Here is a 59,038-nt window from a genome sequence, read left to right on the forward strand (position 1 = left end):
AAATCCAGAACTGTGACAAAAGGAAAAGATTGATTTAACCCAGTTTCTTCACCAATTGCCAGGATATCTACCACCATTAGGGTCAAGAGTCAAATTAAATATATTACAATAAAACAGAGTACTGTACAGACTCAAAAAGGCACCATAAGTTTGGAACGATACGTAATGTTTTTACTGTAAAGAATAAGTTTGAACAGTCAAAATTTAATTGTTGTAATGACTGTAATGAAAAAGTATGGATTTTATTATACGTAGATGATATGTTAGTGCTTGGAAAACATAATGAAGTGGAAGTAACGTTTTTAGAACAGTCTGTGTAGTCAAGAAAGTAACTAATTCTTAATTTATAGCTTTACTGCTCATATAAATGACGATATACTTTCGTGATTAAAGGATGTCGAAATTTTCCATCTTTCATGAAAAATGGGCCTCTGAAATCTACCCGTACATTGGGATAAATAAGAAACTGGTTGCCCAGGTAAATTGCACATTAAATAATTACCTGTTGCTTTGAAACATGTAATACAACAATGAAGGATTTTTTACAAGTATTATGGGCAGACAGTGGCCAAAACGGTTCACGAACAGCAAATGACAGAATTGAACACCGCAATAAAATAATCTCTTATGTTCGTGTTCTAGAATTAAGTCAGTAAATATATGATGTCATGGTAAAATTATTTAATGCTTCTTTTCAAAAGTAAGCAATAGTTATTATACCACCTACACGTAAAATTTCATCATTTAAAAATGGACTTAATGATAAGAGTCTACTATGGAAGACAAATATTTCCTTTTTATGAAACAATTATATTCCACGGGAAAACTATTTAGACAAATCTTACAAGAAAAACCAGTGCTTGATTTAACTCCGTTACTATGATAACTATTTCTCTCCTTTCATTATTTATTTGAAGATTATTCATAAACCTTAAAATATATACTATTACTTTTGAGTAAGAGGAACATCTTTTATAGACTAGCGCTAGAGAGGTTTTAGGCAAAGTAACATTTCATTCCGAACATTGTCACAAGACTATGACTAGCTAACACTTAAATTTATGTTACGTGATTGCAATATTTTAAGCTAATCATTTGCAAGCTTTTATAGCATTTGGCACCTCTCTTTTACAAAGTTGTACATATCCAACATATTTAGTAAATAATTATTGAATATATAATAATTGGGCTCAATGAATCTTTATTATGAATTAAATATTGGCAATGTTATTGTTGGCAAGTCAACAATGTTATTCTCATTCTTCGTCGAATTGGATTGTGGAGTATATGAACTTTAATAAAAATTATTTATTAATAGTTCTGCCTTTGCCGTTATTGCAAAAAAGTAATTTTCAAAATCTGATCTGTCATTATCGCCGACTTGTCCAGGTGTTAGAAGTTCTATTTTATCCCAAACTTCATCAAATTCATTCAAACACAAATGATTTAAATTTAATCTGTTAATTAATTCTTTAATTACACCTATTTTAGATATCGAAGCTGTTTTTGCTTAGGACTATTTATTTCTTCAGCCATTATGTTTAACAATAAAAAAAACAGAAAGGAAATCAAATTAAAAATCAAAATATTAGTTCACGTAAATTGATTTCATGATATAATATATTTTTCATCTTTGCCTAGAGATATGGCAGGCCAATTCTAGACAATTCTTTCACTGTACTATGTTTTGAAAGTCTACAGAATCTTAGTAATATTACCCTGTGAAATGTGATTTTCCGGATATTTTGAATTGAATAAAGTACAAACTTCACTTTGTATACCCATTTATACCCACATTCCAAAAAAAATAAGACTTTGCTAAGCTGTTTCTCTGACAATACAATTGTTTAATAAATGAACACTAAAAAATTTCAATACACGAACCAATAAACTAGACATTTAAATTCAATTTTCTGTACTAACAACTGGACCAAAATATATTCATTAAGAAAAAATAACTTAGAATAAAAAATGAAGTTCACTACTCAACAATAACTTGAATGAAACTTATTTTATGTATTAGATTGATTGAATCATCGATTCCAACGAATCTTGATGGTAGGTTTTAGTTTTAAACATGGAAAATCAATACCACTAAGTGTTCTGACTACCCAAGGTCGCCTCTTTTTAATAAAATCACATACAGAATTAAAGATAACCAAGAATTCAGAATATTAGATTTTACCAACACCTGGAAACCTAGAAAGTAGAGATTGGAAGGTAGTTTCAACAGCTGCTACGTTAAATCGCCCGTCGTTAGCACTAGAAACATATGTATTGCTTTCTCATTTCCCATTAACCACATAAGAAGAAAAAAAGATATGGTGAGATTCCATTTATCACAAGCATTTTAATGACCTTACACACGACATACCTTTAAATTTGAAAAAAATGTTGGCTAAGGTTACTGATTGGACAATTTTAATCCAAACTTTGTATTTAGTCTCAAAACTTACACATTTCGTCGTGTCCTATAACTGACAGATTTTAATGCTATATGCTGACTAAAAAATTGTAATCTGTATTTAGAAATTGAGTTTGAAAAGCTTTTTTGGTTTCTTGAAATTATATGGTGTGGTAGAAACTTTCAACTCCAGCACTCCATATTTCTTAATCAGGTAAAATTTTAGAGAAGCATCCTTTGGTTGGTGCTTGTTATCTGTACTATTCTTTATGGATCACGCTTAAAATAAACAGACAATTAAGATCTATTTTCTGAAGTCCATACCAGGAAATACTGAGTTTCCGAATTTTAGATGAATTTGATTAATTTTAGTCATAATAACTAAAAGTATAAAACACTTTTGAATGGTTCCTCTGAGTAGTTAAATTTTTGCTAATAGAATCAAAGACTTGAGTCCTCAAAGAAAATAATATATTCCAATTAAAAATAGAATCTTATATACAATATTTTATATTTCTCTGTTTCTGTATAGCGTAAATTCTTTACAATTAGGTTCTTATTATTTGACATGACCAAAATGAAGCAAAAATCTCGAAAATAACAAAGTACTTGAATTTATACAGAACGAGTCACTCAGATGTAGTTTATAATTTAAAAAGCTAATAACAATATACATTATGAGTTCCCAAACTGGCTATTTCAAATCATAATGAGGTATAATGAAGGAGTGACACACTCTGTTACCATTAATATATTTGGCGAAAATATGTACAAATAAAAAATCATGTGAGAATTACAAGTTATAGTATTACATAAGGTATTTTGCAATTAAATTAGATTTGATGTTTAGACCAAAAAAAAAACCGAATCTATCTTGGGAAATTTTTTATATATATCTAATAACTATGCAAACAATAATAATTATGAACAGTCACACTACCACATATAGCAGAGCAGATGTATGTACAGTAACTGGAACAAAGTAAGGAACTATTTATGTACTGCCATTTAAATGTCGTTAGGAAAGTAAATATCCAAAAACAAGACTCCTTTTTGTATTAATTGTATATATTATAATCGATTAGATTAGTTTTATATAATTTTAAATCAAAATTGGTAATTATTCCTGAATACAATAATTTCTGTCTAATTTCTCAGTTAATTTGATTCATCGGCAGCAATTCCATGAAAATTCTTCTGTAAAGATAATTTTAAATCAGTAAACTTATTAAAAAAGTTGAGAATATACCCAATTTACCTGCTCATCTCACAAGTCACTTTTATTTGTAATATTAGTAGAATATACATATTTGTCATTTGTACATTTACTTTCATTTTGAACATGTTAACACAATAGTTACCAACACGATAAATAAAATGTATGAAAAACTTAACATCAATAAATTTAATACTGGTTTTTATATATTTTTAGCTATATTCACTCATGATTAAGTACGATTGACTAAAAGTTTCACAGCATAAAAGACTAACGCAAAATAGTCTACTACTGATATGATATTCAACGCAAAATAGTCTATTACTGATATGATGTTAAACTTCCTGATTTGTGCGCAAAAAATATGTAAAATGAACCAAAGAATAACTGCATTTTAAAAATACAAAAACATTCCAGAATATTACTGAAAAAAAGGAAGAGAGAGGGAATTTTTTTATGTTGTAGATTCTTTTTTTTTCTTTTAAAAAACCGATCTCGAGCAATACACTTTTCTTGCTATAAATCACATAGCTACAACATTCTGTATCGTTTTTAAAATAAGGATGTTTTGATAATGCTAATGCACATTATCAAAAACATCCTTATGACTGTAATTTAAAATTTCCCAAATGGCATAAAAAATGTTTTAAGATCCATAATTCCTATCACATTTATCGGACAACGAATATATTAAGTACATAGAACTTTTTGCTAAATAAAAACACCATTGGCCAAAATTCCTATCAATATATAAAAAAAATGAAATTTCAATATTGGTATTTAACTAATAAAGAATAAATAAAATTAAGGATGGAGATTGTTACAAAAACAAAAATATACAAAGAAACATCACAACTGAATAGGTTCTCCCTATATACTCTCATTTTAAATAAATAAATGCATTAAATCCTCATTTTAAAAATAACACGCACCTTCGCAGTTATATATTACCACTAAATTCACAAATTTACAATAATTAAAAAATTATGTCAATCCTATAAGACACGTACAATTAGTATAAAGGTACGTACTACATAAAATGAAGATACATTCATTTTAGAATAAAAGACAAAATATAATAAACCTGTAAATATTTCCCATAATTTATAATTTTAAATGAAATTTTGACTTTCACAATGCTACCATAAAACTTATACACAAATACAGTATTATAAATATAATCACTATTTTATTCTCTATGTACTTTTCCTAATATTTCTGAAACTAGCCATATTCCCTCTGCCTCAAAATACTACAAGCCCCTTAGCACCTAACATAATTCTGGTTGAAACATAAAAGTAGAACACCAAATAAAGGTCACTTGGTTGAGCACTATGGATACATTCAAGAATTATGAAGTGTCATTTGATTCAGGTTCCTTAGTTGAAATACCATCGACAAATTTAATAATTGACCGAAGAATTGTGACAAACATTATAGTAAAATAACACAAGCTTCATTTTCTGCATAAGATACTATGAGACTATGAATACAACTCTACTGGTTGAGAGAAAAAATGCAGATCAAGAACAACCCCCTTGTTATGCATCATTTCATGATAGTGTGAAATAGGAAATGCCTTCTCCAAATGAAAATTCTCAAATTAATCATGTATCAATTTTTAGCTTGTTTGAAGTCTATCACAAATTATAATTTCAAATAAAATCATACCCTACTTCAGATAGTAAAAAACTGTAATTGTATATAGAAGGTAGTGGTAACAATGAGAACAGGAAGTTTCTTCAAATATTACACTTCAATATTATTAAAATTATCCTGAAAGCAAACTCTAATTATTTATTACCCAAATTATAAATAATAGACAATTCAAATTTTGGCAACATGCTTCAAATTGTTTCAACTCTTAATTATTATGTATTCAGATCAGTTTTTCATACAAAATGATTGACACGACTAAAGTATAGAACATATTGGCAAAATCTCACATGAAATTATGAAAATGTCATTTTTAATTTATCTTTTAGATCACTATGTAAATATATTTCCAACTTTTCAAGAGGAACTTTGAAACCTTTGAGCAATAAGCAATTAATTGTTTTTTCAGGACATTTTGCTCAAAAATTAAATTAATTTCTGTCTCTATCGATTTGATATTATTTCTATAGAAAAGAAAATCTGTAATGAAGTATGACTTGAATTAAGTGACCTCCAGTTATTTATTTATATTTTTTTAATTGGATAACGAATAAACTGCCATCAGAATTCTGTATTATAGGTACATACATTGCTCAGACTAATTGCTAATAAATGATAGCGCCCGGTTTATATTCTAACAGTTATAAACCTGTATTTTTTTATATGTATATGTTAGTTTGCAAGTTTTTTCTTTTGTTATCTTTGATTAGCATTTGTTGGAGTTTGAATTACTTGAGCCGTGGGTGATATTCAAACTGAACAGACTATTAACTACCACTACATCAATATCGACACGCGTTCTGATAACCAAGTTATCGTAAAGTAAATTGAAGACTCTGAAGATGTTAACTTTGTTATTATAATGCGCATCAGACAGTGTAATTATGAAATTTTTTTGGTTGATGTTTTGCGAATTCTAGTCGTTCAGGTTTTATTTCTTACCTGTTTCTCATAGCAAATAGTCGAAAAAAATACACTAGTCCTTCTAATAACTGAAACTAAGCATTTTTTAATACAAAAATGGATGGAACTTCTTCTACTATAAATTCATACTATTCTATTAGTGTGCAATTAGTAGTGCTAGCGAATACTGGTACTGGAATGTGGTGTATTCTATGTGTCTACAAACAAAATATATTTTTAATAATTATAAATGTTATTGGAGCTGAAATTTCATATTGAATTGTGTGAAAGTATCCAGTGTTTATTTATATATATATATATATATATATATATATATATATATATATATATATATATATATATATATATATATATATAAACACTTATTACATTAATGGTTTTGAAAGTCCTAAAATTATACTGTCAGGTTGTGATAAAAAGCGTTATTTAAACTTCGAGCCTTCAGCATTAAAGATAAAGTTCCAGTAAGTAAAGTCAGAAAAGTTTCAAAGTAACTAAATAATTGGTCAATATTATTCATTATTTGACACACATAACAGACACCATTTGAATTAAAAGTTTGTCATCATTGCAGTGTTTTACCTACAACTTGAAATTTGTTTATATCACATCAAATCAGTTCAACACCAAAAGCATCTACTCCATGTCTTTAGAAACTCCAGCATACCTTTTCTTTATACAAAAATAAAAATCTTGATGAATACACAAAAATTAGTAATAAATGGTAATAAGAAGAGTGACCAAAAATCTTGAAAAATTTATTGAGATTCATTTAGAGCTGGAAAACTATCACATATACACATATGTGGAATTCACGTACATAAAGTAAAGGCACACTGAGTAGAGGAAATCTGCTAGGATTTATTTATACAAAAAATACATGGTTGAAAATGCTAAACATTCAAGAGTAGGTACTTTCTTTTGGGAGTATGAAAGATCAGAAGACAGGTATTATAGACTGATATTCTCTTCTTCACACATGTAAAGTTACCAAACAATGGAGGAAAACTGTCGGTTGTACTGAATTGAAGTAAGTATAGAAAGTCAAAATGATTGTTTCATTGCAATATCCTAAATTATGTTATGATGAAATGTCTCATTTGTGTGTCATTCAAATTATATAAAAATACTAATTAGATTCTCTCAAAGGATTAGGGGAAGTCTTAGTGAACAGTCTAAATTATAATCTAGTCCAATGTAGATGCTTCTTCGTCTGGAATATTATTTAAATCGTTTTCTTTGTCCAAAGCCCATCTGTAGTATGGAGGTCCAACGGTGGTACAATATTTTCTAGTTAAAGGTGTATCATTTTTCACATAGTACATGATATAAAAATTACACATCTCATCGTTATTAGTAGGGCTAAAAAGTAAAAAATAAGATTACAATAATACATTCATTCATGAGCCTCAAAGCTGTTTTATAGTGGTTAACAAAAAATATATATAATTTTCTTTCATTATACATAAATTGTTTTGAGGTTATTGTCACTTATTACACCATATTTGTCACAAGAACTAATGAGGTGTATTATAACATAATAAATAAATAAACTTTAAACTTGATACTCAGCAATATGTATTGTAGAAACCTTGGGTTTCTACGATACCGATAACTAATTTTAAATCAGAAGAGACCTAAAATCAAGAAAATTTAGATGCATTAATATATCAAAAGGTCTAAGAAATTAAAATATATATATATATATATATATATATATATATATATATATATATGTATATATAAATTGTATTATATAGGTAATCAATTATATATTTATTTCATAGCTATGCCACCACCTTTGTAAGAGTTAATTAAAAATTGCAATTATTGGGTCAACAGGCATGGGGGGTTTAGGCCAATGTTTTGTACTTAAAAGAATCGATTCTAATACGGAGCTTTGGTTAACATGTTTTAATAAATACACGTAGTGTTACATTCACAGATTAGTTTTATTTTAACAAAATAGCTCGAATCCTTGTATCATACATAAACTTCTTCAATTTCTTATTTCTTAGACCTTTTGATATGTGTATGTTTCTAAATCTTCTTGATTTTAGGTTTATTCTGTTTCAAAATTAGTTTTTTAAATAATTTTTAAAGATAGATAAAATTGACGTATCAACTTTTTCTTCAAGTCTTTATCAAAATATGATAACGACACTTAAAATTTGCGTATTTATATTGATCGCGAATATCAAAATAAGAATAAAATCAAACTAGAATTTTGTTTTAACAAGAAAAATTAATTTTTCCTTAGTCCTTACATCTCAATCTCAGTACTTAATCAAATTATATGTAGTTTTATTAGAATTTCCAAAATAGAGCTATAAATTTCACTTAAATTATTTATCATTTACAGCTTTTTAGTTCTTATAAATGTGAACCATTTCTAAAAATTCTATTTTTCCTATATTAGATTCTGTTACAAGAATTTTTGAATCTTTATAATTGAATTTATGTTTTTTTGATATTCCATGGTTCGTTAATGCAATTCTATTTTTTATGGTATTGATGACCTCAGTATTTAGAAAATAGACTAAGAGGTCATCATCAGATGGTTTGTACAAGGAAATGATAAGTTATATTCAGAAGAAGTTAAAGTTTTAAAGTTCTATCTGTTAATCCTAAAATGACGCTGTTTTTTGTGATTTAGGATGGCATGATTTATAATTTAGATATCTTCCAAACCATGTTGTTGATTTTAATTTGTGTCATTTCCAAAAAATTCATTTTGTTTTCAATTTCTAAAGTGAACTGAATACTTTGATGAATTTATTAAAGGCATCAAGAAATGTATACTGCATTTGATACTTGGAAGTACAGCTATATATGATAAAAAAATTAAGCTGCATTAATGAACCACGAAATATCAAAGAAAAATAAATTTAATTATAAAGATTCAAAAATGTATGTATGTAATACACGAAAAAGAGAATAAAAAAAGACCAAAAATTATATAACTCTATTTAGTAGATTTTGATACAACTATGAATAATTTTATTGATGATTGCTACATATTTTTGATATGTAAAAACTAAGAAAAAATAAATTCATGTTAAAACAGATTCCTATCATGATTTTATTTTTATTTTGATATTCATGATATATGGGATCTATCAATGATCTATTCTCAAAATGAATTTACTGACAATTGATTTTACTAGTTTGAATTTCTGGAACCGTTGGTAATATTGATACTGAATACACTGTTTACACTACCACTGCACCAACACTATCTGACGCGCGTTTTCATAACTAAGTTATCGACGTCGTAGTGTAAACAGTATGTTCCGTAGGTGATTTTACTATTTTAAACACTTAAATTGAGCTATAGGTCATCAAAACATGTGTTGGGTTCCAGCTCTTTAGCAAGAAAAGCTACATTCCAATCTGAAAAAGGTTTGTATTTTAGATGTCACTTCATCTGAAACCTTCAAATAACAACAATAACAATACAATAAAGTCATTTAAATTTAAATGTTGCTAATTATAATCACAAATAAAAAGACTGGATTTTACTTAAACACAATGAATGCCTATTGAGGCACATAGTGTGAAGAATTGTGTGGAAGAAAATCATAATATATGCGTAACTTATGAGTTTTCTAATTAGATAACATGTAGAAGTTGAATTTCAACGTCTTGTGTAATTACAAGGTTAATTAAAAGTATGGAAATACGTAACTATAAATTAACCAGTGTTACCAAAAATTTAACAATAGTATTACATATACATACCCAACTTGTGTATATCTGTTCCTATTTGAACTATCCATTGTACATCTAGCAGCCTAAAAAAAACTCTAATTGAAGCAGTTTTAATCGTTTTTTACTATTGTATAGTTTTCAAAAGAAAATATTTTGAGCTATATAATGAATAAATTTGAAATATCACACTTAAAATATTTTAGATATTAGTATAATCAAATTATCCAAGAATATTTTATAGTAAGAAGCAAATGGTTGAAAATATTATAGTTTCTCAGCAATATGACAACGATAAATACAATTTGTATCAACACTATTTAACAATACTACATGTAACTTACATTTATTATTTCATTTTGTGACTTTTTGTAAACATCACTCACAACGACAAATTTTTGGAGTTATTTGTCCAGTTACCAGTTTTCACAAAGAACATACCGAACAACCAACGTTATTCTTTAACTCTTCTTAAAAGCAAATAGAAATCATAAATTCTAGAGAGGGACGATCTAATCCCCCTCATAATGTGGCGATATTAACCCTCTACTCCAACATGTTTATATAAAACCAATAAACAATAATATTTCCCAATTCCTAAACATGACTTACAATCCCAATTTCCTGTTATCTCTGAAAACACAGTATTTCATCTGGTTTTCAGAGATAACCCAATGAAAAAATCTTAATCTCTATGGCTTGAAAATACTACATTAAGTATGGATTATGCAAACCCACACAACCTATCAAATGGTTCGTCACAACATCCGCAAGAAAATATAATTATTTCCTGTTATCATACAAACACCAGTTTAGAAAACTTTTAATTATAAAAACCAAACTTGAAAATTGTTATTCTGAAGCCAAAAAAGGACTTACCAAACGATCTCCATATTTAATTGGGGTACTATCAAATATCGGGTAGAACATCTGAGGTGTCAGAGGATCTCGTTTGCCCAATAAAGACCAATGATCTTCTCCAGTTTCATCTCTTGTAACTCTATATCCAGAAACTACTCTCCCTAGGTAAACATGAATAATTACTTGTAACATACAAATTTACCTCAAAAATGGGTATCAGTATTTATATGAATCATAGCAACAAAATTATGCTGGTATAATATCATCAAATGCAATTACTTCAATTTTTTTATAATAAAACATATTATCAAGCAACTTACCCAAAGTATGCGTATGTGTTCTGTATGCGAAGGGATGTATAACTTTGTTTTCTTCAATTTCACAGGCGGTCTCCATATAAGTTTGGCTTTTTGGTGGAATTATTCCTCCTACACCTAATAGCAGCACTCCTGCTAGTTTACTCTGACTACAAAAATTGAATATTTACCCAGTAGAATTGAAACATATAAATAGTTTACATTAAGATACTTTTATAATTAAAATTTTACTGTAACAAAACATTAACGTAGTAATTTGTAGAATAATGCATGATAAATTCCAATAATTTTATTTATGAAAGACATAATATCAAAATCAAAGAAAGGACCAATTGGCAATTAAATTTCTATCGATTTATATATGAGGATGAAGCAGGATTGGATACACAGAAAGCTACTTGGAACAGCTGATAAGTTCACCTGTTGTTTTTAAATAATCAGTATAGTACTGGGAGTGAAAGGGACTGCGGTAGCGATTATTTCAGTAATAATCGTAATAAAGCAAAACTAGAAGTTTCAAAAACCCTGACGTAATTCCAGCAAGATGAAGTGCTGCCTCATTACCAAATCAATGTCAATATCCCAACCAATTTTTTTTCAAGTAAGGGGAGGGGCAAAGATGGACTGAACATAACAATACACTAATCTGTCATTATTAAATTTCTTGTAATAGGGATGTGTTGAAAGTACTCAAGTCTACTTTGTGGTACCCATTTTTATACCGAACCAAAAAAAAACAATGTATATACAATTTGAAATCAAATATTTTAAGGATCAAAAAAATGTAACTGAACAATATTGTGACAAAGAAAGAAATTTGAGAAAAAAAGGTAATTTAATACATATTTTATATGAGACTGAATTGTTACATTCGTTTCAGACTTTCTCTACAAGAAATCTTATTCTCATAACTTCATCAATGATTCTATTCAATATATTATAAAAATAACATTTCACAATAATAAAAGTCAGAATTCAATAATTTCCTAAACTCAAATTAGATTTTATGTTTATCTATTCCTTTTATTTATTCTTCTTGATTATGCCTTATTGTATTATGTCCTTCTCAATAAAAAACCTGGGAATAATTAGAGATATTCTTTTTTAATACGGGGATGTCGCTTACCAGATCGACAATAATGAACTATTATAAAAGGTATAATGAGGCACGAAAAGTCCAGTGCTGGACGACAAAAGTAAATACAGAATGTGAGAAATCGTCACTAAAATGGATCTAAATATATTCGAATTTCATTAACTTACAATTAAATCCAGAATTCTTTATATCAAAAACCACCACCGTATTTGATCTAATAAATAAATTTAATAAAATTGTGAATAAGTAAGTTAAATAAAATCTTAAGCATTGTTGCAAGTTAAAAAGGATAGAATTTGAATTAGAAAAGGTTTTGAATGACTTGTTCCAACCTCATAAAAAATGCTCTAACGAAATCGTTTCTGATACAATTATTATCCAAATTAGCAGAATTTCTCTACTAAAATGACTTTTATCAACATTAGTATAGCTACTGTATATTCCATTTAATATAGAAGGTAAATATATGAGAATTCTCAAATTTCTCCTTTTTTGAACGAAAGAGTTGAAGGAGGTATAGAAATAATATGCTCACATTGTGAAAGTGCCTGCATAACATTAATATGAGATTGTGCCAGTGTAAGAGGAAAACCAAATTTTAGTCACAACAGTGATAGAAACAGAAGCACCATGCATAGGGTACTTACGGTTCTTCTGTATACATTAGAAACAATCCAGAATTATCAGTCTGTCCCTCTGTAAATAAAAGGTTTTTAAATTGAGGCTTTATATTGGCATATTTGCCAAATTAGCTCAGAATATCCGCCATCTTGAAATTGTAGCTGTACATATATTAAAACAAGATTGTAAAATACAGTTTCCAGATAATGTTTACATTTTGAAATAGTAAGGTGAATAGTATAGAACATAATATGAATAAAGATAATAGGTGGCGACATAGCTTGAATGTGGCAATATTGTTATAGTTTAGCATCTACAATTTTTTATTTAAATCAGTAAAATAGTGAAAATTAAAGCAAATTAGAGAAAATTCAGTTACATAAGTGGAAGAACAAGTTATTAGGATAATAAATGTTGTATAAAACTTAATAAATTTGATGAGAGAAGAGAAGCGCCCCTTGAGCATTTAGATGAAATAAGCTTCAAATAACAAAATTACCTGGAAATGGTTTGGTGTAATGAACTTGCAGAACCAAATACTGTATACCAGTTCCTTTTCCAACTTGGAAACCAACATCATCTGGTAATGTTAATGATTTTGCATTTCTTGCCCAAGCATACAAAACCTAATAAAAACAAAATCAACTATTCTTATCTTCAAAAATATGTTAGTGTTACTGCAAATAAATAAATATATAGTGATATGATTTTTATGTTCCATATATGAAATTAACATAGATTACAACAAATTTCAGTTTTACAAAATTTATAGAAATGTCTTACGTGGTTACCGTCTCTGCATGGGGGAGCCTTTTTCAAAGTGCTATATGAGTCAGCTGCTGACATTTCTCCACAATCCCTAAAATAAAAATGATTCCATAAAAACATAATTGCAAATTGTTATTATTACCATATTTCTTTATTAGATCCAGGATGACCACATCCAAAAAGTAACATATGATGAGCAACGTGCATTGTAGCATTGGGTTCAAATCCCACTAAAAAATAGAAAAAATAAATTTTTAAAATTTAAACAGGCAAACAAATAATGTATGAACTGTACCATTTGACAATTTGGAATTCATATTGGTAGTTTTACTGCAACTGTTAGTTACAACAGAAATTCATTAAATGATAACAATATGTAGATTTATAAAACTTCATACCCAAGTAAAGATGGTAAAAAATCAATTTTGTAAAACACATGACACAAATGCCTTCTGCTGCAAACAAAAGAAAAATATCCCTGGAACTGTTATATCTATATATGATAAAATCACATTAAAATATATTTATAAATACATATTCAACCATTGAAATTAATTTCAATTTAATTCAAATAAAATGTTATGATGTTATTTTTGTATGGGACAATTAATTATAAGGTTACACTATTTACTGTAAAGATAAATTCATTGATCACATTTAATTCAATCACTCACCTATATAAAATGTTTTATCATCAACAATTCGAACGGGTGTGCAAATGTATAAGTCAGGCTGAAAATAATAGACAAATTTCAGACGATAGATCAGAAGTAATTGGATTTTAGTACTTGTAAGCTCAGGTGCAGAGCAAACTAGTAATTTTTATGAGATTGATGCTTAAATTTCAATTTCTATTTTATCTAACAAAGTCAGATGATGTATTTCAGAAATTTATTTATGGGATTACCCAAAAAATTGTATAACTAGACATTATATTCTCAAATCATTTTACTACCTATTTTATCTGCCCTGTAAATCATATACTTTTTCAATAATTTCAAATGTCCATTGTCCATATATCAGGAGAATAACAAAAGAGTGAGAAATTAACACTGTTAATTGCTAGACAATTGAGGACTAAAAGGTTGCTGATGGAGAGTGAGAAATTCTTTCTTCATTAAAATAATAAATCATAATTAATCATATCATTTAATCAGTTGTTACAACCCACACTACTAATATTGAATTTCTATTGTTTATTATCAAAAATATTATTAACTGGATGGGTTCTCCATATGTTCCATTAATTATTTGAATGTAATTTAAATAATGATAGCACACTATACAGGTGACTTAAAATACACTATTTGAAAATATAGATTTTATAAAAAAAACATGAAATTGAATGCATGAAAAGGCAGAGGGATAAGCCAAAAAGGTATTTCCTAGATATATCAAATCCAATTTCAATTCATAGTATGATATTAAATAATATTCCAGAAATAATTGTTGAAAATAATTTAGAAATAAAATATTAGAAAAATTGAATTTGAATTTACCATTACTGACATTGAAATTGAAATGAATAGTAACAATACTAATTCTATGATATTTGATGATATAGTCTTTCTCTTCAGAATAAGATTTGTAACAAGAGTTTTAAATTTGGAATTAAACACCTAATATTAAAGTGAAATTAAATAATAATGGTATATAAAAATTACTCACTCTAGCTGGATATACATTAGGCATTAAAAGTGGAAACTTTTTTACTTCACAGCATGTTAAATTAAAAGTAAATAGTAACACAAAAAAAATTGACAACGATAACATATGGATAACCGCCATTCTTTTCATAAATCAATAAACTTCATAACCAACATAACCAAACTTTTCAATATAGAGTGACAACATTTAGATGTCAATAACAGAAATATATATTGGGAAATATAGAGACGCTATTTCATATAAATGCAGAAGAAGAAATAATGAACCATATCTGATTGAATATAAAATATACCATTTAGTGTGATAATTTTCCTATTTTCCTCACCACGCTAATCCTGTTAAAAAGCTTTGGTATAGTATTTTGAAACTGAAAATGATGAATGATGATTCATCATTTTTTTTAGTTTGTCTAGTTTTTAATGAAAAAGTTTTACAATATTTGAAAATCTGCGTTCGCAGTAATAAATTGAAAATGTATTGCCTATGCCTACAACAGATTGCATTTGTTGCATACCACTTGGAAAAAATTTTTTCTATTTTTCCAACAATTTTCTTTTTCAAATTTAATATTATTTTATTATCTGAAATTTTCCCTATATTTTTGTCGAAGCTATTAAATACTATTATGGTGAAGTTTTTCAATAATGTTGTTGGAGTTTTCAATGCACACTTATCATTTAAATAATAATTTTTATAGAATATAAGAAGCTCTTGTCCACTGTTTATGTCATCATAAGCTTCTAAACTGACTTTACAGTTTGGTGGTGAATTGGTGGATGAATTCGTTTGTTCGGATGATGATTCTTCTTTAACATTTAATGAAGCGAGTATTTCATTGTCTTCTGGCGACAATATTTATTTTAAATGCAGCTCGAAATGCTTTCACTGTTGGGTTTCTGTTATACCCTCCTCTTTGACGATAAACAGAAAATTGATTTTCAAGTGGAATTTGAATTAGTCTGCCTGTGAATAAATAATTGAAACCTTCATTTTTTTGATCACTTGCAAATTGTTTAACGAAGTTAATGGTGAGAGAAAAACCATCAAAGCTATCAGGTCTGGTCAAATTTCCTTTTTTTCCAACTTTGGATAGATTTTCCAATAAATCATATCCTGAGCTTAAAACTGCTAGCACTTCTGGATTCGTATCGCTCAGAACATTTGCTGAATGTAAATGTGTAGTATTCAGGGCATCGAATAAATTGTTCATGGTTAGAACAAAGTTAGCCGTGTTTTCAGCTGTACTTGAAATAAGTTCACCAGTTTCCAAAGATGTCATTATGGCAGAATAAACACTGTGACTCAACAATTGGGCAGCTAATTTAACCTTTAACTCCGACCTTGTGGCCACAGATTCAGGTAATTTAGTGTCTGTGAAATGAACCCATCACGCTACCCTCGTTTCCAGACCTTTATGCAAAACCGTGCTTCTGTATTATTTAAATATTGAGCCATTATTCGTATCCGACCAATAGTATTAACTCCAAAAAATAGACAGCGGCTACGGTGGCCTATCCGTTCTCATTTTTGTTGAATAACTTTGCGCTGTCTACAATAATTGACAGATGGCGGACTTTTGACTTTGACAGATTAGAAACATGACCGAGCAGATTATGACTTTTACCACTTACAGTAGGGTTGTCGGCAATTGATGAATTTCAATTTTGTGCTTTACAAATCTGATTAGCTATTGATAGAAGTTGCTAGTTAATTTCGAATACGGTTTTTGTTAAATAGTCGTTAACAATTTAAAAGAATGGGCGGAAAAAAGGTGGAAGCCAAGGGAAATTCCAGTGATGACAAAAATAAAAGTGATATGGTATGTGCACATTGAATTTTTCATATATCAACATTTTTATGAAACCTATATTATTTTTAGTCTGATGAAGATAAACAACTTCAGGAAGAATTGAATCTTTGTGTTGAAAAACTTCAGGTAATACCTTTTAAATATATTTACATACTTTGTTAATTATAATTTAATGTTAGGAAAGTGATGAAAAACTCTACTTGGCCGCTTTACAAGCATTAGGAAATCATATTCGTGCCTCAACTACATCTATGACCTCAGTTCCAAAACCATTGAAATTCATGAAACCTCACTATGATACTATGAAACAAATCTATGAAAAAATTACTGATCCCGAAGTCAAGAAATTATGTGCTGATATAATTTCTGTATTAGCAATGACGATGGGAGATGGTAGAGAATGTTTGAAATACCGTCTTGTATCTGACTTAGATAAAATTGGAGAATGGGGACATGAATATGTTAGGTAAGGTTAAGTGGTATATTTGTAATTTGTTTATATATTAATCAATTACTAAATTATGTGTCATGAATTTGCTATGTCAGTCATTATTCATGTTTTAGGCACTTGGCAGGAGAAATTGCAGGTGAATGGGGAGAGACAGACTTCATAGTGAACACTGAAATCAGAGATAAACTAATTCTATTAACTAAACAGATAGTGCCCTACAATATGGCACATAATGCCGAGGCTGAAGCTTGTGATCTCTTGATGGAAATTGAAAGACTGGATTTACTAGAACAATATGTTGATGAAAATATTTATTCAAGAGTCTGCTTATACCTTACAAGGTAAGATATCAACTGTGCATCAGACTTGAATATATGTATTATATGTGTAATATATACACTTAAACTTTTTTCAGTTGTGTTCCTTATGTAGCTGATCCAGAAAATACCACTCTACTTCAAACTGCTCTATTATTATTCAGAAAATTTAAACAATATCCACAAGCTCTTAGATTAGCTATGCAATTAAATGACCATAATTTGATTGAAGAAATATTTGTATGCTGCCCAGATAGGTAAATTGATACTTCAATTAGTACATTTAATTAAACTACTAAAATAATCTACTAAACAAAATTAAAATTCACATGTGACAAATATCAATTGGGTGTGTTTAATCAAAATATTATAGACAATTACTATTCTATTTGAATGTATTCATCTGTAACTTGAACACATATTTTTGGTTTCATGATTTGATATCTATCTTAATGAACACTTACAGTCGATTGAAATTAATTATGATGGAAACTTACCAATATTATTTGCTGTTTTGTTCAAGTATGGGACTTGGTTCTGTAACTTCATTAACTCAACTGCAGTATGTTCGGGATCATTTGGAGTGGGTATGTGGGAATAATATTCTCAGATGAGTTTAGATTGTGACTATTAGGCAATTATAAAGTATCCTAGTATACAGAAAAGCAGATGAAAGGTTTGCATATAGCAGTACACAACGAAGGGATGCAAATTGTTTCAGATCAGTAATGGTATGGGGTGCCATTAATATATAGGGCTATACTGTTGTCATATTGGGACCATAATTCATATCTTTTGCTCTTTTTGTAGGAGCAAATTTTCTGTGTGTAACAAGCAAGAATGATGTGGCAAGAAAATAGCCCTCACTGAACTTTTGGCATTGTGAATATTTTCAGATATATAAAAAAATTAAAAGTAAAAATAACATTCTAGAGATATCTTGGAGTAATCACTTCCTTATTAAGATTTATAAAGTAAAAAAATGCAATATAATACAAGTATTTTGTAAAAATAGTTTGTTTTTTGGCAAACAAGACTCATCAAATATTTTTATACTTTGTGCAATGGTGACATGAAGTTAACTGAATAATGATGTATGTGTTGATGAAATTTGTGTTATTTCATAATTCTCTGAATAAAAAAGTTTTATTTTAGTTCTTGGGATATTTTAAAGTGAATTAAATTGGTTAGCTCTTAATAAAATTGATATTTGAATATTGATATTTAATTTTTTTTTCAGTGATGTTCAGAAACAGTTAGCATTCATGTTAGCAAGGCAACAAATTTATATAGAAATTCCTGAAAACACTCCAGAGTATGAAGATCTCATTGAAATAATGGCAAACTGTCATTTAAATAACCATTTTTTGAACCTTGCTCGTGAGTTGGATATTATGGACCCAAAAACTCCTGAAGATGTTTATAAGTCACATTTAGAAAATAGTCGACCACCATTTGGTGGAAGTCAAGTCGACTCTGCTAGGCAAAATTTGGCCGCTAGTTTTGTGAATGGCTTCGTAAATGCCGCTTTTGGTCAAGATAAACTCTTAATGGAAGATGGAAATAAATGGCTGTATAAAAATAAAGAACATGGAATGCTAAGTGCTACAGCCTCACTTGGACTTGTCCTATTATGGGACGTAGATGGTGGTCTCACTCCTATAGACAAATACCTGTACTCTTCAGAAGATCACATAAAATCTGGAGCATTACTTGCCTGTGGTATTGTCAATTGTGGTGTGAGGAATGAATGTGACCCAGCTTTGGCTCTTTTGAGTGACTATGTTCTGCATAACACCAACATTATGAGAATAGGTGCAATCGTGGGTTTAGGTTTGGCTTATGTAGGTTCAAATAGAGAAGCAGTTATAAGTTTACTTACACCTGTTTTTTCTGATCCTAAGTCGAGTATGGAAGTTATTGGTATGTGTGCTCTTGCATGTGGTATGATAGCAGTAGGATCTGGCAATCCATTTGTTACATCTACCATTTTACAATGTCTTATGGAAAAATCTGAGACTGAATTAAAAGATACATATTCCAGATTTTTGGCATTGGGTCTAGGTTTGTGCCATTTGGGTAGACAAGAAGGAATTGATACAATTGTTATGGCATTACAAGTAATACCTGATCCTTTTAGATTAATGGCTATAACAATGGTTGATATATGTGCTTTTGCCGGAACAGGAAATGTTCTTAAAGTTCAACATTTATTGCATATATGTTCAGAACATTATGATACTACTGAAAGCACAGATAAAACTTCAAAAGATAAAGATAAAAAAGAAAGTGAGAAAGATATGTCTGCTAGGCAAGCTGTAGCCGTTTTAGGTATAGCTTTGATTAGTATGGGTGAAGATATTGGTAGTGAAATGGCCTTCCGTACTTTTGGGCATTTATTAAGATATTGTGAACCTGTAATACGACGTGCTGTTCCGTTAGCTCTTGGTTTAATATCAGTTTCCAATCCCAAACTAAGCATCCTTGATACCTTGAGTAAATTTTCGCATGATAGTGATGCTGAAGTGGCTCACAACGCTATATTTGCCATGGGTTTAGTAGGAGCTGGAACTAACAATGCAAGATTGGCAGCTATGTTAAGACAGTTGGCACAATATCATGCGAAGGACCCTAATAACTTATTTATGGTTCGTATAGCTCAGGGTCTTACACATCTTGGTAAAGGAACTTTAACTCTTAGTCCTTACCATAGTGACAGGCAGTTGATGAGTCCAGTAGCTGTGGCAGGATTAATGGCAACTTTGATAGGATTTCTAGATGTCAAAAATAGTAAGTCTCCTAAGTTATTCCATGTCTTGAATATGCTTGTAAATCTATTGTGGTACTAGCATTTATAAGTTGCAACTCATTTTTTATTGATTTCATGTAAATTGATTGTCATATATTCATGAAATCCATATAAATTTCATAAATCTTCATACCAAATAAAGTTTTATCATTAGCTAATGTTACCAAAATGGTTTTTACTAATATTGTACCTATATTTTATTGGCGAAATTGTTTGATTATTTCATATTAAAAATTTTCTCTCATAAGACTCACAAAGTTTCTTCCATTTCTTGGTAAATTTCTCATTTTCTGAATAAAAGTTAACTGTTTATTATTTTGTAGATATAATACTTTTAACCTATTATACTCCTATAATTGATATTATGATGATGAATACTTTGGAGAAAAAAACCTGTATGAGAAATCTGTTTTAATATCACAAACCAATGTTTTTATTTCAGTTATATTGGGACGATCACACTACTTATTGTACACTTTAGCAGCAGCAATGCAACCAAGAATGCTTGTAACATTTGATGAAGATTTAAATCCCCTACCAGTACCTGTCAGAGTTGGTTTGGTAAGTGTTATGAAATTTTACAAATTTAATATATTTTGTAGGAACAACAAAAAAGTATCTAATCATGTTTGTGCTGAAGAACAGACAGTCAAATTTCCTTTTATTGCTATTATCATAGTTTCTCTATAGGTGTGCATTTTTACCGACTTCTAATTATTGAATTAAATGTTTAGTATTCAACAATGTATTACATTTTTGTAGGCTGTAGATGTGGTTGGTCAAGCAGGTAAACCAAAAACAATTACAGGGTTCCAGACCCATACGACTCCAGTTCTTTTGGCATATGGAGAACGAGCTGAGCTTGCTACAGAGGAATATATTGCACTAACTCCAATTATGGAAGGTTTTGTAATATTAAGAAAAAATCCTGATTTCAATTCTTAAATTTATCTATGTTAAAATATATTTAAATAAGGATTTCATTTAAGTTGTAGTTACTAACTTTTTATAAATAAACTGATTTAAAACTGAAAATGCGCGATTTTGTTTTTCTTAGAATTTTCAAATTGGAATGTGATATATATTAGTATAAAGTGTTGAATTTTTATATGGACATCTCAACCATCTTGGAAAAATAAAAGAAAGGATAATGAATTCAAATTTTATTTGGTGACAGTTAAAGTACAGTCATAACATTTAATTGTACAGTCTTTTCAGAAAATAGCTTTTATTGCTTTAAATTAGTAAACAATTTAGAAATAGGAAATCTTAGTCTCTTCCCTAATTTTTCTACAACATATAATCCAACATTTACAGAGAAATCACTGATATCTTCATTAGAAACGATAATTCGTTTTCTTTGGAATGTGCTTGAATATAATTAGGGAACGTCTTATCGAGCAACGCGTAAAATATTAAATTATTAACAAATATCACAAAACATAAAACAGAAAATCGATCATTTCTAAGGAGTACTTTATAAAAAATTTAAACAAAACATTATTTCCATACAAAAATATATCTGTCACTTATCCTGATTTCTGACACAACTCTTATTGTGCGGTGCGGTGAGAATCTATGATCTTATTTTCAATTAATTGGATAGCGTTGGTTCAGATCCACTAAATACTTTTGTAGGTCAACTTTCATATCAACATTGCGATGAAACACAAAAAATTACTAAACACAAACAAATCGATAACTACAAGAATACAAAATAGAAGAATGGCCTAGAGAGAATTTCAATAGCTGAAGACGAAGGTTAATCAGAATCATGGCCATGTGGATCTACCATGATTAACTCCAATAAAATAAACATTTGCTGTGCCCATGCATTCAAATTTGGATCTCTATTTTCTAATTCAATCAATTGATTATAATTCGTTCATTTCTATTCAGGCTCGAACCCAAATTAAATTTTTGTTTGGCATATGGATGTTGAATTCTCATAAATAAATTCAGTGAAAATTATGTGAATGAATCAGAAAAGCAATATAACCACTTATCACGATACAAATACTGTAACTAGTGGACAGACGTATGGCAACAATTTGTAGCACCTACCTTGGATACAATGTTGCATATACATATGACAGCCCCATTTGTATTGGAACGGATTGTTGCGCTTCAAAAGTATCTAGTTATCCAGACCCAACCCGAGACTTTAAATAAAAGCCTAATGGATTATATAAGTTGATAAGTGACTAGTTCCATTCAATTGAAATATTTTAAGACTTGAATTTTAGGTTTAGAAGTTAAATAATAACCCTGATTACCATAATTTTTCATCAAAGAATTATGGTTTTTTACGCCAATTCAATAAAAAATACTCAACTATGATATATCAGAGCCACTCTCAACTGGAAGCAATTTATTAAAATGAAGCGTTAAAGCCCACAAAAAGTTTGTCGTTTATTTGGAGTTGTTGAATATCAGAGATCATTATAAGTAACATAGAAATAAAATATAAATTCTACTATCTCACTTAAAAATGACCTAACAATTGTGGGATTACCAAATTAATCTCTGTGGGTCTAAGTAATTAGCCCAAGCAATTTTTTTCGTGAAAAACAAATTCAAAGTAATGGCATTAATCAACAAATAAGTCACAAACTCTAAAATTAAATTGAAGACATTGTTCGCATTGCTTTTTAATCTCAGTCTGAATAATATGTAAGGTATGAAAAAATATCGAACTTCAATTAATTTTTGAGTAACCAGTACTGCAGTGACACATATTAAGTACAAAATTAAAAAACTCACATCATTGCCATCATAAATTAGCTTTATGATACAGTACCATGAAAATATGTACACGGGCACCATAGCGTACCTAAATATATCATATTTGCCATAAAAACGGTTCCAAATATAAAATATGTAGTGCCTGTTGTCAGCAAGCATGTAGGGATGAACCTGTGTATTTACCAAAACAATAACACACGAGAGTATTATTAATATGAAAATACATTTTTTGTGCTTCCTGGTAAAAGTCAAAAAACTTAGCACCTCCCCCACAAAGTGTGGCCAAGCAAAAATTAGCGAAAACAGTGAGAAGTAGAAAAGTTGAGGAATGTGTATAGTAGCTTGATGTGCAGTTCTATCTCCTAAAACTATTCCTCCATTCATCTTCAAGAATATCAGAAAAGCCACTACTACTGCGGTATATGACATTGTATGGAACCAAAAGTATAAATTTGTACTTGCCAGAATCTTCATTGGATATCTGATCAACTCAGAAATTAGTTGTCGAATGTGCTGCAATAAAAAAAAACTAGTTTGTGAAATTATTTTTTAAATAAGTGTTTGTTTTACATTCTCTACATCTGGAAAGTTATTCCAAATATTGATAAACCCTTAAATCATCATATTATTTATATTTTCACCGGAAACCATAAAACCCATACAATAGGAACCCTTAGGTCAAATCGCAGAAGAAATCCTAAAGAAATTACCACTAAAAGACTTATGTAAGTAAGTAAGATAAGCGAGAGGTATTGATGAGTACCACAAAATTTCATCCAGAAATGATTCAGATGACTAATTCTTATAACCAAACTAAATTTAAACCAAAAGAAGTCTCTGAATACAACCTAAATATAACAGGGGCCAACAGAAGTGATCAGCTGATGTCTTTCCACGAAAATCGATTCTCTGGTACAAGAAAGTGATATTTCATCTGATATACGTTACTGTTCTCAACAGTTTTTTTCTTTAACATGAAATTACTCAATCAAAAATGAGCCTCCTTAGTTTTCGAGAGGCTATCATAAAGGGGGTCTACTTAAAGAAGGGCAGTGATAAATAATCCTAGAGAATGCTCAAAAACATTCCTTATGGAACTTCAACCAGCTTTACAACATGTTTTGAAAAAAATTCCCTTGTTTGAAAGTTACAACAGGAAAAGTTACTTTCAGAGATGTCGCCAATGCTTAAGAAAAAGAAAATATGGTCAAACATCATGGACGCATGCAAAAATAAGTCACAGTTATGCGTTGAAACTTGTTCTGCAAATTTTCACTTTTTCCATTCTGTACGAGTTGACGTTTTATTTTTGCATTAAATGTTTTTCAAGGTTTTCCAAAGAAAATGTACCTTGTTTATTTACATAATAATTTTATAATACAGTTTATGATGTCCAAAATTGCTCTTCAAGATGCTGTACTTATTTTCACAAAAAAAAATTATTTTAAAAATAATAGGCGATGTTCTGAGTAGATTCAAAATCATCCGGGTGTCCGCGAATATGTTAAAGTAAGCTATGTTATTTAATTAAAAAATTATTCTCAACTCAAGTAGTAGTTTCTTGTATTTGCATATTAGTTTTGAGCTAAATTTAGTACTCAATACTAAACTGCATTTTACTGACATAGGTGTGCTGTTTAGAACAATCAGTGGGCAGATGATGTCCTGTGGTGAATCTTTTTTTGAGAATTTGTCAGTATTAATTTTCCTATTGTATAATTTATGATTTTTTATTAATACCTAAAAAGTCTCGTTTCACAATCTTCCATGTATTGCTTCTCCCATTTTCCTGAATATATTGTTGATTCAGTAAACAACAATCATTATTCTCTTCAAACTTGCCCAGAGGCCTTCAGTTATGGATCTGTTACCAGGAATGTTTTGAGAATTACATAGCTTTTTCTTTGTTTCAGTAACAATTTAGATATGGTATGTTATAAATATGATAAAAAAATCAAATAGTGTACCAAGCAGGAACTAACAGAAAACTATACAATGAAAAGAGAAATGTTGATACTAGTGAGACAGACAGATATGCTTTAGTATATGACTTACCTGAGCTGGGAGTCCTTTTTTAATATTTGGAACATGGTCTTTCATAGCAATTAAATATAGTTCAGTCATCACATATTTTCCTGCTAAAAACACAACCCATATGATATTTGTTTGACGGCAAAAAACGGAGCAATATCCTGAAATTAAAATATATTATTATTAAATATAATACATAGAAATTCAGGTTCAAATTTTTTTCTCATTAATAAGCAAACAGAGGTACAGTTCCATATCTTCCCTTCAGAGACACCCGTCTGTGAATTACATATTTCATGTATGTGTGACAGAGATATAAGTTTCTTTAATGAATAGTGAATGCCTAACCAGACATAATTCATATGTGATCTGAAGGCCCCTTTTCAATTGAACAAAGAGACAAATACACATAATAAAATACAGATTAGACTTTCTGTGTTCATTTGGATATGCTAGTGTACTCCGTCCACTAAAATGCGCACATCACTTCCAAGAGATTTGGTATTCCCACATGCTAGTTTACTGGTATGTTTTTTCGCATGCGAGTTCAGATGAGGTTCTTTGAGTAGCCTTTTCTAGATCAATTGTAGAAATCAACGAAAGGTAGGTAGGAGTAGGAGTAGATAAATTTGATGAGTTACTTTTGAAAGTTTCAAATGATATTCAGTAACAAGATACCCACATGAAAAATGCAATTTTTACTAGAATAAAACTAGCAAGTTACATTATGTTTTTATAATCATCACATTTTACATTCCACAAACATTCCTCACTCATGTAGAGTTCACTAAAATGAAAGGAACTAAAATTTTCATTCCACTTGAGTTGTCTGCTCATTTTTATGTCTATTTTAACATGACTCGTGAAACAAATGGAAGAAAAGTGCTAGTATATGTTCACACATAGTAAAGTTGTGTTCAAGTACACTCGAACGCCAATGTACTAGAACTAATGATTAATAATTTGAATGCAAGTGGCTTGCTAATAAAGTATTTGGCCGAGAGCACTGCCATGCCCAAATGAGCCTATAATATTATCTTAGTATTTTGAAATATAAATTTGTTTCTTCTATTTTCTTCTTGCCAATTTAAAAACATGGGTGCTAGTTTTCATATTTTTAAAAAAAAATTGAAATATATACAATGAATATATTCTGAGTGCAACATTGTAAGTACATTTTTTAGTAATGAGAGAACTCCTCTATAACTTTGTATATAGTAAAATGTTGTCTAGAGAAAAATAAAAGTATAATGAGTAATCAATTTTGACTCCTAACAAATATAAATTAAGATTTAAAAAAAAACGTAAATACACAAATATATTATTCTACTTACCAAAAAGTGATGCTATATAATGATGCTCTTTTTCACTTGCAACAAGCATTAATAGTATCATTGTTAGAGATATAACATCAGTGTAGTAAAAGTGACTGAAAAAATACAGTGGTGGAAGTAATGCCAATGTGATAGATGACAAAATATTACCCCATTCATTCTGAAAGCAAATTAGAATAAAAGTAAACATGAAAAAATAACAATAATCGAAGTTACCTTTTCATACTTTGCAAATAGGATATAAAATAATAATACATTAACAATGGAGAAAGCCAAAGACAAAAATCTCAACCAATAAGTTCCACATAGTTTAAGAGGACCCAAGATGATTGCGGTTATTAAGTAGAGGCCTGGTAAGGTGGTTACTTTTGGGTCCCACTAAAAATAAAGAGCAAATTACTTAGTTGTCAGCATTTAAATACCATATTAACTTACCACAAAAAAATTATATTTACAATAGGATTTTCCAAGGGGTAGGTGAAATATTTCATCAACAATCATTTTTGAGGTTAAAAATATGTTATTGAAAATAATAAGAGACACTGCAAAGAAAGTGATTATACATAATACAAAGCATATGTTAGACATTTTCAAATTATCTACCGGCATGTTGCATTTGATTTATCGTTACATTACAAATTAAACTTATGTTAGAAAGCGGGAGCCAAATAAACAAAAACGACAAAAGACAATCTGATATTTGAGACATAGGTAACTAAATAGACAGCCTAAGTCTGACGTCACAGAGACGGGCGGAGCTTACACCGACTCCAAACAATTTTGTTGATAATGGTAAATGCTTATAAGCAATTTTTCATTTAGTGTTTTCGTGGTTTATGTGATAAAATAAAACTTTTTAGTTGAATATATTATTGAAGGAACGTACTATTTAAGAGGTTTTTATTAGTTTTTCACCAGGTGAGTTAATTTAACATATTAATTCTGCTTCAAAACTTGTTGAAGTTATGTCTATTTTATTTTTGCAGGACCTTTTTGTTTTTTTTTCAGATCCTTTTGTTGTTAAGAAAATAATGGCTTTTAAACATGTCCTAAAGCTTTCCAGCATCAGTGCTTTTATAGATGACATAACAAAATTATAAAAAGGGGTGAAAACGCCTTAGAGTCCACTCATGTGAAGAAAATGGAGTTTGACTCTGATTTGCAGATAATCAGAGAAGTATTTGCTAGTATGAAAGACAAAAGCTACAAGGTATCTATAGGTAGGTATATATGCCTTTGTTAATGTAATATGGAATTAATTCGGTTATAATTTTATTGTAGTGTTGGAAAACAATGGTGACATTAAAGAAGCCACCTGCACTTGTGCCAGGGGTATAAAATGCCATCACATTGCGGCGTTGGCACTTTTTGGGCATTACAATATATCTGTAACAGATAAAGCATGTGCAAGGAAGACACTACCTAAACTGAAGGTTGGGCCAGTGAAATCTGCAGAAGAGCTTTACCCACCAAAGCCTTATACACCTCTTGAAAGTGGGGTACCAGAAGCAACAATCAACAGATTGAAGGAAAGGCTACACAGCTTTGGAAATACTGTTGGTTTTACCTGGCTATTGAACGAGGAATCAATAAATTTACTGGAAAATGGATTTCCGGTAATTGAAGAAATAATTTCTTCCAAGGACTATTTGTAGGCCACAGATAAACTGAATGTGTTCAAAGAAAAGTGTGCTGTTGATTATCAGCTAATAAAAGAAAACTCTGTCACCACTACTGGTCAGGTGTCAAATGAAAAATGGTACCTTGCAAGAAAATTTAGATATTAACTGCTAGCAATTTTTGTGCTATTATTGCAGCATGGAGGAGAAACAGATTCCTAGTGAGTTTGTTCAACACACTCTTAGGTGAGTAATAAATCATAAATTTATTAGATAGTTCAGTCATAGATGTTATCAATAATTTCCTTATTGAGCCTCTAAGATTCATTTTTCAAAAACTACTATTTCCAAAAATGGTATTTTATGTAAGAATCTCCTTACTTTAGTTTAATTTGACATACATTTTTTATAATAATCCATTATTTTTCCAGGTGAATACAATTTGGATGGTATCAAAGCAATCCAGTGGGGTGAGAAAGATGCTCTAGATCATTTGAAGCAGATTTATAATTTAGATGTTCGGTCAACTGGAGTATGGCTTACAAATTCAGGACTTCTGATGCTAGCCCTGATGAAATAATTGATGAAGAAGAAGCCATTGTGCAGGGCCCATATTCTTTTAGAAATGATAAGTTGTCCGAAAAATTGAGAAATTTTAATAAATATATAGTTTTTTATGACGATGATTGTAGACGATTCATGGAAAGAAAACATTTCACTCTTGGAAAATGTCTATATAGAACAATACTTATAAGTTGTTAGACAATTAAATAAAAATTTTTGACATGTTTTTCAATGTGATTCTAGGTTATTCTACAGTGTTAGCAGATAAAGTATACAGTTGGAAAAATCTTTACTATTTATTTTAGACTGAAAAGCCACTCTATACAAATTTTTGTTTGCTGAAGATATCAGGAAATTATGTTTTTTAATATAAATGTACAATGCTATTTTGTCAATAAAGATTTTTGAAACAAACTTTAGCTATTTCAAATTGCTGTATTGATTGTACTATAGTTGAGTGATTTTTTTTCTGTAAAAAAAAACTTGTAAAATAAACCAAATCATTGCTTGTGGCTTAATAATTTATTTGAAGATTGTACAGACTGTAGTCTACTGACAAGAAATCAAATTGTATTTGTTTACTTTATGAAAATTGTGGTTGGATTTACAGGCTTTTATTAAATTAGAAAAACAGTATTATTATTACTTTTAACAATAATTGTATTAGAATTATTAGATCATGTCTATGTACTTTGGCTCAACTCCGTACGGTTAATCAATTCAGTCCACATTAAACGGCATAACCTACAGTATAGATCCTAGCAATAATATTCCTCAACTTCTTTGATTGGGGGATATTGCAAGTTTGTGAGGGCTGCACACAGTTAAAAGATAATTGAAATTTGTGATATATAATATGATGGAACTTGCTACAAAATATAACACTTTATTCTCCTGATGGCCCGTTCTATATGAATTCTAGCCTTTGCAATTTGCTGAGTTTCATATACTTGGGATTCTGTAAACTGTGGTGTTATTAATCAAAAATGGAGGTATATTTAATGATACTTAAATTTAATTAATCAAAAATGGAGGTATATTTAATGATACTCCTGTAGGGAGAAGTTCCTTAATCAAACCTTTATCTGCTAATATCAAATCTCCAGCCACCATCTGATCTAGAACCTTATTCTCCTCAACAATTTTTTATCACATGTAGACCCTGGATAAGCCTTGCTAACAAAGGTGATTACTCCGTTTGGTGCAACACCTACCAACATTTTTCATGTGTTTCGGTGTTTGTATGAACTGTAGGTCAATCCTTGGTTTTCCAGAAAAGTCTTATTTTATCACATAAACCACGAAAACACTAAATGAAAACTTGCTTGTGGGCACTTACCATTATCAACGAAATTGTTTGGAGTCGGTATAAGCTTCGCCCGTCTCTGTAACGTCAAGACTTAGGCTGTCCATTAGAATGGAAGTTTATTTAGTTTTGTAGAAATGGAATTAGTTCCGCGCACTCTCGAAGTATTCTCGGTGTAAAAATTTAACAGAAAGTAATGGTTAATAAAATAAAAAGGTCATTGTCTTATGAAGCAACCCCAGCCCTCCTATATCAAGGCAAACTTCAGCAAACCTTCCGTCCATATTTCCCTTATCCTACCTATAAATCATGCAACGAATCTCTCTCTAAGTTAATTCGACCATTGGACAAAAATGGCTAAGACAACAATCAAACCCAACAAATTAATAAACAAAAGTAGTAAATAAAGGATCTATTGTCTACTGTGTAATACTAATTGTTGGCCGCTCGACGACAAACAACGTGTTTAATACTATTGTGGCCACTGGATTTTGCTATTTTTTCAGCTTTATCGTGCGTTCTGTTGCCTTGCATTGCCCAAGATTTATATTTAAAAGACATTATTGTTTCTGCATTCCATTCCTTAAAACAAGTACGTATATATATATATATATATATATATATATATATATATATATATATATATATATATATATACATATATATATATATAATATACATAAATTGTACTTGGAGTTTCAGTATCTTCTGGTAAAACGTGAATATATTTTTTTGTAAAAAAGTAATATTAAATTCTGCCAAATTACCGTGGACAGAAGTAGTCTTTGAAAAGAAGTAGGCTTCTTCAAACATCTTTCCCAGTAACCTTTCACATAGACAGAATTAATAATTGTATGAATTATCTTACACTAACTACAACTGTGATGTACTTACATTTTCTACATTACAGTATATCATGTTTTCTACCTTTTGGGTTTTTTTTCTCTTTTGTATCTTTTTTGCAGATGAAGGTTTCTCTGTTCTCTAGTCTACTTTTAAATTGGGGACGCAATCAGGGTTTGATCTAGCTAATATATTAGAGAATTTTTTTCCTAGACTGCTGCAAATGTAGGCATATTAAAGAAATTTTTTATTCCAATGAGATGGGCATGTTAAACAGAATGTGTGTGTCGTTCATCAGTCATATTAGTTTTCAAATGAGTTACTTTAATGGGCCTATTAGTAACTACAGTTTAAGGTATTAAAAACCTTTTCAACTTTGCACTTTAATTCCAATAATATATATATATATATATATATATATATATATATATAATAGTGGTAGGGAAGAAAGAAAAGTTAAATTAATTGTGAAATGGTAAAAAATTATTTCCAACATCAAAATTTAAATTTAAACTTTGAACACCCCGTATCTTGGAAACTAGCAATATTTGCATAAGGCATGTTGAGCAGAAACATCATATTTTGAGGTATAGAATCTACAGTTCAGAGATTGGACATTCTTAATGAATCACCCTGTATATTATTACTTTGAAAATGCTCTTAAGGAAGGATCGAAATGTTAAGTTATAAATATCTGACATGTGATATTTGATTTTTCATCCAAACAACCTAAGAACCCAAGAAATTAGAGAGAGAAAAAAAAATTATACTCAATTGGTTGAAGAAATCTAGTATATATATATATATATATATATATATATATATATATATATATATATATATATATATATATATAATTTTGTCGCATGAATTTAGAAACACCATGTATATACTACACCAGAATCATGTCACATTGATCTTAAGAGCTGATTTTGTCTAGAAATAAGAGAAATTATTTATGTATGTATGACATAATTGATTCATGCTGTCATAAATTTTGTTATTTATACCAAAGTTGCTAAAAAATTAGAACTGCTTTACGTAAAGCAAAAACTACATACAGTTTAGTCCATATAATAGACATATATAGTATACACGAAACCGATACTTTGTACATATAAAGTAAAAAATTAGATTATTAACAAAATAATTTAATATAGCTTCATTGTACATAGAATTGATTCATATAAAACATGAAATCATAAAGCATATTTTACAATGACTACAATGATCGATAAAAAAATGAAATATTGAAAAACTTGGAGATATTTCCCTTTAAAGCGTTTTTTTGGTTGGTTTAGCCAATTTTTCATATTTGCTTTTACTGCTGTACCACAAAACAAGAGGGATGATCAAAGATGGTGTTGTCATAAATGCGAATGCCAGCCAGTCCCAGTAGTGTGATGAAAATTTTTTATCATAGTCTCTGAATGCAATGATGCCACCTTCACCCGGTTCACTGCTCAATGATACTTGAAGCTGAAACAAAAAAATTAAGTTAATAATAATAGTAAAATGTGAATGGCCATTTACTGGTCTACTTATATTAAGAGGTTGATCTGGAAAACATTTTTTGGTGCTAAAATTTATTAAAGCTAACAGATGAAATTAATTTTAATTATTATTTTTTCAGTTTACTGAAATATGCTTAGGTTTAAATTTATGAATTTATATTTATTATTTTACAATTTTTCTGAAAAAAAATCCTACAATGAATTAGCTTTTAAGCAACCTGAATGCGACTGTACCATGTACCATGAAAAAATTAACTTTTTAGTGGTATATAATACAAAAAATATTTATCTGGGCAACCCAAACTTTTTATTTTATTTTATTGAACTACATTACTGCAGCAAATATTCAAAACTTGTAGAAAATTCCCCCAAAACAGCATAAATTATTGGTAAAATATAGTTACATTTAGTATGGGATATTGTGTTTGCAATATCCCCATGAGAAATATAAATGGTTTATTTGAGGCTCTTCTTCCAACCCATCTACTTGGAAACACTTTTACTTATTGGTCAAATGAATTGGGATCCATTTGATTTGAATAAAATCTTTTTAGTAGAAACCATTTCATCTGGAAGCATAGTTAGGAATATTTGCAAAGTTACATTTTTACAGAAGAAAAAAAGATCCAAGCTTAACCTCAGCCTGTCTTCTACTTTAGTCTAAATACCATCATAATTATTCAGGCATTCCAAAATACTTTGTTAATTTTGATAATTGACCTTTCATCAACAAACTATTATAAGTAACTTTTGTAAATGGAAATTAGTACTTTCCAAATAGTACCAACTTTGTACAGGGTAATTAGATGTTTATTTTAGAAGTTGTATTTTAAGAAGATATTGTAGTGTATATGGAAATATGTTGAGAGGAATTCAATTTTGTAAATATTGATGACCTGTTCTAAATACATTGAATTGAATGTATTCTTATATATAAATGAATGATTCATTATGACAGATACAAAATTTATAAAAATATTACACATTAACAACATATTCGTACAAATACTTTTATTATTGCTAATTCCATACAGTGTCAACTCAAAAATGGCATAGTTGTTTTGAAAATTGTAATTATAGCAATAGAGTATGTATAATCATTGGATGTAGTCATTTTACAAAAATTAATATGGCATTGACAAACTTAGCATATTAAAATACATCAATACCAGCACCACTACCAGTAATTCTCACAAAAGTTACCATTTATTCACAGTATTATTCCCTATCTAAAGAGTAGTGTGACTACTGAAATTAATTACTACTTAAGTTACACCCCTACATATCAATATTAAATTATATTTCCTATATATTACCTTATGTAATAGGAAGAATAATTTGAGCCTACCTTTCCTGTTGTGTCATCTGCAAACTTATAAGTAGCCTCAGCACTCGTGAAATTAAAGTAGCCATACCGCAGAGGTCTAACAATAACAACATGTGTAACATTAGACTGAGGTGAAATTCTTTCAAATTTTGCCTTTAGATGTCCTCCAACAACTTCAAATGCTTCAGGAGGAAAACCATTGTCAATAAGTTGTACATCAACAGCTGCTGAAGTTCCAACATTGAATAAAGTATATTTAACTTCAATATCCTTACTTTCAACTAAATACTTATTCAATATTTGTTTAAAAACTAGTACACGTGGTCCCATATTTTCTTCTGGTTCGGTATAAGCAAACGAAAATAGAAGAAAAACTAATAAAATTGATCCCCGGTCCATACTAGAAAAAAAAATATAGCTACTATAAAATGTACTTGGACATAAATTACGTAGTTTGTAATATGTACCTTTGATGTATCACAAGAATAATTAATATAATATCACTATATGTTAGTCTTAGTAGAATTACACCTACTACCTGTTTAAACTGAACTAAGCAGAAAGTCTCAACACTCTACGTTTCTTATTCGTCATGCCACGAAATCGCCACGTCTCGGAAACGTCAAACGGTTGAACCAATGAAGTTGTCACCACAAACTTCAGACAGTTATGAGTCATTTCTATACTATAAATCTCATATTCTTTCTTTGTAAATATTTTTATTCATGTAATCTATATAAATTTCCATTTGTTGAGTTGGAATAATTCAGCTAATTTAGACCACAGAATTGAGTATAAGTTCTATGATTTTGATAGTTGAAGTGAAGTATCTCGGTTTACAATATAAAAATTATGGAGGCTATCTATCCAAAAAAATTATAATCCTAATAGAAAAAAACAAATAGATTGTAATGGAAAAATACTTTATGGCTTTATTTTCATTTTTACCACTTAAAATGATTTATTTGCATTACTAGGAATACATTGAAAAATCAGAATTTCTTAGGATATACCGAAAGGGATAGTTCTATGTGTAAAGTAGAAGAGCTCGACCCGTTTCGTATTCAATTTCCAGTACATTTTTAGCGTCTGCTAAATCAAAATATAAATATATCATAGCATATTTTATTCCATCAAATTTTTATTATTCGTAGTAAAGCTGCAAAAGTGGTAACAATTATATAAATACTTGTTGATTGACGTGTGAATCTATAGATTTACAGATGATTACAAAATGGATATGTTCTAACTGATCTGATAGTATCAAGTAAAGTTCAGCAATTAAGTTATACTTTTTTTTTATTTATAACAAAATTCGCATCAACCGTATACTGGTTATTAGCGATTTATTAAAGATTAAGTATTTTATCTATGAATTTGTTAAATTAAATTTATGATAGATATATTTAAGGTAATTTTTAAGGTAAGTAATATTGTATTTAGGTCCTAAAATTTCACGTATTGTTCCGAGTGGTAGATTTGATGATGATCTTTCTGGGTTAAGAGATGGACATTCTGCGATTCTGTGTTTTATATACAATTTGCAATTGCAGTTGCTACATTTTGGTTCAGGTATTCGCATCAAATAAGTAGTTATGGGTCAGTCGCGTATGGCCTAGACGCAGACGTGCGATTTTTTGGTAGTATTGACCATGGTTTTACTGAGGATTTCACTTCGCGAAGATTATGTGTGGACGTTAACCATTTGTTATCCAATTCATTAAGCACTTTAGGCTTTAGGATTGTTTTAATATCGGCTGTAATTAATATGTTCGCGCACTCCGCACTATCACTATTTACAGCTTCCTTAGCGGCCAGGTCTAACTCTTCGTTTCCTTTTATTTCAGTGTGTGAGGGGATCCAATAGAATACTATTTTTTTATTGTTGTCTTGTATATATTGCAGTTGTTGCTTAATTTTGATTTCTAAAGGATTTGTGGTGTGAATTTTTTGAAGAGTTTGGATTGAGCTAAGGGAGTCTGTGAGTATGAGATGATTAGCTTCGTTTGATGAAGCGGCGATGTGTGTAGCTCGATATATTGCATATAATTCAGCAGCGAAAGTGGATGGGATTGGAGGAGCTTTTAGCATATATTTGGAGGTTGGTGTACCCTAATGATTGCGATACCCGTACTGTCCTGAGATATCGATGCGTCTGTGTAAATATGTACAAAGTTTTCGTACTCATTGAGTATGTTATTTAAGTGTCCTTCCATTAGCGTATGGTTGGTGTGGTGTTTGTCGAAAGAGGTGAGATGGGTAATGAGTTTAGTGTTTTCTATTGTCCATGGTGGAGTCTGAGAAGATTCGATGGGAACGCATTCAGTAAAAAAGAAATTTAATTCGCTTAGATATGATCGAATTCTAGCATAGAAAGTTTTGGGGGTTCTGGGTTTATTTGAAAAAAGATTTGGGAATTTCTTGGAGAAGCAGTTTTGGAGGGTTGGATTGGATTTTAGTTTGGCTGCATATGTAAGGCTCAAATACATTCTTCTGTCTCCCAAGGATGGTTCCCCCGACTCGCAGTAGAGCTGAATTGTGAAAGCTGTCGAGTTTTTTTAGAAGCGATTTGTTTGCTGTTGAATATACAATTGATCCATAATCTAATTTTGTTCGAATAAGTGTTCGGTACAATGTTAGTAATGTTTGTCGATCTACACCCCATTCTTTCTCTAGCATTTTTATATGATGGTGCTTGTAAAATCCTGATATTTTCCTCACTCTTTCCCACACCTCCGTCATGGGTGTTTCAAAATTTATTGTAGAGACGTACTCTATCCAGGTTTTGCGCTTAGCATTTTTGATTGTACGTCTAGCTTTAGAGCTTTTTTGTTGCTCCTAATTGCTGATTGCGTCGTTTCAGGCGCTTAGTTCTTCCGATTGATATGTTTGCTGTTCGCTAAAAGAGACTAATAAGGTTTTCTAAAGCTTCATCTATATCTGTTGGAATTATGTAAGTTGTCAAACTATTTGAAATAATTGCTTTGAAAAGAGCCCAGTCTGCTTTTTTTAAGTTCCATTTTGGATATAAGTCGTGATTGTGATAGGTTTTCTATTGTTATAAATAACATTTGGATAGTTATCACTGTTGTAGGTATAGTCCAGTCGATCCCAGGAAAGAGCCGGAGTCAAAGTTGGGTCACAGATAGTGAGGTCAATCCATGAACCCTGTCCTGATTGTATGTTAAATCTAGTTGGTTTCGCGTCATTTAAGATGGAGATATTTGCGTCATCAAGAATATCTTCTCGTATATTATTGGTTCAGTTAGTTAATATTTGTTTGAGATGATTCACTTTCTGTTTCTGAGAGGTCTGTTTCTGGTATGTTCATTTGTAGGTGAGAAAACAGTTTCTTCTTGAGTTTAGTGCATCTGCTTTTGATAGATCTGTGCTCAAAGAAAGAGTAAATTTTTGTTAGCATGTCTATTAATGCAGTAAAATCATTTGTGTAGTTCTTTATAATACTTATTGGATCAGATGAACCGTAGACATTTTCAAAAAGAGGTCAGATATCTGGTTGTGGAGGAGGATTCTGTTCTGAAATGACTTTTCTAATTGGTTTCATGAGAATTTCTGTAGAGATGTCTGGTTTATTTTTAGGTTTTTTTACTTGGCCTATTTGGTTTGGGAAAGAAGGTTTCTTAGGGTTCTCTGGTTCGTTTCCTTCTGATTGAGGGGGAGGCGTAATTATTTGCTCGTAGTTGCGTATGGTGCTGATTTGCGGAATTTCTTTTATGTTTATGGGGGATACATTCTGGGAGTGAGGTGTTATAGGGGTTTCTGACGGGATCTCGGTGTGTGCTTGGGGAGTATTGGCTTCGGTATTTTGGGGCTGCCGGGAAGGTTGGGTGGGGTTTTGTGGTAGTTCAGTTATTTGGGGTTTGTCATAAGTTTGTAATTGGGAGTTCTTACAGTTTGTAGACGGTCTTGTGATAGATAAATTCTGTAGCTGATGTTCTCATGTGTGATTATTAGACAATCGGGTATTTGGAAAGTGGATGGTGAATGGTGGATTATGGATTTGTCTTCTGAAGCTGTAGATGTGGTTATATTCCGGAATTGTGGAGCTAATTTTGAGGAAAGACATTGGTGAGAGTGTATTGAGACCTATTTTGTTGAGTTCATCGATTAGAGCTGAGTGTGGTATAGTGGGGCATACATTTGAGAGTATTAATCTTTCGGAAGGTGTTATAAGTTTTCGGACTTAGATCGGAGTGTTGTTGATAATGATCAGTCCTTTATGAAAGGTCATGAAGCAGTCTACAGTATCTTCATTTGCGAGGTACATGAATATTCTATTGTTTGACAACCTCGATGTGAATAGTATATTTTTTGGACCGATTAGTTCTCCTAGTGATATCAGGTAATCTTGAATTTTCAGGTTATCAACAGCTGGAAAAACGATTGCTTGATGTTTTATAGGAAATTGTGGTTGACTAAGTGCAGATGAGTATGTTTTGTAGGGTTTGTATTCTGAGAGCTTCTGTAGTCAGAAGAACATTTGTATTTGACATAATTAATTTTAGAAATATTTCCGCTTTGATTCGAGAGTACGGACCTGTTTTGGCACAGGCCACTTCATATCAAGTTGATAAGAGCTATTTTTTATGCGAATTCTTCTTCCAAACCGGTGTAACTGTTGATAACTGTTCAATATTGAACAGTTGGTATACCAATTAATAAACATCTAGAATCTATTATACAAATATATTAATATCATGGAAGAATTAACGCACAAAAAAATACGCACAAAAGTTTTTGTAAATCATGCTTTTAATTTGAAATGAAATTTCCACCGAATATTTCTACATCCATAATCAAAAACTGGTTCTGGGCTAGAATCCGTAATCAGCTGATAGGTGATCTATCTGACCTAGGATCATAGTTTCCAAAAAACCTTAATAGAATGTTGTGATTTAACGGCTTTTCGCTGAATGTTTCGCAAGTTGTTAGACTCAGTTCACTCTCATTCGGAAACTGAGGAGGCTAGAGGTAAGGAGAACTTTTTCTTATGAGGCTTAACTCTCCAATGTCTCTGAAAGCGGAACATATTCTCCTTCAATAACTTTCCAAAGCAATTTGAGAACGATCTAAATGTAAAATTAATACTTTATAAAAATAAAAGACGAATTTTTATCATATTAGGGGCAAGGGGGAAACACAACTATGCTCGACGCACAGATCTTAAAAACGACAATTAGAGAGAGAGAGAGAGAGAGATTCATTGTGATGAATTAGGAGGGAAGGTTTTTTTTTTGGTAATTTGGTTATGATTTGCTTAGGCCCTGATATAGGAATTTTTTCCTCTGCAGGGCTGGGTGTGGGGATATTTTGTTGGGAAGTGTTTGCTCGGCTGCTTCTAGCGGTGCAGTTATATTTTTTTTTGTTCAAGATTTTTTTTTATATTTTTTTTGGGGGGTTTTTTTTTATATATGTTTCTTTTGTTTATTTTTTGTTTTTTCTTAATCTAATTGAGGGTGGGCGGGTACAGCTGCGGCTGTATTATTCCCTATCGTCGGACATTTGTCTGGAGAATCGGTTCTCCAGGTTGCAGGGAAACCGCAGAAAACCTGCAACTCCGACGATGGATGAAAATGAGGGTGTGTGTTGGGGGTAGGAATTTATCTGATTGATATGGGAGCTACTATTGAGGAAATTGAGGAAGGATGAGGAGGGTCCCTTTCGCAACGGAATTCTTGATTCTATGGATCGAATCAATTAGAAGGGGCTTGGAGGTCATTTAGGCGGCTTGGAATGGGGGTTATGTCAGTATTGACATAAATGGTGTTGCTAGGGCTAAACCTACACTTTTTCAGTGGGACGTGTTTGGTTTTTGGGTGAAAGCGAAATGGATGCGGTTACCCACGCCGCTGGTTACGGTACAATTATAACCGTAAAAAGGGGGAATGAAGCGTTGTAGCGTTTCGGCTACTAGCGCCCGAGAAGTAGGGATGGCATTCATTATTGTTGTTGCCAGGATTTCAATTAGGATTTTAGTGTCAGTAGACAGGTCATAAGGGGTTTGAGGTTTTTCTAGGGTGACTGGGGCTGTATCCTGGGGGGCTTTCGGAGTTTCAATCCTTTTCGGACAGCGGAGGTGGAAGGCGGGGTGAGGTCCACCGCAATTTTTACAGGTAGGGGAGTTAGCTTTTGGGCATTTTTCTGGCTTGTGACCAGAAGCACCACAGGTTGGACAGATGGGCTTGGCATTGCAGGTGTCTGCGGAGTGGCCGGTAGATGAGCAACGGTTGCAATATTTGGGGACTGCGGGTATGGTGTTTGAATTTGAGGCTTCGCAGTAGTGCGAAAGCCCGTGGAAGTTTATACCCTTGGTTAGGGCGTGATGGTAGGTGGTTTCGGAGTCTGTAATAATTCGGTACATGGATGTGGGTTTATTTGTGGATCTAGCTATGATCCTCCAAGTTTTAATGACAGGGAATTTCAGGATAGAGAGGATCTCCAGGAACTCTTCTTCGGTGTTAGATTGGTCTACATTCTTGCAGACCAGAGAAAAGGTAGTTTTTTTGGTTTTAGTGGTTAGGGGTTTTTGGACTCGAAAAAAAAACGACAATTTGGAACGTGGGTTTGAAGTATTGCCTACCCATTCGATTGGGTGCTCAAATTGTGTAATTGCGTGTTTCTCAAAGTGGTTTAAGTGGATAGCCACAGAGACACTCGACGGGCATCTACGTTGGGCGTGACAGAAATGGGGGTCCACAATCGTAAGCGGAGGTCCATGAAAATTTATTTTCTTTCTATATTGAAGAACTAAAATGTTTTCTTGACTTCTCTTATCAATATGAGCAGATAATATTTTAACAAGCTCAGCGACTGTTATTTGTAAAAACTTACATATTCCATATCCATTACAACGCGTTGAGACTTGCCGTTATCGCGCCGGCCGCCGTCTTATCCGCAACGTTTGTACAGACGGTCAAATTAATACGAATGTGGCGTATGTGCTTGCAATATTGCATGAACTTATTTGATTTTTCACCAATATGAATATGAATGTCAGGATAAACGTGTCTCATTTGTTTCATGAAGAAAAGTTTATCGATATTAGTGACGAGTGACAGAATTTGTTTCCAGACTTTCGAATAGAAAAATAAAGTGAATGGATATTAGTGATTGCCAGTGTCGGAAAAGTAAGTACCTATCTGATTATTTGTTATATGCATATAAATTAAACTTATTTGACAGATTACAAACATTCTACAAAGTATTTTTCAAAATACTACATGTATTTTCACTGATGCCCAGAACTCTTTATTAAAAGCATCATTGGAAAAATAATCTCCATACCTTTCAAGAAACGAGAATCAAAAAATACTACCGCCATATAACATATTTCAGTGAATGGCCTTGATGCAACTGGTATTTATCCCCTGAACACCCAGAGGGTTTTGCAAAAATTGTCCAATGGCATTCCTGAAGAGGTAGAACAATGTGTTATCTACATAAAAATTAATCTCTTTCAATCACAACGAGAAGCTGGGCCCAGAAACAAAAGAAAGATTGTAAGTAGAACCAGGAAAGAGTATCACTATCCAAATTCTTCAGAAGAGTCATCTAGTGAAATGACAGATGCAGAATAGAGTGTCGGCGTTCAGCCAAATATACAAACGAGTTCTGGTGAAAGATATGAGGAAAACGCAACGGAATAATCGAAAGAAAATGGATTGCTAAAAGAGGGGAAATATATCCTCCAAAATTCAACGGAGAAAAGTCAGTCCGTTATTTAAAAATATATCTCTGTTTTATAATTGAAATAATACGAGGCATATTTTTTAAGTAAATACCGTTTTGCGATTCCGCCGCCGTAACCCCAAGGTCTACGCACTGACGCCATTACAGTCAGATTCTTCATAGTGTACGTTGTTTACTGAGTGTTTAGGCAGTGCATTGACTTTCCTTGAGCGGTACCACAATGAAGGTGAAGATTTTTTAGATCAAATTGTTACTGGTGACGAAACATGAGTGGCCTACTTCACACGAGAATCGAAATAACAATCCATGGAATGGCGACATTCATCATCACCCAAATCACCCTAATCGGACCAAAGATCTCATTAAATCTTTTCAATGGGAAACTCTAGATCATCCTCCCCACAGCCCTGATCTGGCGCCCAGCGACTACCATTTAATCCTGCACATGAAGAAATACCTGGGCGGTCAGCGTCTTCAAGACGATAACGAAGTCAAAACAGTTGTGATACAGTGGTTAACAAGTCAGGTAGCAGACTTTTATGAGGAGGCTATTCAAAAACTGGTGCCACGTTATGACAAGTGCCTCAATATTCACGGAAATTATGTAGAAAAGTAGATTAAGGTACACGCTTTCATGTAAAAATAAAATTATTGCGATATCTTTGCACTTATTTTTTTAATTCCAAAACGTAAAAATGGACAGACAAAAATTCAAGCCTGTTAAGAATTATGTCTCTGAGGTTTTAAAATCCGATTTAATTTTATCTTTATCAACACCGAAGAAAGAAAGCAGCATCCATGGACCGGAATTCATTTTTTCACATTTTATTCATGTTGAGGCATATTTTTTGCTGACAATAACTTGTTTTGAATTGAATTTTCAGTTTTTTCATATAATCTTTTCGAAATAAAAGTCTTTGAATGTTTGATTTGAGTTCGGATATCCATAATAAATAGAACATAACAGTCGTATCCACTAAAGGTACGAGTATATAATCTTAGATCTGAAACAAAACAGTCTTGAGACTAGAGTCGCAGATGGATACGCATATCCCCACTCTCGAGACTTAACTCTCTAGTCTTCCGTTCATATTGGAAAAGTTTCAGAAGTCTCGGAGACTTGAGTGTTAAAATTAAAATAACTTTGTTCTTAAAAGTCAGTGGTAAAAGAGAATGGACGGATGATGAAGTCATGGAGTTGATTCATCTTTATGAGGAGCATAAGTTTTTATATATGTCCAACATATAATGTATAAAAATCGCGATAAAAAATGCAAAATTCATTCAATTATTTCTTCTATCTATCCATTTCCTCACCCAACAGTCCCTTTTTTCACTCTCCTTTTTTGGGCAATTTTGTGTGCCACAATAAAAGCAAACGCCTGACGTGGATATATCAATAAAACAATTTATACTAAACTTGTGACTGTGAATAGAGTTTCACCCTTTCTCTCGAGACTTGTCTCAGGTGGACATGAAATAATCGATGTCTCGAGACTGCAATGAATGCTGAGTCTCCGGGAGCGGTCTCAAAACCGCAATTGATAGCAGATGGACAATAGCCTAAGACTAGTCTCAGGCTATTGGTACGGATCAGTCTCCTCGACAACGTGTAAAAACGTGATGACCGATTTTCATTGGGTTGACTTTGATCTTATGTATTGAAGTATGATACAAACCTATGCAATTTCTAGCCAGTGATAAAAGACACTTCAGTCAGTAAGATGGCTTTGATCAATTTTTTTTAATGAATATGGATGTATATTGAACGTTGCATGTTATATTTTAGTATACAAATCGGTAAAAACAGCCAAAACATTTAGACTAGAAAAATATGCTTTTTTTTAAATTGTAATTGTGATAGTTTTAAAATATCTACAAAAATATTCTTAATTTGATCAAAGTTTACGGTACACAGATTGTTTTCCTTCTCTGTACCCTCCATAATGCTCTTTTATAGCCCGAATAAATGTGATAACGGGTTTTTTCGTTTGTTTCTTCAACTTTAAAAGTTAATCCTCTGTACACGATCAATTTTTATGATCAGTCCAACAAAAAATAGCTTATTGGTATTAGTTATGAAATTTCTTGGTAAATCGAGGCTTAATAATAATTAATGAAATACCTAAAACCTAGTAAACAACTGAATTAAGGTCTATAAACCCAGAAAAACTATAAAGTTGTGAATAATGCACGAAATTAAAGTAATAAAAATAAAAGGTTTTCATAGGTTTTCAAAGATTGAGTTTTAAATTTGAAATTAATTGCCAAAAACAGATAAAAATTGATAAAAATCTAGTTTTAGATTAGGATTTGCACTTAGCTAATAGGTGATCTATCTGGTCACGGATCGTGGTTTCCAGAAAGTCTAATTAAACTTGTGCAGGCCAAAATATTTAACTTATCAAACAAAAATTTTGTGTATTGAATATATACAGAAGTATAGATATAACTTATAAGAATTGTTTATGTATGTTGACAAATTTGAAACCAGGATTGTCTTTCTAGAAGTGTTTTCATATTTTTCTTATTTGACGCGCGTTAGTAAAATTACTGGCTCAGTTACTATTTTTACAACGAAGAATAGATTTATCATGAAAGTCTAGTGACCAACTCTATTCTTGGAAAATGAATATTTACGGTCTATTCTCCAACAAACGTTGGTTGTCAAGCTTTGACTGGATTATCCATAATAGCGCGAATTGATGGAAAAATATAATTTTTAAATACTATTTCTGTAAAAGGTTTTGGTAACAGATAGTGACAACAGATTGTACCAATCAAAATATAATAATTTATTCAATAAAAATATATAAATTGGACAAAATATAAGAAAAATTAACATATATTCTGACTAGAATATTGACTAAACTGAAATACACAAAATAAATACATTGACTAGCTTTTAAAATGTTTCTAATTATAAGGGCTACAAATACACACAATTCAAGGTAAACTTAGATCTACGTAGATATAACAAGGTTTGGACACTGTGCTATAACTTAGAAAATTGAAATTGTCACGGATACTTCACCAACATTTTGTATTTTAGATATATTATTCCATCTATTCACTAGGAATATTGTGTGAACAAAGGCATGTCTGAGGTTGTAACAAAGGTACATAAACTTAATATCACTGAAGATTGACTCTCCATTATAACATCCAAAAACCAGATTAACGAATCAGTATAATTACCCTTCATCTCCTATCTTTTTTGCCATTGTCATATTTTATCAGTAGTTTTAATTTTTAAAAGATATTTAGTCCAGTGAATCGCAAAAAATTTACCAATGCTGGCAATGCAGTAGAGAGAAAGCCAAATTTACCTTAATATTTGTCATAACTATATATTATACTTGTATAACTGATCAAGGGAATTTATCATTCAACATTTGATATGATGACTTCGTAATGAGTCGCAACTTATGTACAATGTACTCACTAGGTGAATAGCATAGAGAAATGAGCAAAAATTTTAATGTAACTGTCAGTATAACCTACATGTTGTCGTTCGGGTATTGTAATTTTTTTAACTGATCCTCAAGTGCGAAAATATTTCGATATAAAAAAAAATGCAAAAACTCTTAACAACAGTCAGATTCACTGATATTTTGATAATAATTGAGTATACTGTAAGTATTGAGAGGAAGTGAGATTTTAGAAAATAAATTGAATACGAAGAATGAAGGATCTCAGTCTGGTTGGGGTAAATAACTATCTGAATAGAAATAGATCTGCAGTGGTTCAATTACAGTACATACTGAAAGTATACAAATATCAAACACATAATTCAGGAAAAAATTCGCAAACTGTTTTCAGAATGTAGGATACAAAAGAATAAATTGAATGAGTTTATAACAGAAACGATACAAACATTAGTAGATATAAATCGAAATATGTCTTCATACCTAGAGAAGATATATAGAAGAAATTCGGAACATGCATAATTAAAAATACACTAAATAATATATGTATATAACAAAAAGGAATGATGACTATAATCGCTATATTATTTATAATGAAATAACAATTCCCGAATGTAGAACAGATGCTTCATATTATTTGTAGTAATAAAACGTTTTACGAAATGTACTCAATGATATGTCGGCAGATGAAATTGAGATTTGATTTATTGGTTTTTCATAAACAAATTCATTACTAATTGTATCAAATTGGATATAACTGCTGCTTTTATGATGTCTTTATTAGTTTGCAACTGCAAATTAGAACTTAATATGGAAGAATGTAATAAGCACTGCTTATAACGAAATAACCATAGGGGTGCAAATTTGGAAACTCACCAACTTAGTGCCTTTAAGAAATTCCAAAATATGCAAAGCCACAACAAACTGAAGTTAATGGAGATAGCTTGTAAGCTGGTTTTCAGTTTCATAATATCAACAATCTGATATTGTTTTGTTATTAGTGAGTCTATCATTTCTTGATACAGTGTATCAAGATTCAATAATACTATTTCGAACAATTTCACTTGTTAACATGCCCATTAATACCCAACTCACACTCATTGTTAGAGCAAATATTTTGCGGAACATTCAAATATTATCTCACAACATTTAATTAACCCGTCGAAATCGTCCAGCTGCAGAAGAATTTTCATGGCTTTTCTTACTATTTTGTGAGTTACTTCTACTCTGCATGTCTCACTGCGAAGTGATATGGAGGATTCTGCAGTGAACTTCTATTTGTACAGCTTCATTCATGCGATTATTTTTTTATTAACAGCGGAACCAGTTTCATAAAATTAATATTGCACGACATATTTATGTTTTAAATTTCTTCTTGTGCATCTTCCACTTTTCCCATAAGTGAGAATAATATTTTTCTTTGTTGAAGTGTAAAGACCATTTAATATTGAGGTATAGTTGACTCTTCCTTCTATTCAACACTGTAGGGCTTGTATCTGTCCCGATAGAGTTGATGTGGTTTCCTTGAAAACCAGCTTACAGGCCTGTTTCCCCTTAAAAATAATTGAGACGTGGCTTTGTATGTTTCGGAAACTTTTGAGAGAACAGAGAATATGTATAAAAAATCATAAAAGTAGACCAGATAAATCAAGCAAAGACTTGTCTGTTGTTGATATTAAGATTTGGTATATTGGTTTTTAGATAAATAGATTGATTAGATCATTGTGAAGAAGACTGTCAGGAATTGTTCAATAAAATATAAAATGTTTGGTAGCTACTAGTGAAAATAATTTTTGGTCTTAGATAGGAAATTAAATACATATTGTTTAATTATAAACATTTTTTGGTTCAGTTGAATAATGTATGAAACATGGAGTATTTATGGAAATAGTAAGATCTGTCATTGGATCGTTTTAATAAGGTATTTTAAAATCCCTCTGTTACGTTCCTATCGAGTGGTGAAAATTTCGTTTGAATTCGTGTTAGCTATTGATTGAAACGAGGAACAAAAATACTTTGCTCTTATTTTTGATTATTTAGTTGAAGTATCAGTAACAATAACAACATTTTCGATAATTGGGCATATACATAATTAAGTTGAACTCTAACGCGTTTTTTGTATGGTAATGTAAATAACACATAAGAATATAGTCTAGCTTAACTCAATAAATATATATTTTTTATATAATATATGGATGTATATCTATATAGAACCCGTATTAATATTTTAACGAAGTTGGTCCACGTATCGTACCCTGAGAGTTCTGGAACATCCTAGAACAAACTTATATTTAACATTATGAACATTCGCAAGATACGATCCATGATTTTGATTTTATGCTCATTTACAATATACATCTCCTAAAGTAACATGAATCCTTTGTAGTTAGTAAATATATTTCAAACCTGCTGCGATTTTCACAACATAACCATCGAGGAATAACTGTAAAACTTACGGTTCATATTTCCAGTATTATTATAATATTTATTAACATATTAAACTTATTTTTACATTTAAGTACTACTCTGACATTAAAAATTACACCCTAAATGAAGTATATTGTATTTCTGTTTTTGAAATTATTTTTTTCGTACAATTAGTTTGATACCGGCACTTGTAAGTTGATGTAGAAATAGATAGATTTGAAGCCTATATTGCAGATATAATCCTCAATTTTTAATCAATTTATTAAAAAATATATAGGATTATTATATGAAAAAAATGAATCCGTTTGAGAAACGAATACATTTTTTAATTATAATTAATAAACTATTATTAGGGTATTGTGAACAATAACAAAAAAATATGTAACATTCAATTCCCTAGAACTAAACAACTAGATTTTGGCAAAATGCTGAGGTAGATGGTTGCTTATGGGACTTAGTAGTTGGATAGTTTTCTCAAACAACTTTATTTTTCTTTGCAATTGGTCGTTGTAAAGTTATATAATTGAGATGGTAAACAGATTGTATATATATATATATATATATATATATATATATATATATATATATATACATATATATATATATCAACCAATAGTTATACATTATGTCTCACTTAACAGTATTACCCTCACTGTTTCGATTGTTAAACAAAGATGTTTGTTTTAAAAACATCATTTTTAATTATGGAATAGCAAGAAAAAGCGAAAAAACGTGTAGTTTCTCCATAATATGCAGTTTTACTGAAAGTAAAATATATGACCTTCATATGTATTACAAGTTTTTATTATTATTGTTGTTCCAAAAAGTAACAATTTTTATTACATGTAATGCCAAAATGTGCTGTATAATGTTACGAACTCGTCCACGTTCGGTTACGATGTTATAAAATTTGGTGAACGCACCTGATGTAAAAATTCTCGGAAGTCGTTTGATATTGTTTATCTATGTTTTTATGTAATATACAACGGTGATGTGTTTATATTGTTATTAGAACTAATTTCTAGGAAGGTGTTTTTATTTATTTGTTTGTTTGCTTACTTTCTTGTGTATAGTTTCATGAATAGCGACTAGTTTAAAATATTTAGTGTTAGTTTATAAATGAATGAAGTAAGTAAATAATAAACGTGTACAGGGTCCTCTACGATGAGCTGAATCGATATGCATATGGGAAATTACTGGGACTAGTATTCTGAAAATTTGCTTGCATGGGTTTTCCGAAATGCTCGTTTCAGCTAAAATCATTTCAGGTTTTCTGAAACTTCCGGTTATACCGGAAGTGGACCCAAGTGGACGTTATTTTAAACGGAATGCTATGGTTTTTATTAAATTTTTGGAATCTACGCAAAATTTCAATACAACTATATATAAGTTTATTGTATGTCCATTAAAGTCCACCATTTTTTAATTATTTCACATTTTCGAAATTTTTGGACACATGCAGCCCTCCACTAAAAAAAATATATTTCTAAGTTTAAGTGAGTCAACAAAAATTTATATAGGGTGTTCAGAAAATGGTGCCAAATTCGCTATCTACAAACTTCGAAAAATTAATTTTTTCAAACGGTAACCCCCATTTTTCTCTTTACCATTGGATTCTACGCTTTAAATTAAGGGGACTTTGTTAGTAGATTCTTATATCTCAAATTAACGGTTTTTGTAGAAACTTGAAAAAACTGAAATTTTCATGGTTTTTAATTGTCACCTGCCGATGGCTAACAACGAATAACAAAAGTTAACGTATCAAAAATACTTTAGTCAATTAAAAAATATTTAAAAACACTACACTAAGAGGAGAAGAACAAGAAAAATTAAGCTAAAGTAAATTTTTGAAATGGCTGCTCTCAACTTCCAAACATTTATGGATTCTTCTTAAAAACCCGTGCTGAGTGATGTTTTGAATTTCTTGCGGTGAATTAGTTCGAAATGTTGCCATTTGAAAAAATTAAGTATTCGAAGTTTTTAGATAGCGAAATTCGGCACCATTTTCTGAACACCCTATATAAATTTTTGTCAAGGTTTTCGCAGATTTTAAAAGCTGTAAGTGTTGTTTGTCCAAATCCCAAAAATATTGGACCTAACTCACTTAAACTTAGAAATTTAATTTTTCTAGTGGAGGGCTGCATGTGTCCAAAAATTTCGAAAATGTGAAATAATTAAAAATAGTGGACTTTAGGCACACTATGCCTTGTATAAAGTTATATTGAAATTTCGCGAAGATTCCAAAAATATAATAAAAACCATAGCATTCCGGCATTCCGTCTAAAGTAACGAATTTTGGGTCCACGTCCGGTATATCCGGAAATTTCAGAAAACAGAAGTTATTTTAGCTGAAACGAGCATAGTTTCGGAAAACCTATGCAAGCAAATTTTCAGAACACTTGCCGCAGTACTTTCCCATATACATATCGATTCAGCTCGTTGTGAAGGACCCTGTATATAAATCTGCCCAACCGTTAAAAACAGTTCAAATAAATTATAAAAAATAAGTTAAACATTACAAAAAGTAGAATTTATAAAGATTGTAATAACTCATAAACCCCACACTTCGCCAATATATTTTTCATTTAAAAAAAAACTTTATATTCATTATAGAAAATACTGTTAAGTGGATCATCCTGTATAGTGATCGTCTATATATTATATATATATTTTTAAATACCAGTATGAACACATATGTTATTACTCACTTATAGTTAATTTGCAGGATCAGGATACAGCAGACTAGACTGAAAGTTGTAAATAATACTGGAATAACATACAACATATAATAAAATATCTTAATAATTAAAATATTAGATAGCACCCTGTATATTATAAGATTTTTTATTATAAAACACTTTACTGCATTCCAGCACAATAAATATACATTGAAAAATCACAGCAGGAATTTTTAAATGATTTTTTTGCAAAGGTTCATATCACGCTGGGTCCTACATGCATAAATAAAATGCATGTTTTTTTATACACATGTATAGCTTGACTGTTATTGACATACAAGTTTGTATTCAATGTCTTTTTTGTAAAATGCGGTATAAAGAGAACTTCCTTCACCTTTCAAAACCAACTTCTTTAATAACATGTAGTAGAATTGCAAAGTTTGTCCGTACATGATTTATTTGAATCCTATTTTTCATGTAATATTTTACATTTGGGATATGCGATATAATTATCTAGAATATACTATCATTGCTAAATTCAATAATAGAGTAATAGGCAGCAGGATGATAGAAGGATTTCGAAAACATTATATATGTTCAGTACGCTTAAATATATTCTCTAACTACTTTATCTACTTTTCAATAACTTGATAGACTCAAAGTGAAACTTTGAAATGCAACTCTTGCAATGATTAACATTCGATTTTAACCAAAAATAACAAACAGAAGTATATGAATATATACTTTTATTAAGAAATGAAGAACACGAGAACCAGCTCTTGAATATATACGAATGAATGCCGTACAAGTTCACCTTTGTCAGAAATGAGAACGTCAAGGAGGAAAACCATTGTCATATATTTCGACAATAATAAAACAAATAGATTCACGCAAACCAACTCTAGGTTAATTAGTACTATTTGTGAACCTCTCAATCACTGAGTAGTCAAAATAGATAATCTTCAGCTTTTGATAGAGGCAGAAACTTTTTGACATGTTCCAATTGAACTTTAACTTTTTCATGGTTTCACACAAATTTGGGTAACAATCAGAATCAACATTTCAATATTTATGAAGAGAATCACAATATTGATTTTTGATGAATTTCTGTTGAACGTTAATAAAATTCAAGAACAGACTACAATCCTAAACTAAAAACTTTTTATTACTGTCATATATATATATATATATATATATATATATATATATATATATATATATAATTTACATTCTGTTACTTTTATTTTAGAAATGCAGTTATGAAAAGATCCAACCTAGAATAGAGGTTACATATAGAATGAATACAGATAAGATTTATTATTAGTAACGGCCAAAATATATCGCGGGATAACATTAAAATGAACGTATTTCAATATTTTAGCAAATAATAGAACACCACATACATAAAATTGAAATAAACAGATGCATACTTTAAAAAATAATCTGGGAGGGTTTTCAGTGGTCAGTGAGGGGTTCGAAATGGCATGTGCATAGCAGCTGTTGTCAGAATTCAGGAAACGAGAACCCCACCGTTATAAATGCAACAAAAATTATAAAGAAATCGAAATTGATTTGCATGATGATCAGGAATAAAAATTTATGCAATATATAGTCTGGGACTAGAAACTGAACGAATCCAATGTGGAATTCTGAATGCATCTATAAATTAGTTTATAGTCCGATATATTTACTATTATTTCAGTGTTGAAATGTTTCATGATAAAAACTTTCTGAGTCATTATTAACTAACAATTTGATTTTAATAATGTTAATATTATTTTCCATTCTTTTTACTTCTCTGAATAATAATCAAACCAATTCAAAGATTCACAATGATTGAAGATTATGTTGACGGAGACGTTTTTTTGTAAAAAGTATGCTAATCCCTTTTGTGTAGTAAAATTTATCAAAAATTGTTACATTTCAATCCGTGGAATGGTACTAATGTTATTGTTAATTAATTGTGCAGTATACTGGTTTCAATGTTCTGTTTTACCGAAAAATGCTATTCGAATTCGGTTAGTCGAATTTAAAAGTAAACGTCCCAGATGAGGCCACTAGTCTCACTAGATAAGATGTTAGGTCATAGTCAAATTTTTTTAGAATGTCAATAAACAAAATTTTGTTGGAATAGTATGATTGCGGTTAAATATAGATAACGCTGAAAATTCTCATGAATTTTATCAACTCACTATCTTTAAGTGAAGCTTCCGGACTAAATTTCAATTCTATACGATTTAGTTGATTTTTACGGTATCCGGTTTCAGTTGATTTGAATACAAACTTGTAAAGAACATCTGCATTTTGTACTCTATAGTAAAACAGATATAATTCATAGCACCCAGGCTCTTATAATATGAAATAGCAGGTCATTTTTGCAATTACTGAAGGCACACAGCTTGTATATTACAACTAGTAATTAGCAAAGGTAGTCAGTTTTGTACTATACAACATTAAACAATATGTGGTTATAGTAATGCCTGTTATCGGATAAAGAAACAATCAATTTCGTAAAACACTAAAATATATCCTTTGAAGAAAACCTCATCAATGTTTTTTTAATAGATTGATAAAAATTGTTTCCCAATAGGTAATGATGAAATATTCATTAGATACATCAATAAAAAGATATTAAATGAGATATACGAATCAGTTGTTTTGCTATTCCACTATCAAGCCGGTTGTACAAAAAATTCATGACCGCATTCTTTTTAGTTATTAATTTGACAATGAGCAATAGCTACAAATTTGAAAACAAATGATAACCATATAACGGTGATTGTATGGAAACTAATTGTTGATATGTTCACTTCAAAACTTGAAATGTTAATTTGAAATATTGGAAGAAAAATGTCTTAAGAAGGTCTTTAGACTGTCGGGTGAGTGAAGAATAGTTTTCTTGTATTAGCAGAAAAAGAGAAAAAAAGAGAATATGAAGTAGGGTAAATTGGATACTTTCAATAAACATTCTGCAGTATATAATTTGCTCTAGCCAAACCATTCAATTGTTTCGTTATTATATGTGGGGAAATAAAAGTGAAATCACTGAAAAAGAAAACACTGGGTATTTAATAAGAATTGTTGCTATCAGACAGGTGAAGAAGATATTTAAAACGAAACCCATGAAAACCATTGTGAAAGATCTAAATTTACTCAATGGCAAATTATTTTTGAGAAGGAAGCTAACCTGGATCTGAAAAAGATATGTAGGAATATTATTTGGTAGCGGACATACTTTTTAAAATCAAAGAAATGTTGAGTTAAATACAACTGACGTTTCCAGACAGAAATGCATCTTGTTACATTAATATCATAAGATACATGATATTGTTACATGTACATCTTGTAGTTAACTATTTTATGATATATCTACATTTTTTTAATGTTAGTAACATATTGTTTATTTTCTACTAGACCCATATATATTAGTCTTTTGACATAAATTGTATATCAACTCTACGTGACAATTGACAAGATTTTCTTTGAATACTCACTATAATAATTAAAGCAAAGCAAATATTTTTATATAACACAGTTTGGGCAAATTCATTTTTGAACACTGATGTTGACTTAAAGGAAGTGATAAGAATGTAGTATCCATTAATTCCCACGGTTTTCTCAATAGTAAACAATTTTTTTTTATTTAAATCATTATTTTCATTTTTGCAGTTCCCCTTCCAAGGAGTAGGAAGATTAAAGTCTTGGAATTCGTCGAAAGGAGCGATTGGTTGCGTGAAAAAGGCAGATTGAGACCGCGGAATCGGATCACTTCTCATATTAATGAACGAGTAACCACCCATATCCCTGTCCGAACATTTCATAGATTTTTTTATAGATTTAGGTTCATTTTAATAAATTATACAAATAATTCGTACAACTCTGACCTTGATGAAAATATTACATGACATCGACAACTCAATATATGAATTGATAGCCGTACCAACAAATGCAATTGAATGATATATAACATAATCAGAAGAAGAAGAATGAACCATTATTATAATAAATTAACAGACAAAACATCAAAATGTCAAAACTTCTTCTCAACATAAGTATAAGGACATAATATATTATTAAAATTATTCAAGTGATATAAAATATAAAGGCTTAAAAAAATAAAAGAAGTAATAACGAGATTTCTTGGAAAACAGATAAATAAGTCATCAATACAATAAAAGGAATGAAATTGCATTAAAAAACGACGAAAAACATACGAATACTAAAAATTGAGAGAATTGAAAAATATTCATATATCCGAGTTGCTAATGCAATGTGAGATATTTTTAAAAAGACCGAAGTTGAGTTTTGAATAACATATAAACATTGATATCATTCATCAAAGAAAATAATTATGGTTTATTAATTCAATTAAAGTTTTGCTTAGCTTTATTTACCTGCCATCTGTTCTTCTTATAGTATATACAGGTAAAAGGAAAAGGGTCAGTGCACCCCATTAAACTCAATAGGTGCACTGATTTGTTGCAATAGATATGTCACTTTCAATATAAATGTTGAGGAATATTTACAGTTTAGTTCAAATATTTTATCCTATAATAAAAAAAAACCTTTCCCATAAGATCTTTTTCAGTTTATGTTCTATTAATATCACTCAAATATAACTTAATTATAATTAAATTTGTCTATTACTTTCTCGATTAATATTTTGATGAATTGCCCAAACTGTTTAAAGATCATCTTATTGAAATATTTACAGGTCAAACTTTTCATTTTTCAATTCTGGACCTTTAACAATGAATTACATAAAACATTAATTTGGTTTTTGTTTTAAGTACAATGTGAAAATACTGCCTTTTACAATATTGAACGAATATATTCAATCACATATATACTTTCATGAAATATTTATGAAGATTTGTATACTTTATGAAGAATTCATTCCAATTTTATATATCCAATTAAGCTTTTATTCATATAATTTGACCTGTTTATACTCAATGTATACACAATATATCAGAAACACCTTTGGATGGTTATGATTCTTACAACTTCGAATTCGATACAAATTACTTGTCAACTTTGAACTATATGGATAAGTCAAAGTAGTTTTCTCAATATTTTCTCATCATAGTGTGATTTCTAATTTATTTATACAAATAAACATGAACTAACTTTTGTTTCATCTTATACCAATATGATTATATTGATATATGATCAAACGATTTTCATTAATTGAAAATGTTCAGGAAAGGTTTGGATTCAGACGATTATTTTCATGTTAAATATAGAAATAAGTTAGTAAATATAATGCTGAATAATCTTGGTCGACAAAATTAGTTTTCAGAAAAGACTCCGAGACATCATTTTCTTTGCACGTCAGCAAAAATATTGATTTCTTGTTATGAAATATAATTCACCTTCATATATGAGAAGCAGAGAATAATTTAAATTATTGATAAGGAGGACAGGTCTGCTTATGAATTGATTTTATTTGTATATTTCTAATGTTAAACATTCTGTTTATTTTAAAAATTTATTCTCTGGAAAACTACAAATTTCAATTATATGAATTTTGTTACTGATTTTCAACAGCGCCTCATACATACCCTGGTTTATTTTACATCCAACATAAAAATGATCTTGTATATATAAATATAATTTGATATATTTTTCTGGAGCTGATAACAGCCATGTCATTTTTGGATGTCTTGAAAAAACTTGTGACCAAATAATTTATGTTTTTAGTTTGAGATGCGTAAAATAATTGCAGACAGTATTTCAATAGCATATAATGTAAATTTAAATTCTTATTCGATCTTAAGATCTGACATCGCGTGATAATTAATATCTAGGGAGAATCCGACTTCAATTGTACTGAGCTTCATTTTTATTTTTAGACTATTGGAACGCAAAAATTGTTTTATTACATAAATTGTATGACCACCCTATAAATACATGAATTAATCTGATGTATTGTGTACACAAACATATTAATAATTTTAGCTTAGGAATTATTTTACATTAAAAACAAACGTAAAATTAACAGAACATATTAAAAATATATAGAAGATAACAGTGACGTAAATGTTGAAATTATCATAATATTTTTTGGAAATTATGGAATTGTGGAAGTAATGGACAATGGTGGTCAATCAGTATTTTTTAATATTAGCAAATAATTGCTTAATAGCAGAGTGTCATAAAAATATTTATCATTTGGCAATATGGAATTGAGCCATGGATACAAAAAATACAAAAAAAAAGTTGTTAATATTAACTATAAAATTAGTTATTATAACGAGGTAGATGTATAATAGTTTTTGACTATTATAGTCACAGCCTATTTAGATATTTTGTAAAAATAAACACAATAATTTCGAGAACGAATTCGTAGTTTTTTACTTTCTATTTTTTTGTTTTTTGATTACTTTGACATAAATTTTGGGAATTGGCATGTAAATTTTGGGTAGAATTGTTAGAGAGGACCAGAGCACGAAAAAAATAATAAATATTCATTATTTTCTTCAGAATATCTTTTTCGTATTATTCTACACATTTAGAATTTAAACCTAGAGAAGAATCTTAAGAATATTAGTAAAGCCGGCTTCAGACTTATTCGAGTTTCACACTATTTTCGTGCTGCGAAAAATGAAACGAAAAGCCAAAAACTCTCTTTATGCTTTCGAAAGGCGAAATGCATCTCTTTACACTTATCGCGTTTCGCGTTTTCGCGGTCTTTTCGTGCTATTTCGCGATAAGTCTAAAGCCGGATAAATAATTAAGACTACGAAATTAGGAATTATTGACTAATTATACCATGAGAGATAAGAGAATGTGATAAATTGACATGAATTAATCTATTAATAAAAGCAAAGTTGGAAGCTTGCGTTAGTTATTAATAAATATCGATAAGTTTTTTCCGTGTTGATAGCGTTTTTTGCTTAAATAGCACACTCTAATAATGTGAAGAAATTACAAATAATTGGAGGGTAATTGTACAATCCTTACATGTTTGGATTGATATGTAACTGATAATTTTGACATTTAATGAAAACTTCATTTTTGTAGCTCCTATTCACAATAATAAGAATGGGGAACTTTTATCGCTCATAGTTACCTCAGTCTTCCCTTTGCAAGCCCCAGGTTCGCCCTGGAGGCACTCAAGAAATAAAGAATGTTCCAGGCGCGGAAAGCCAGTAATTCAAATTCTAGAATTTTTCTCTGTGTGTTTATAAGAGTTTAACGGTTGCGGAGGTTGTACATTGTTCCTTACTCCACAGAAACTGATCAATGGTCCTCCCTGTATTGTTATCTGTAAAAACTAACTTCTGCGTGACCTGTGATTAGGCCTATAAGAGTTTTCACTTCCTGTCCTAGTTACAGTATTTTTGCCGCCATATCTAAGATATCGCCTTTGAATTATATTTTTTTACTATTTGCACGTTTTTGTTTTTCCAAAGAAAATGTATATTTTGATCAAAGCAGTTTTTAATCCTACATATATAATGAATATAAAAAATATAAATATACTAAATTTTCCTGACTAGAATTTGATATACAATTGACTAGATAAACAACTAGAATCGATTAAATACAAGCAATATGATTATTGGAATGCTCAGATTCAGACAGTGTAATTTTAAGAAGAAAAAGTTACTATTCATTTTGGTTTTATATAAAAGTTTAGCTTGAACCGATTTAAATACGAGCATTATAGTTATAAAATATTATAGTTGTACACAACTGGATTAAAACATGATGTTATTCATAAAGAAAAAAAAGTTAGTAATATCTCTTTTTTGTTTTCTATGTATTTCTTTGAATACATTAAAAATAAAGTGATTCGGCGTATTCAATATAAATTTGAAGAATTAGTAACCAATAAAATCAATGAGAGTCACTGAAAAAGTAGGCTTCATGTTTAGAGATTTCGTCAAAACCATATTTAAAAATTATATAATATATAGTTTTTGGGACTGTATTGTTTTTAACACTGAAAAAGTAATATTGTCTCACCCATCACTTGAACTTTAAATTATATTATACAATTATCTCAATTTTTACTTTTAGTTTACAAATGTGAAAAAAACAGTCTCGAAATACTTAATAAATGTATAAATTACGTTCAATATTCCATTCCATCCTTATGGATGAATAAAGTATATTAATGATTCTCGAGATTACAAGTTTAAATATGACTAGTTTGAAGGGATTTTTGATTAATAGCTATTAATCAGTAAATTTTTTAGTATTTACTCTGTTATAAAATCGTTTTCAATTAAATTGACCACCATTGCTGATTTGTAAATACGTGGTTTATTAATATCTCGACAAAATCCATCAAAATTTGTGCAACAGTGTAGTTTATTACCAAGATATAATAATAATTCTGTCATAAATATGTGGCATTATTAGTAATGCTTGATAATTTCAGGAAACTATAAGTTGAAAATATATCTGACAGAGGTTGTCGTGAGATTAATATTATTGATTACAGTAATTATGAGCCGAGTGCGTCGCCTTTTAAACTATAAAAAAACTTTATATATTTCCCAAAAATCGAGGCGACGTGTCTGAATTCCTGTGAGGCATATCGCCGTCATTCATATCCATTATTTCAAATGGAATAAGTCGCAAGTGTAAGGAAGGACAAGTGAATAACTTGGTTCAGAATTCTTGCTCCTTAACAATTCACAACCGTCTTCGTTAAGAATAATGATCTTTTTCAATTATCAAATATATGCCATACAATACTTCATTTAAATGCTCATTAAAAGTATTTTTTTCCAAAAAGCATAGCTTTCAATATTGTCACAAATTCATTTTAATTTTTTAATTAAATCAGATACTTTTCAGTTTCTACAAATTTAGGAATGTAAATATTTTCTATACAGATATCTCTACAAAAATCAAACGTTTTGTTTCTAA

The 59,038-nt window shown here is 30.2% G+C and overlaps 5 protein-coding genes across 8 annotated transcripts; 2 read left to right on the forward strand and 3 right to left on the reverse strand.

Annotated features, from left to right (window-relative positions):
- Positions 1 to 2,864: 2,864 nt before the first annotated feature.
- On the reverse strand, positions 2,865 to 15,759 carry LOC130451134 (peptidylglycine alpha-hydroxylating monooxygenase). Its single transcript, XM_056789952.1, has 10 exons — positions 15,240 to 15,759; positions 14,246 to 14,303; positions 13,714 to 13,801; positions 13,587 to 13,662; positions 13,303 to 13,429; positions 12,830 to 12,878; positions 11,090 to 11,235; positions 10,788 to 10,930; positions 9,942 to 9,994; positions 2,865 to 7,562 (listed from the first exon to the last, which is right to left on the reverse strand). The coding sequence occupies exons 1-10, from the start codon at positions 15,366 to 15,368 to the stop codon at positions 7,388 to 7,390; spliced, it is 1,044 nt and encodes a 347-aa protein (XP_056645930.1). The 5' UTR covers positions 15,369 to 15,759; the 3' UTR covers positions 2,865 to 7,387.
- Positions 15,760 to 16,610: 851 nt separating this feature from the next.
- On the forward strand, positions 16,611 to 21,661 carry LOC130451135 (26S proteasome non-ATPase regulatory subunit 2). The gene is made up of 8 exons (XM_056789953.1): positions 16,611 to 17,058; positions 17,119 to 17,175; positions 17,229 to 17,515; positions 17,614 to 17,841; positions 17,916 to 18,074; positions 19,058 to 20,607; positions 21,069 to 21,187; positions 21,389 to 21,661. The coding sequence occupies exons 1-8, from the start codon at positions 16,996 to 16,998 to the stop codon at positions 21,569 to 21,571; spliced, it is 2,646 nt and encodes an 881-aa protein (XP_056645931.1). The 5' UTR covers positions 16,611 to 16,995; the 3' UTR covers positions 21,572 to 21,661.
- Positions 21,622 to 27,461, reverse strand: LOC130451136 (putative Dol-P-Glc:Glc(2)Man(9)GlcNAc(2)-PP-Dol alpha-1,2-glucosyltransferase). Its single transcript, XM_056789954.1, has 6 exons — positions 27,340 to 27,461; positions 27,172 to 27,278; positions 26,953 to 27,114; positions 26,737 to 26,896; positions 25,427 to 25,563; positions 21,622 to 23,884 (listed from the first exon to the last, which is right to left on the reverse strand). The coding sequence occupies exons 1-6, from the start codon at positions 27,443 to 27,445 to the stop codon at positions 23,138 to 23,140; spliced, it is 1,419 nt and encodes a 472-aa protein (XP_056645932.1). The 5' UTR covers positions 27,446 to 27,461; the 3' UTR covers positions 21,622 to 23,137.
- A 19-nt stretch (positions 27,462 to 27,480) lies between these two features.
- On the forward strand, positions 27,481 to 29,333 carry LOC130451137 (uncharacterized). 3 transcript variants are annotated; one of them, XR_008910677.1, is made up of 4 exons: positions 27,481 to 27,654; positions 27,745 to 27,956; positions 28,018 to 28,601; positions 28,787 to 29,333. XR_008910677.1 is itself a non-coding variant. In XM_056789955.1 (3 exons), the coding sequence occupies exons 1-2, from the start codon at positions 27,878 to 27,880 to the stop codon at positions 28,389 to 28,391; spliced, it is 453 nt and encodes a 150-aa protein (XP_056645933.1). In that variant the 5' UTR covers positions 27,713 to 27,877; the 3' UTR covers positions 28,392 to 28,601; positions 28,787 to 29,333. The 3 variants fall into 3 exon arrangements, 1 of the variants encoding a protein (XP_056645933.1); XR_008910678.1 differs by having other exon boundaries at positions 27,498 to 27,654; positions 27,723 to 27,956; XM_056789955.1 differs by lacking the exon at positions 27,481 to 27,654 and having other exon boundaries at positions 27,713 to 27,956.
- A 2,793-nt stretch (positions 29,334 to 32,126) lies between these two features.
- On the reverse strand, positions 32,127 to 34,577 carry LOC130451120 (translocon-associated protein subunit beta). 2 transcript variants are annotated; one of them, XM_056789939.1, is made up of 3 exons: positions 34,377 to 34,536; positions 33,931 to 34,309; positions 32,127 to 32,547 (listed from the first exon to the last, which is right to left on the reverse strand). In XM_056789939.1, the coding sequence occupies exons 2-3, from the start codon at positions 34,306 to 34,308 to the stop codon at positions 32,344 to 32,346; spliced, it is 582 nt and encodes a 193-aa protein (XP_056645917.1). In that variant the 5' UTR covers position 34,309; positions 34,377 to 34,536; the 3' UTR covers positions 32,127 to 32,343. The 2 variants fall into 2 exon arrangements, with proteins under 2 accessions (XP_056645917.1, XP_056645916.1); XM_056789938.1 differs by having other exon boundaries at positions 32,204 to 32,547; positions 34,448 to 34,577.
- Positions 34,578 to 59,038: the final 24,461 nt, after the last annotated feature.

The sequence above is a fragment of the Diorhabda sublineata genome, chromosome X (assembly GCF_026230105.1).
Source record: "Diorhabda sublineata isolate icDioSubl1.1 chromosome X, icDioSubl1.1, whole genome shotgun sequence".
Classification (NCBI taxonomy): domain Eukaryota; kingdom Metazoa; phylum Arthropoda; class Insecta; order Coleoptera; family Chrysomelidae; genus Diorhabda; species Diorhabda sublineata.

Coding starts and splice junctions, on each gene's coding strand:
- LOC130451137 (XM_056789955.1), top strand. CDS start 27,878: ATGGAGTTTGACTCTGATTTGCAGATAATCAGAGAAGTATTTGCTAGT. Junction 27,957..28,017: donor AAGCTACAAGGTATCTATAG/GTAGGTATATAT, acceptor ATTTTATTGTAG/TGTTGGAAAACAATGGTGAC.
- LOC130451136 (XM_056789954.1), bottom strand. CDS start 27,445: ATGTCTCAAATATCAGATTGTCTTTTGTCGTTTTTGTTTATTTGGCTC. Junction 27,115..27,171: donor GTAAATATAATTTTTTTGTG/GTAAGTTAATAT, acceptor CTTTATTTTTAG/TGGGACCCAAAAGTAACCAC. Junction 25,564..26,736: donor TTATATAGCATCACTTTTTG/GTAAGTAGAATA, acceptor TTTTAATTTCAG/GATATTGCTCCGTTTTTTGC.
- LOC130451134 (XM_056789952.1), bottom strand. CDS start 15,368: ATGAAAAGAATGGCGGTTATCCATATGTTATCGTTGTCAATTTTTTTT. Junction 14,304..15,239: donor CTAATGTATATCCAGCTAGA/GTGAGTAATTTT, acceptor TATTATTTTCAG/CCTGACTTATACATTTGCAC. Junction 11,236..12,829: donor CTAATGTATACAGAAGAACC/GTAAGTACCCTA, acceptor CAATTTTTGTAG/TCAGAGTAAACTAGCAGGAG.
- LOC130451135 (XM_056789953.1), top strand. CDS start 16,996: ATGGGCGGAAAAAAGGTGGAAGCCAAGGGAAATTCCAGTGATGACAAA. Junction 17,059..17,118: donor ACAAAAATAAAAGTGATATG/GTATGTGCACAT, acceptor TATTATTTTTAG/TCTGATGAAGATAAACAACT. Junction 17,176..17,228: donor TTTGTGTTGAAAAACTTCAG/GTAATACCTTTT, acceptor ATTTAATGTTAG/GAAAGTGATGAAAAACTCTA.
- LOC130451120 (XM_056789939.1), bottom strand. CDS start 34,308: ATGGACCGGGGATCAATTTTATTAGTTTTTCTTCTATTTTCGTTTGCT. Junction 32,548..33,930: donor CAGATGACACAACAGGAAAG/GTAGGCTCAAAT, acceptor TTTTTGTTTCAG/CTTCAAGTATCATTGAGCAG.